The sequence below is a fragment of the Sarcophilus harrisii genome, chromosome 4 (assembly GCF_902635505.1).
Source record: "Sarcophilus harrisii chromosome 4, mSarHar1.11, whole genome shotgun sequence".
Classification (NCBI taxonomy): Eukaryota; Metazoa; Chordata; class Mammalia; order Dasyuromorphia; family Dasyuridae; genus Sarcophilus; species Sarcophilus harrisii.
The window spans coordinates 278772005-278844093 of record NC_045429.1 but is presented as its reverse complement, the minus strand read 5'-3'; the positions used below and the strand labels follow the sequence as shown (position 1 = coordinate 278844093).

General features: G+C 39.4%; 1 protein-coding gene across 1 annotated transcript; it reads left to right on the top strand.

Moving 5' to 3' along the window:
* The first annotated feature begins 20374 nt into the window (after positions 1 to 20374).
* Positions 20375 to 63367, top strand: FGD2 (FYVE, RhoGEF and PH domain containing 2). Its single transcript, XM_023502960.2, has 16 exons — positions 20375 to 20585; positions 27491 to 27830; positions 29288 to 29374; positions 30808 to 30956; positions 32072 to 32228; positions 32880 to 33018; positions 33761 to 33819; positions 34897 to 35043; positions 37989 to 38081; positions 51877 to 51956; positions 52089 to 52119; positions 53684 to 53776; positions 54560 to 54691; positions 55738 to 55884; positions 61063 to 61209; positions 61709 to 63367. Exons 1-16 carry the CDS (start codon positions 20521 to 20523, stop codon positions 61919 to 61921), a joined length of 2079 nt encoding a protein of 692 aa, XP_023358728.1. The 5' UTR covers positions 20375 to 20520; the 3' UTR covers positions 61922 to 63367.
* The last annotated feature ends 8722 nt before the right edge of the window (positions 63368 to 72089 follow it).

Here is a 72089-nt window from a genome sequence, read left to right as displayed (position 1 = left end):
ATGTGTATGCATTGACTCTAGAGTCAAGAGAACCTGGTTTCAAATTTGACCTCTTACTAGCTGTATGACACGAGGCAAGTCCCTTAACAGCCAATTACCTCTAAAAAATTACTAAAAGAAAGTTGAGTAACAGTACAAAAAAACCCCCTAAAATTAAAATTAAAAATAAGCAAATAAAAAAAGGTCTTGGAGAAAAAATTTTTTTAAAAAAATCATATCTTCTTCCTCATGGCAGAATGTAGCAACTAAGATGGAATTTTTTCTTTCTTTTTTAAATTAATTAATTTATTTTTAAAACGTATATATGGATACTTTTCAACATACATCTTTGCAAAACCTTTGTGTTTCAAATTTTTCCCCTCCCTTTCCTCCACTCTCTCCCCAGACAGCAAGTAATTTAATATATGTTAAACATGTGCAATTCTTCTATACATGTTTCCACAATTATCATGCTGCACAAGAAGAATCAGATCAAAAGAAAACAAAATGCAAGCAAAGAACAACAAAAAGAGTGGAAATACTATATTGTGATCCACACTTAGTTACCTTTCTCTGGGTGAAGATGGCTCTCTTCATCACAAGACCATTGGAATTGACCTGAATCATCTCATTGTTGAAAAGAGCCACATCTGTCAGAATTAATCATTGTATAATATTTTTGTTGCTATGTACAATGATCTCTTGGTTCTGCTCACTTAGCATCAATTTATGTAAGTCTCTACAGACCTCTCAGAAATCATCCTGCTGATCATTTCTTATAGAACCATAATATTCCATAATATTCATATACCATAACTTAATTAGCCATTCTCCAATTGATGGGCAGCCACTCAGTTTTCTTGCTGCTACAAAAAGGGCTGCCATTAACATTTTTGCACACGTGAGTCCCTTTCCCTCCATTATGATCTCTTTGGGATACAAGCACAGTAGAGACAAGGGTATGCATAGTTTGATAGCCCTTTGGGCATAGTTCCAAATTGCTCTCCAGAATGGTTGAATAAACTCTACTATTAGTGTCCCAGTTTTCCCACATCCCCTCCAACATTTGTCATTATCTTTTTCTGTAAGACAGAATTTTGTATATATAATTCTGTCCTGGTTTTACGTCCTCCAGATAACTCCAAGGAGAGCAGGACACTACAGATGGATGCCTGTGGAATGCACAACACGTGAAAATGCCAAAAATCATACCAGCTGTTCTGGCTCTCACAGAGATCATGAAAAGTGAGAAAAAGAAAGACAAAAAGACACCAGTGTTCTTCCAAAGTAAAGCAGTAAAAAGAATAAAGTAGAGTCCTTTATTATCATTAACTGTGCCCTTAAATGCTTTCTAACCACAATGTTGCTAAGGAAACACAAAATGAAAATAAAAAGTAGATAAATCTGTCAGTGTATGAAGGGATTATGTGAAAGTTGGGTTCAAGGAAAAACTTTAACATTCTCAGATAAACTGTCTCTCTTCCCATTAGGGCAGGTGGCTTATCATTCCTGCAAATCCATTCCCATAACATCTCAATATCTCTACTCCCAAAGGTTCCCAGCCTCTGCCGGCCAATGAGCAAACTGAAGTGGGGGGTTGTGCCAGGTCAGAATGACACAAATTACTGCAAACTGAGTGCAGATTGAGCAGGCCAGAATGCCTGGGAAAGTACAGCTTGGAAATAGCAAACTATGCACAAGCTAGGCAAGTGTGATTACATCACCAAGGTAGGTGTGATTAACTGGGAGGGCACAGATACCTACTGGTTTTAGAGTTCTTTTCCTCAATACTCTTTCCCTAGTTTAAACCTGATCTTTGGACCAGTGAGGCTGGGAGTGGTGAAGTAATTTTGGCTTATAAGGCCTACCTTCTCACCTTGGGATTTAATTGAAGAAAGTGAAAAACTGTGGGAGATAGGGAGGCAGAAAGCGGGAATGTGCAGCCAAGATCAAAGGCAGGCTGCTAGTACTGAAACCCAGGCAATGTGGACAAATTATGTCTAGTCATAGGGACAGATCTTGTAGCTGCTAAAATACATTTGGGCTGCAGATTAAGGCCAGTGACTTGTCTCCTTCAATTCTACTTTTGTCTATTTGAGTATATGAGTGGGAAGCACAATCCTTGCATCTTCAAAGTTTAATTTTTTTGTGTCTAAAAGTTAATTTTATTTTCTTAAGTTAAACTGTATGTACTTTTGCTTCAAGGCAGCATTGAGAGCCAATTGGGGTTAAGTGACTTGCTCAGCAGCATGGAGTAGTAAATAGGGACCTCGATCTGGTATTAAGGAAAACCTGAGTTCAAATCCTGAAACAGATGTTATTAAGTATGTGTCCCTGGCAAGTCATTTAACCTTTCATATCTGGTTACCTCATTTGTAAAATAATGGGGTTAGACCAGATGATCTCTAAGGTTTCCTCTAATTCTAAATCTATGACTGAGAACTTCCCAAAAGGGAGAAAAATATTTAAAATGACAATTTAAACTGGCAATAGTTTTAAATGGCAATTTTTTTGCCACACTGAGACTTTTGAGTAGGGGCTCAAAATTGGGGAAAAAAAGAGGTAGGGATTTGTTTTTTAACTTTTCAGGGCAAAGAGAATATATTTTGCTTGGTCCTTAATGATATTCTTAAATTCAGGTTAAATTAAGGTCCCTCTAATATTAAAGAACATGTATTAGTGGGAAGGGAGAGGTATAGTTTTCCAATAAGGCAATTGGGGATTATATATTACAAAGACTAGAAGAGTAAAAAGTGAGAGTTTGCTAGTCACAAAACTCATACCCTCAGGAGTCCTGTAAGTGGTTGACAGTATAGATGACCTCTTTCAAGTATTAGGAAAGGGAGATGAACTGATAAATTGTTTTTTCCTATAAATGTGGTCCTGGAAGTAAAAAAAAAAATCTATCTTTGGGCCTAGACTGGGTCATTAAGGTGAGGATCAGTTGTTAGACACAAAAAGTGATTCTGGAGTTGTCAGAAGTAAAGACAAGTCAATAAGCACCTGTTTGTTCATTCATTTAATTATTTATTTATCTATTTATTTGTTTGTTTATCTTTTTATTTACTTGTCTTATTTATTTATTTTGTTTATTCATTCATCTTTTCATTTATTTAAAAATCATTCATTCTTTTATCTATTTGTTTTGAAAGGTTAGATATGTGAGATTTTGGTTTTTGGACTAGGTCAATCTACTAATTACTAAATCTTTGTCTAGTCTTAGCATAGTAGTGCTCTTTAAAGCTTCTATTCCCTTCTCTGATCACAGTTTCTTTTTGTTTCACTTCTGACTCACTTTTGCTAAACCTGTTCTTCATCCTTGTCTTCCCTTGTTTTTCTAGTTTGCCATTCCTTTTCTAGTTTAACTTTCCACTTTTCATAGCCTTGATTCTAGGATTAACCAGTTAAAAAAAACTACTGTCCTTGTGTCTTCTCTTTGTCTCTCCCTAGGCTAAGTGGTGACATTGTGGCCAGAGGACTAGATTTATTCTCAAAAAGGCCTGGATTTAAATCTGTTCAAATCTAGACAAGTCACTTAATTTTTTTTATCTGTAAAATGGGGGTAATAATAGCACTTACTTCCCAGGATTGTGGTGAGGATAAAATCAGATAGTATTTGTAAAGCACCTGGCAAGCCTTAAAAATACTATATAAATGCTTGCTATTACTATTACTATTATTGTTATTATTATTCACACACCACCACCAATCCATAAAACTGAGTCAGCCTCACTGGCTATTTACTCAGATCCAATTCTAGCACTGCTGAATGAAGTCAGCACAGTTATAGAACTATATGAGCTGAATCACCAATTTGTCTACTTTCTCTTGCTTTTACTAGGTCTTCACAAGTCTTTTGACCCTGTCGCTGCCTCAAGTTATTATCTTCCTTCTCTCCATGTGTCTCTATCTCTTTTTCCTTCACTGCTGAACTTCTAGAAAGAACAGATTACATTTGCTTTCCTTACTACATATTAACTCCTTACTTAACTGAAACCACTCTGCCAAAGTCATCATTGCACCTCTTTAATTACTAAATCTAATGGTCTTTGCTCAGGCCTCCTCCCTCTAGAGGCTGCTAGATGGCACAGTGAATAGAGGAGTAGGAAGATCTGAATTAAAATCTAGCCTCCAACACTTATTCGCTGTGTGATCCTGGACAAGTCACTTCATGTTTGACTCAGTTCTCTCATCTGCAAAATGAGCTGGAGAAGGAAATGGCAAAAAACTCCAGTATCTTTCCCAAGAAAAATTCCAGTGGGGTCATGAAGAATGGGACATGACTGAACAATAACATCCACCTAGACCCTTCAATGCTGCTCATCACCTAAGTTCACAGATATAGACTCTGGAAAGGTCAATGGAAGTCATTTAGTCCAGTCCTATTTTTTACATATAAGCAAACTGAGGTCCAGGGAAATTATGTCTTATTAAAGGTCATATAATAATAAGCATCAGAGGAAGAATTTGAACTCGGGTCCTCTAATACCAAAATCAGTGTTCTCTCCACTACATTACACTGTCTTTTCCTTCATTCTCCATCCTTTTAGTGAAGAATTTTGCCTTGTCCTTAGTGACACTACTCTACTGCTTCTCCCCATATCTATATCCTTTTAGGTCCCCTTCACTGGTTCAACTTCCTCCTTCTGCTCCTATGGTTGGATATCTCACAGACCTATCCCTTGGGTTCTTTTCTATTTTCTCTTTCCCCAGATCACTCAATAGATAGAGAGAATGGACTCTAGAGTTAGGATAGACACAAGCTCAAATCCAGCCTCAAATATTTACTTGTGTGAATAGGTGAACCCCTGAACCTCTGATTGCCTCAGTTTCTTCATCTGTAAAATAAACATACCTATCTCCTACGGTTAATATTTGTGAGGTGCTTTACAAACCTAAAAATACTAGATATTATTATTGTTGCAACCATTGTTATATTCATTGATTTCAAAAAAGATCATCTCTTAAGAGATAATTGCAAGTCTGTATATCTAGCTCTTAATGGATGTTGCTTTCCCAGTCACCAATGGAGTAAAAGCTTTGTGCTTGCTCCCATGCTTTTTGTTTTGTTTTGTCTTTTATTTATTTATTTTATTTATTTGTTTATTTAACAAAATTTAATACCTATTGCTTTATGAATCATGTTGGGAGAGAAAAATCAAAACAAAAGGGGAGAAGAAAAAAAACAGAAAAAAGAAGTGAACACAGCATGTATTGGTTTACATTCAATTTCCATAATTCTTTTTCTGGATGCAGATGGCATTTTTTATCCAAAGTTAATTAGGCTATCAATAAAAAAGTTATTTAAAAAAAACAGTTAATTAGGATTTCCTTGGATCACTGAATCATTGAAAAGAACCAAGTCTTTTATACTTGATTATTGTGCATTCTTGCTGTTACTGTGTACACTGTATTCTTGGTTCTGCATATTTCGCTCAGCATTAGTTCATGTAAATCTTTCAGTCCTTTCTAAAATCAACTTGTTCATCATTTTTATAGAACAATAATATTTCATTACCTTCATATACCACAACTTTTTCAGCTATTGCCCAATTGATAAGTATCTACTCAATTTCCAATTTTTTGCTACCACAAAAATGTTACTACAAGCATTTTTGCACGTCAATCCTTTTTGCTCCTTTATTATTTTCCTGGAATTCAAACCCAGTAGTGACACTACCAGGAAAGAGTATATACAGTTTATAGCCCTTTGGGCATAGTTCTAAATTGCTCTCCAGAATAGTTGGATGCTTCCATGTAGTATGATGTTTTCATTTATGTTGTTAGGCACTTTCATTGATGATGGAAACAGCATCAATGCCAGCTATCACACTGACAGTAAATTATTTAACTCAGAAAAGGCTGTAAGACAAGATTAAAGTGAATGGAGAATTCATGCATGACTTTTTGTTTGCAGGTGATTGTACATTCAGTGTTGCTTCTCAGACTGAGATGCAATGAAGTATGGATCAATTCTCTGCTGCTTGTGCTAATCATGGCCATCAGTTACAGCAGATGGAGAAATTTTGGATACTGTGGATAAGTTTACTTACTGTGGCAATATACTTTTGTACACATAAATGATCCATGCATTGCCAGAACTAATTCAGTATTGGAGAGACTTTAAGAAAAATGTGGGAAAGAATTGCTTGCCAGACTAGAGAGCTGTTGTTCTGATCTCATTCTTAAACGCCAATGAAACCTGGATAGTCTACCCATGCCAGGAAATGGAATGACTTCAATTTGAATTGTTTTAGGAAGATTCTACTATGTGCAAGATAAGGTGGTGGACTCTGAGAGCCTTTCTGAAGCTAAACTGCCAAGCATTCAAATTCTACTGCAGAGTACAACTCTAACACTCTGGCCATATTGCCCTGATGCTAAAGATACATTTGCCTAAAGTAAGCACTCACATGGAGTTCAAAAGAAGCAATATAAGGGCACCTGCAATCTCTCTGAAGAGCTTTGGAATCAATTATGAGACATGGGAAATACTGGCACAGGACTGCTCAACACGGCGTACCAGCATCAAAGACAGCATTGCGCTCTATAAGCAAAGTATAATTGTTGTAGATCAAAAGAAATATAAAATATGCAAATTTAGAGACATTTAATTTATATGAACTATTTGTACCCAACATGTAGAAGAGCTTTCTGAGGTCAATGGGTCTGATCAGCCATAGTTGAACACACTGTACCTTGGCCCTAACATAGTGAGGTCATTTTAGTTTTCTTTGAGAACAAAAGACAGCAATTAACCTTATTTAGCTCTAATCTTTCCTCCAAAATCCAATAGCTAGACTCACCTGCCTCTCAGACATCTCCATTTGTATGTCCTACTCCTCAGTATTTCAAACTCAACAAAATTAAAACTGAAATCCATCCTCTTCTCTAAACCTACCTATTTTCCAAAATTCCCTATTTTAATGATGGCAACACCTTCCAATTACGCTGGTTTTTTACCTCAAAACCATGAAGGACTGTTCTCTCTTCCTCATGTTCCTTTTCCCAGTGGATTGCCAATACTTGGTTCTCCCTCCAAACCTTTTTCAATCCTCTCCTTTTTTACACTTCTAGGGACCCCACTTTAATTCAGTTCTTTATCATCTCTCTTCATTACTATTGTAATAGCTTCCCTGTTTCTATCTGATGCTTCTGTAACTCATCCTCCACATTGCTGACAAAATATTCTTTTTCTATTTGAGCACATCACTCATATACACAAAACTCTTCAGGGGCTCTCTATTGCCTCTAGGATAAAATGCAAACTCCTTAGCCTTACATTTAGATTTACATTAATATGTAATTATATTAATATTATCCTTCACAATCTAGCTACAATCTTTTTCTATCCTTAATTATGTTAATTTCCTTGATGTCCTCTTTACTACAACATTCACATTAACTGTTACCCAGACTTGGAATTCACTCTCTCCTCTTTTATGCCTTTAAGAATCTTGTTTTTCACATAATGGTGATTCATTCCTGTAATCTTTGTTCTTGAAGAGGCTGGTGGATTATTAGAGTTTGGGAGTTCTGGGGTATTGCAAAGCTAATTTGGTTGGGAGTCAAAATTGGGAATCAGGTGTCAAAATAGTGAGCCCTTGGAAACAGAGAGTCAGTCATCCAGCTGACTAAGGAGGAGCAAACCAGTCCATATTGGAAAGGAAATAATCAAAGCTCCCTTTATCAATCAATAATAGGATCCAACAGCAAAAGGCTGCTGACCTTCCAGTCTGGAAAAAATTGAGAATCTCAGCCTTAAAAAGCAAAACAAAAATTTGTATTCTTTTCTTTCTTCAAACTCAACTAAGTTGCCACCTCCTCCCCAGAGCTTTCATTGATTTTCCCAGATGAAAGTATTTTCTTCTTCCTTCAATATTCCTTTTTCACTTTGTCTAGATCTTTGACGTAACATATTTCACTTTAACCCATATTTACTTATGTACATATGTCCCCATCCTCATCCCCTCAGTGAAATGTAAAGTCTTTGAGAGGACAACTTTATTTTTGAATTTGCATATACAAAATGCTTAGTACATACACATAAAATTAGAACATAGTAAGTGCTTATACATGTTTGTTGAATTGAATTAAAGATAATATGACTAAGCAGTTTCAAAGCAATCTGATTTTGAGTATGAATTCAAAGAATTCTATAAAGATTCCCCTTGGACAGGTAGAATTACTACCACCACCCCAGTAATTTTCAACAAGAAATAGAATAAATTAAAGACAAAAGGCTTACCAGCTCCATTCAGTTATTTAGATTTAAAAGTGGTGTTATGTTAATAAATTCTTCATAATTTGGAGTAAAAGAATAAAAAAAGACATTCAAAAAGATATTGTTTTATGTAAGACTTCTGATTGTTATAAATATTTTAAGATTAAGCTTGCCCCAGGTGAGCCTACAAGTAATGTTCTCAACAACGAAGTGGAAAGTAAAAACTATAAACTTTTGAACTATTCCTGAAAATTCAGCAGACAAACGTTGGAACTCTAGAAAAAAGTTGAGTCCTCAGTTTAAAGGCATGAAATAGGCTTACTCAATTATCGATTATGAGTCTTCAGAAGCATCCAGTAAAATTTAAGAAGTCAATGATGGACTTCAATGAGAATAGAATTGTTCCTTTGTAGGTCTAAGATTTATTCTAAATGATATTATTATATTTGGTGTTGAAAAACAATGTTGGATTTGAAATTAGGAAAAATCTGGCTTTAAATTTGGCCTCAGATCCTTTCTAATTGCCTCGTTGAACAAATCACTTAACATCACTAAGCATTGGTTTCCTCATCTTTAAAATGGGGCTACTGTAATAAATATTTTTATAAGTCAAAAGATGTAACCTTGTAGATGGATATAGAGGCATATAGAATTATTTATTTTCCATCTGCAGATATGAATCCTAAGATCATAGATTTGAAAGGATTTGGAAGGAACTAAAGAAGAAAAATTGTATATTTTGTTTTGGGTGAAAAGCTGCCAACATTAATTTATGAATTCATTCATTCTAATTACAAGCATCTGTGCTTAGAAAAATCTAAAAAGGGAAATAATTCCATCCTGCCTTTAAAATTTTCTTGCCAGGGCAGCTAGGTGGCGCAGTGGATAGAGCACCAACCCTGAATTCAGGAGGACCTAAGTCAAATTCCACCCCAGACACTTAACATTTCCTAGCTTGTGTGACCCTGGGCAAGTCACTTAACTTCAATTCCCTCAGCAAAAAAATAAAAATAAAAAATTCTTTCCCACAAGCCATTTTCATTCACAATGTATAATATTCCCCAAGACAAAATTCCACAATAAGATAAAATAAATTTATAAAACCCCAGTTAAAGCTCAGTTTTAGTTCTTCAGATAGTACTTAAATTTTGAAATTCCCTGAGGAATCATTTTCCTAAAAACATTCAAACTCTGCTTGATTAACCATTCTATCTAACATTCTTTCACCCAGGTCAGAGGGGAACTCAAGAGATACTTCTATTACCTGAATTAATTAACGACTTTCTTCTTTCTCTTGGTCTAGTAATTATCCAGATCTCTTCAGAAAGGAGTCATTTCTGGGATGATTAAGATTTTCTCCTGGTAACTAATTAGGTCTTGAATAAAAATGACGTTAAAAGATTTCATAACATTGTTTGGGAATTGATAGTTAAAGAAAAGTGGCATTGTATAGATGGCTTGGAGGCAGCTAGATGGTACAGTGGATAGAGTACTTGGCCTAGAGTCTGGAAAACTTGCGTCCAACTTTTATCTTAGACACTTATTAGCTGTGTGGCCTTGGGCAGGTCACTTAACCCCATTTGCCTCAATTTCCTCATTTGTAAAATGAGCTAAAGAAGGAAATGGCAAATCACTTCAGTATCTATACCAAGAAAACCCCAAATAGGATCATGAAGAATCAGACACAGCTGAAGAACAACTGAATAAGAAAATTGGCTATCTTTACTTAACTGTTTTTCTTTGTTATAATATAGAGTTAATAGGAGTACTGTGGTTAGTATTTAGAAATAACACAAAAACAAAAGGTGTCCATAAAATAGATGCACATTTTTAAAATATGAAGACTAATCTGGATTTTTTCATTCAGATTGATCAGGGACTTTATACTGAAGTACTATCCTAATATTATTTTCTTACAGATAGAGGGAACAATGACTCAATTTGCTTCTATAGGACCTTAATAGGGATTTAGGCCAACCCTTTCATTTTATATTTGAGGAAACTGAGCTTCAGCAGGATTAATCAATTTGTTAAATGACAGAGTCAGAATTTGAACTCAGATTCTCCAACTCCAAATTCAAAACTGTTTCTACTTTCCATGTTGCTGTTGGGAACATCACTCATAGAGCTCACTTCTTGGGGTGAGATTAATTGTGAAAAATATATAACAATCAGAAGAAATCTTACAGAAAACAAGTTTCTGTACATGAATTTCTCCTCTCTCTCTCTCTCTCTCTCTCTCTCTCTCTCTCTCTCTCTCTCTCTCTCTCTCTCTCTTTCAAATATATGAATCTGGTCTTAACTTATTGTTTTGTTGATCTTCTAGACTTAAGAAAGTGATGGAGGAAAATGTTAATGACGTGGATTAAACTTAAAGATATGTCTTATACACACACATAGTTAAAATAAAGGACTGGAGCAGAATCTAATATGCTTCAGCTGAATTAAAAAAAGGCAGAAGTGGTAATCATGATCCCAAACAAAGAAAAAGCAAAAATAGATCTAATTAAAAGAGATAATCAGAGAATTTACATTTTGTTAAAAAGTAATTTATTAAGTAATTATGAATTAATGTCAAAAGTTTTGAAAGTAAGTTTTTCTGATAAAGGCCCCATTTCTCACATATATAGAGAGAATTCGGTCAAATTTATAATAAGAGCCATTTTCCAACTGATAAATGGTCAAATGATATGAACACAGTTTTCAGAAGAGAAAATCATATAGTTATTAATTAAAGCATTAACTATTACATATTATTAATTAGTTGTCATATATAATTATTATATATTAAAGTTATAAAGTCTTGAATTAAATTAACTAATTAATAATTTATTTAAAATTATCTAACATCAAATTATATGAACAGGCAGTTTTTAGAAGAAGAAATCATATAGTCACATAAAAATGATCTAAATCACTACTGATTAGAGAAATGCAAGTTAAAACAACTCTGAGACACTACCTCACACCTATCAGAAATGACAGATCCTGGAGGGGATGAGGGAAAATAGGTATACTAATGCATTGATGCTGAAGCTGTGAACTGATCCAATCATTCTGTAGAATTTGAAATTGCATCCAAAGTACTATGAAGCTGCATGTTTATTGACCCAGCAATTCTCTTACTGGGTCTATATCCCAAAGAAATTAAAGAAAAAGGAAAAGAACAAATGAACACTCGCACAATATTTATTTATTTATTTTCACTGATATTATCATTTGGGGAATGGCTAAAGAAGTTTTGGTATATGATTGTGATAAAATACTATTATGTTGTAAGGAATGATGAGCAGATTGATTTTTAGAAAAACATAAGCAAGACTTATATGAACTGATACAAAGTGAAGTGAGAACCAGATCATTATGCACAGTAACTGCAATGTTATAATGATGATCAACAATGAAAGATTTCACTATTCTGCTCATACAGTAATCCAAGACAATTCCAAAGGATTCATGTTTTAAGAAAGATGCTGTCCACCTCCAGAAAGAGAAATCATGAATTACGAGTGCAAATTAAAGTATAAATTCTCAAAAAAAAAAAAAGTCTTGCATACATATTTCCACCTGTACATCGAAGTGGATTGTTAAACAATTACTAGCATATCCATGGCCTGATACTACTACTATTAAATCAGACACTTTGGCCTACTCTGTTGCTTCCTAAGCCAGATCACCCTTCTTTAGGCAACCTGGTGGCCTGCTAGGTCCAAGGACTCACTATATTGGTGCTAGACTGCATGTATTCACCCATTGGCTTTAGCCTTAGTGCAGCTCAGAACTCCCAAACTCAAACAATTCCTTAGCCTCAGTCTCTTAGTCAGTAGAGACTACAAGCATGTATCATCATACTCAGACTTAACTGCAAGCCTTCTTTGACTTCTGATAATGGAAGCAGAAAACAAGCAAAAAGGAGATATTGGAATAACTGTAGTGGCACTGTGAAAGTCAAGAAAATTCAGGATAATAGGGAACAAATGGCCAAGTATAGGCAACTACCTCAGCTATTTCAAGAAAAATAAATGCAAAGACAAAAAATGGAGATTAAATGGATTCCAGGTATTAAAGACATGATTTCTCCCCTCCCCCAATGTTAGAAAGACTCAGCTGTAACTCCTTGGGAATAATTTTTTTTAATTTTTAAATTCAATTTTATTTTATTTTTAGTTCCTAATTTTCTTCTCTTTCCTACCCCTCTCTCATCTATTGAGAAGATATGCGAAACAAATTGGGAATGGTTTTTAGAGAAAGAAAAAGGTAAACCTTTTTCTAACAATAAATTCAATGGTCTATACTTTGCTGAAGAAGTTGTAGAAATAGGTACAAAATGGGGGTGGTGGGGAAAGATGGAAAGGTAAATTCACAAAGTCTCCAGAAAAAAAAAGCTGAGAACAAGAAAGACAAAAGGCTTGAGATGACTTTGGTTATGATAGATGATGATGAGAATGGCAGAAAATAATTCATTTACAACCAGAGGGTAAAGCAACAGAATCAGAATAAAAAGAAGAAGCAACTAATAAAAAGGAATTATTGTAGGATGAGTTTGAGGTGAATGGTCCAAAGATAACATTCCTGTCAATGTATTTTTCTCACTTTCTTAGTTTGTATCCTTCAGACAGTAATTGCAAGAGAACAAAAGCCTATGGAGAGAAGCCTGGCAAAGGTTAGACAAGGGGACAAAAGCAATAAAGTCTCATGAAGACATTAAAGAGAAAATAGAATGAACTGCAAAGGGAATCATCAAAGAAGTCATGGATTCTATCTTGTCATTGCTAATTAATTTTTTAAAGAGCAGTTTCAAACATAGAAGAAAAAGAAAAACCACCAGAAAGTCAAATAACTAGATTTCCTTTTGTCCTTATATATTTACATGCATTCTCTTGATGCTTATAAAACTGAAAGAATAAACGATCTTTGATGATTAACCATGTATCTTTATAGGAATAAAACTTTAATCCCACTGACCATTATGACAAGTGATAATGCAGGAAAGAAATGAAATGAATTGACTAAACTGCTGACCCATATTTTTCTCACATAATTTCGTAATCAAGTACATATAAATTATATGTTTTATAAAACTTTCAGAAAATCAAATCAGAAAGAGACTTGCTAATATATTTGTTAGATATTGAAATAGATATTGATTAAATTAAAATTAGATATTGAGAGATTTCTTTTGTAAAAGATTAGTGTGCTGTTCAGTCTTGGGTCTGTATAAATAGTTAGAGGTAATTTCATTTTGTTTTTTAACTATTTTTTGTTCAGGATAATTTTAAATGATTTGCAAATAATAACATTTATTCTGTGAACATAGCTGATATCACAGAATCACAGAATTTGAGAGGAAGGAAGTGACATCAGTGACATTTAGTCTGTCAGAGATGTCAAATTGAACGACTGAAAGGTGCCCCCTCTCCCTACAGACAAGATTAATATATACATGGGAGAAGTTTTACAAAATAAGATACAACATAGATAATGGTAGTTTATGTACAGGCCACAAGGATTCATTTCTATTTGAGTATGACACTACATGAAAGATCAGTATGAGTGTTAAATGCAGATGTCTTAAGCTCTACATTAATAGAGTAACCTGGCCTAGCAAATGGAGAATCATTCTCTTGCTTAAGGAGACCCGACTTCAAATCCCATTTCTGACACATGCATCTTGACTTTGTGTCATTTAATCTTTCAGTATTTTTTTAAAAAGTAAGGTCTTCCTCTGCCTCCCAGATAAAACCTTCAATATTTTGTTTATGGAATGAAATTTGTATAAAACACCTCTTCTGGACTCACTTTCCCAACCTGCATTGTTTCTAGTACTGATACTGATAAGTTGCATCCACAGCAGAACTGTTGCTATTACAGCATAGGAGTAACCCTGCAGATGTTTCTTTACTGAACACTAGCTCAAAAGCCCCTACTGGTGGAGCTTTCCTTTAATAATCATCTAATATACTCCATTCTTTAACAAAACAATTTACTAAAATGGCATTCCAAAGACAGTCGTTGCCAAATATTTTCCCCAAAATCAGAAGTGTACTTTTCCACAAATACACAGAGAATCCATAAAAAGAGGGAGTATAAACACAATGGACAGTGATAGTGATATATATATATATATATATATATATATATATATATATATATATATATATGAACACATGAACAAAGCAACAAACAGCTCTGGAAATTCTGAACTTCTACTTCCTTTATTTCTCCAGATGTCTTCACAAAGTTCATTGAAACGCATATTTTCAGTGATGGATGAATCTGTCTTGATTGGATGGGTCAATTTGCTTTAGGGCTGAGCCAAATAGGTCACTTGGCTGCTCTGCTGGATGCTTACTAGTTTTGGTTGCTGCTAAGATGGTCAGATTTTCTGGCCACCATGTCAGTTGACTTTTGCTTCAGTGCAGATAGGTGGCTCAGCTGCTGCTGGGCTCTTCACCCAGGCTTGGTATCTCTGCTGAATATGTCAAATCGCTGGATTCCCAGAAGAAGAGCTGGACTTGGTTTTCTTTCCTTCTTTTAAATTTTATTTTAATAATTACATGGAAAGATTTTTTAATACATTTTTTTAAAAAAAACTTTTGGATTCTAGATTCTCTCCCTTATCCCCAGCCCCAGCCCCGATTAAGAAACTAGATGTGAAGTTATGCAAACATTTCAATAAAAGTCATGTTGTAAAAGACATAGATTTCCCACCCTAATTAAAAAAAACAAAATTCAAGAAAAATAGAGAGAGAGAGAGAGAGAGAGAGAGAGAGAGAGAGAGAGAGAGAGAGAGAGAGAGAGAATGGTTCAGTCTGTGTTCAGACACAGTTTTTTCTCTGGGTATGGACAGGATTTTTCATCATATGTTCTTCAGAGTATTTGTGGATCATTTAATTGCTGCTGGAAGCAAATTCATTCTCTTCCTGACATCCTCAGTTTTCATTGCCTTATTATTCAAGCCCCACACCTTTTTAAGGCATGCAAAACATCTTTTACATTTGAAAGGGCTTTCCTCTTTATTTCAACATTAATTTTTGCTCCTTCCCAACTTCAACTTATATTTTTCTTCTTAACAATGCTACCCTCACCTGTATGTGCACGAATGTTTGTGGCAGCCCTTTTTGTAGTGGCTAGAAACTGGAAACTGAATGGATGTCCATCAGTTGGAGAATGGCTGAATAAATTGTGGTATATGAATATTATGGAATATTACTGTTCTGTAAGAAATGACCAACAGGATGATTTCAGAAAGGCCTGGAGAGACTTACACGAACTGATGCTGAGTGAAATGAGCAGGACCAGGAGATCATTATATACTTCAACAACAATACTATATGATGACCAGTTCTGATGGACCTGGCCATCCTCAGCAACGAGATCAACCAAATCATTTCCAATGGAGCAGCAATGAACTGAACCAGCTACGCCCAGAGAAAGAACTCTGGGAGATGACTAAAAACCATTACATTGAATTCCCAATCCCTATATTTTTGCCCACCTGCATTTTTTATTTCCTTCACAAGCTAATTGTACAATATTTCAGAGTCTGATTCTTTTTGTACAGCAAAATAACAGTTTGGTCATGTATACTTATTGTGTATCTAATTTATATTTTAATGTATTTAACATCTACTGGTCATCCTGCCATCTAGGGGAGGGGGTGGGGAGTAAGAGGTGAAAAATTGGAACAAGAGGTTTGGCAATTGTTAATGCTGTAAAGTTACCCATGCTTATAACCTGTAAATAAAAGGCTATTAAATAAAAAAAAATTCTACCCTCTCCTTCTCATCATTCCATCCCAATTTCTCCATATAATAATTATTTTTGGAGGCAATCAGAATTAAGTGACTTGCCCAGAGTCACACAGATAGTAAGTGTCTGAAACCAGATTTGAACTCAGATTCTCCTGACTCCATCATCAGTGCTCTATCCATTCCATGTAACAATTTTAAACATTTTTACACAGTGCTTTAGGATTTACAAAGTTGTTTCTATCAATAATGTAATTTGAATTGGCAATCTAGGAAGCAGATACTGCAGATATTATTACCCCTGTTTTTTTTAAATGAGGTAATATGATTTAAAGAGTTAACTCCAGAGACATTAAATGTGTGTGAAGAGTACAACTGTACTCCCAGTTACCTAGCCTGACAAGCAGATGTTATATCTGATTCATCTTGATGTGGTGCAGCCCTTAAGAACGACCCCAAGTCTATCTGACCTTGGGAATGAGGTAGTTAGGAATGACATATTTCTACTTTTAGGCTATCTTGTCTTAGTTTACTTTATATGACCAAGATACTGAGCCGGTGGTCAGATAACAAACAGTTCATTGGTCAGTGATAATGAGGTTTCTGAGACTAAAAAGCAACAATAATGAGGTGCTTAAAGTTAGTGCAGGCACAGAACGAAACTGGATGCCTGCCACTTGACCTGGTGACGATTCAGGCTTAAAAACATACCTAAACTCTGCCCAGGTAACTCTGGGTACTGTACCTGTGCACAAAGTAAGAACCAGACCACTCCTCAACTCCACCTCTATGCCATAAAATGAGCAGCACATCAGTGACATGAATCATCTGGTTTCTCTTATTTTTCCCTTTAAATTTACCTTCTGACTCCTGGCTCTTTGTTAACTTTTTTTGGAATTTAGCCCTCTTTAACTGGCATCACAATTATAATAAACTTTGTTTCTTGACTTGGAGATGGGCCTGAGCCTGCAAATTCTTCTGGACACTTCACAAAATTGGTCTGGAATATTTTGGGAGGAGAACTCTAACATATTCATATTCATATTACTGGTCAAGTCTCATTTCTACCTTCTTAACATCTCTCTTATATGCCCACTTCGCTAGTCTGACATTGGTGGGGACTCTCATATTCCCTGTGCTCTTATCACCTCATGTCTAGATTTTTGCAATATGTTTCCTGCTGGTGGGTCTGCCGGCCTCTAGTTTCTACCCACTCCAGTCCATCTCTTACTCAGTTGCCAAAGAGATGCTCCTAAAGCACAAATCTGGTCATGCCTTCTCCCTTTTCAATAAACTTCTTGATTGCCTGAAACTTGATCTCAGATCTCCCTCTGTCTGAACCCATCATTCTGGCACTCTATCAAAATTCTTTCAAATTTCTTATAGCCTTTCCATTCCACAATTCCTCTCTTAATCACTTTTTTTCTTTCCCTCTATTTTATCTTTTAAAATACATATTTCTTTATGAATCATGTTGGGAGAGAAAAATCAGAACAAAAGAAAAAACACGGCAGAGAAAACAAAACAAAAAAAAAGTGAACCTAGCATGTGATTTACATTCAATCTCCATAGTTCTTTTTCTAGACGAAATGACATTTTCTATCCAAAGTTTATTGGGATTGCCTTGGATCTTAGTCACAAATTTAGAGCAAAGAAACCTTAGAAATCATCCAGCCCTATTTTATTCATTTTATAGCCCCAACTCTTCCTCCAACTCATTTTACAAATGATGAAACTGAGGCAAATGGGGTTAAGTGACTTGCTCAGAATCACACAACTACTGAGTGTGTGAGACTGGATTTGAACTCAATTCCTCCTGACTCCAGAATTAACACTCTATCCACTATACCATCTAGCTGCCCCCCTCATCAGAATCACCTATTATTTATTTCTTGTACATAATAGGCCACATCTAATAGGTCCATCCCTTTGTACAAATCATCTCACATTACTAGAATGCTCTCCCTCACCACCTCTGACCTTAAAATCCTTTTCTTCCTTCTAAATTCAGTCCACCGCTTCTGACACTTTACTATAATATACTTAAAATGAGAAAAACTATAGTCATAGTGTATATACACAAAAAATTACATACAAAAAGCTCCAAATCTTGCACTTATTCCATTATACCACGCTGAATATTATCAAATCTTCATTTCATAGACTTACCTGGATTTAATATTCCCTATGCCAGTGGAATCCCAGACCCAACAAAAAAGTGGCCCAATCCTCAGTCATCTTCTCCTTAACTTTCAGCAAACTTTTTCTCATCATTACTCCAAATGAAAGAAAATAAATCCTAGAGTTTACCATGCATGTGCATATAAAAATAAGTAACAAATAGAATAAAGAGATTAATTGCACATAAATAGAACTTTAGTTCATAAGAGCATTTAAAATATAACAAAGTGGTTAAATATTTATCAGAACACAGTCAAATTAGTGAGACCTTTAATTCTGTTTCGTGTCAATCATCAGGTCTGTTCTTGGTAGAATTTTCAAAAGATTCTCACATATGCTCAGCTGTCAGATTCTTTCTTGCTTTGGATGTGATAGAGAACAGGATTGGGAATTCTGATTCACAGAATTAGAAACCAGAGTTTCTGAACCCGTAGTGTATGCTTGCTACTTTGAAATATTGCAAAAGGATATTGTAATTATTTGCTAAATATTCCCCATGTCCCCTTAACAAGCTTCTAATACCTCCTGAGAGTATCCCAGGTCGGGAACAGGCATACCTAGGGTAGGAATACACATTCCCTACGTGGAGAATCAAGTTCCTATCCTATCCTAATAAATGGTTTGCAATAATACAGTCATATCATTTATGCCCTTTTGTGTGCAATTTTCTTTGGATATCTACATTATGACTTGTGGTTTTTCTGGACAATATTTTAAGTATACTATATTAAAGTGTCAGATGCCGTAGACTGAGTCTAGAAGGAAGAAAAGGATTTTAAGGTCAGAGTGGTGAGGGAGAGCATTCCAGTAATACAGGACAGTCTGTGCAAAGGGATCGACATTAGAGGTGAAGTTATGTACAGGAAATAGATAATAGATAGTGCTGATGAGCGCGCTGCTAGATGGGGCAGTGGATAGAGTGTTAATCTTGGAGTCAGGATAAATTGAGTTCAAATCCAATCTCAGACACTCAGTAGTTGTGTGATTCTGAGCAAGTCACTTAACCCCCTTTACCACAGTTTTATCATTTGTCAAATGAATTGGAGAACGAAATGGACGATCAGACACAATGAAACAACTCAAGAATAACATTCTGACTAGAATATAGAATGTGTAAGAGGGAATGCAATAAGTTTGGACAGAAATGTTAGAGGAAACTGTGAAGAACTTTAAATACCAAGCAAATGAGCTTGTATTTTATCCTCGGGAAAACAGAAAGCCATTGGAATTTGTTGAACAGGAAGGGAACATAGTCAAATATTCTTTATAACTTTGGTTATCTGAATTGAAATGGGAGAGACTTAAGAGAAATAGATGAAGAGGCTGCCTCAAGAGTCTAGGAGAGAAGGGAACAAAGATGAAAGATGTGAACATGACTGAATCAAAACAACTGATTGATAAATTGGAGCATCTACAGAGAAAGGAGATCAGAGTGGTGAAGGGCATTGAGCTCATGCCATAGAAGGATCAATGGAAAGAATGGGAGATGTCCAGTCTGGGAACATTAGTCTCAAGAGGAAATGAGAGCTATTTTCAAGTACCTTTGAAGGACTGTTGGGGAAAGGAAGGATTCGATTTTGTTTTCTTTGGTCCCAGATGACAGAAGTTGTAAAGCAGCCAATTTAAACTTAGTCTCAAGGAAAAACTTTCCTAATAATGTTTTGTTGTTTGTTTGGTTGCTTCAACAGTGTCTGATTCTTCATGACTCCATTTGGGGTTTTCAGTCAAAAATACTGGAGAGATATTGGAAACTGCCATCTCCTTCTCCAGCTCCAGAAAACTTGTGTATCCTTCTGACTCCAGATCCAGCACACTATGCATATCATCATCTGAAAATAGAATGGAGTTCCTCCAGAGGTGGTGAACTTCCTTCTCACTGGAGGTCTTCCAGCAGAGCCTGTATGGCATTTGTCAGGTATTTTGTCAGGTATTCATATCTTATAATATGAATTGGACTAGGTGGTCATTGAAGTCCCTTCCAATTCAAATTCTGTAAAGCATGGGTACTAGGCTAATAATCTCCAAAGTCTCTTAGAGACTAGGAAATTTCTCTTTGTCTCTTCAAAAGCAGAGTTTGCAGATCTTAGGGCCAATGGATCACCTAGGGTGAGATTTTGTTCCTCTGCCAAGGAGGACATATATGCAGTTCTGGCCAGGCTCCTCCTACTCTGAATTTCATTGGAGGGGCTCAGGGATCCTTCCTCTTTCCTCATTTCTGAGGGAAGAAACAGGACTACAGAGTTTGCACCCCAGCAAGGGTGGGTTCACTTCCTGAATGTCCCCAGTCAGGACAGCAGGGCTGTGGTTAGAATTGGTGGCTGGAAACCTCCCACCTTTGTATCTGTGTGGCAGACTGATGGGCAGAAGTATCTTGTACCTTACAGCATGGAGAGAGAAGGAGAAAATCTGGTGAATGTGTTTAACCTACTGACTGTGTTTGAAGACAGCAGGTATGGCTCAGGGAGGCTAGGAAAGATGCTGGGGTCCCATGTGAAGAGGCTGGGGCCAGGAGATGGAAGGTGGGCTGGAGCTTGGGAGTAGAGCTACTGTTGTAGGGATAGGACCTCTTTTGAATAATTATATAATCTTTGACTGAATAATTTATAATTAATAGGATCATTCTATAATAGATTTAGATCTAGAAAGGACCTCAGAAGCCATCTAATCTAACCCTCGGTAGATGAAAAAACCGAAGCCCAGAAAAAAGGAAATGACATCCAGGTCTGCTGACTATAGAACCAAATCTTTTTCCATTGTATTATGTTGCCCCAGTCTTAGACCCTTTACTCATCCCCTACATAGGCTACAACTAGATATTTAATCCATCCAAATTTCAAATGCCAAAAAATGGTGCCCATCTCCTGGCTCATTTCTCCCTCTGCTTCTTGCCTCATTCTGTCTCATGGTCCCCAGCAAGCATGTCCCATTGTATCCCAATGTATTATGGGGACCAGGAGATTCAGGAAAATGATCTTAGAAAATAATAGTAATTATGCAGAAAGAGAAGCTCTGTGTAGGAATGTTTAACCTGATTGTATAGTTGTGTATATATGTGATACAAAGGGACAATTAGATGGTGTAGTAGATAGAGCACTGGACTTAGAATCAGGAAGATTCTTATCTGGTCTGGTCTGTGAAAAGTTGGTGTGGTGTTGTATAACTCTCCCTGACTGAACTGTAACCTCATCCCTTACCCCCTTGTTCCCATCTTCCTTGTCTCTCCAAACTTGTACTCTTCTGTCCTTCAAATCACTGCCTGGCTCCTAAAATGTCTCCTTCCTCCTCTCTTCACATTCTCACCTGCTCAGCTGGATGTTCTTGGTCCTTTAGCTTTGGGTAGGTGAAGTGAGTTGAGATAGTGAACAAGGAGATAGTGGGGTATCTGCAGGGCAAATAGATAATATGAGGCAACACATGGCAACTCCTAGAGATATGTCATTGTATAATTCATATATTTGGAGGGTGATGTTGGATTTGCCCCTTGAACCTCTGGTTCTTGACAGTGTGAATAAATGAATAAATGAAAAAACATTTATTAGGTACCTATTATGCGCCAAGTCCTCTAATACAGGCAGAAAAGCGAGATGGTCTCTTCTCTGTAGGTGCTCACATTCTAAGGGGGTAAGGCAACAGATACAGGAAGATTCAGCTATAGAGTAGATGGTCCTTAAGGTTCAGCAGCAAGGTGAATGGCAAGGCTTGTGGATTTTTAGAACCCAGTTTCTTAAATTATGGTTTGTGATCCCATATGGGATCTCAAAACTGAATGTGGGGGAGGGTCACAAAATTATGATTTATCATCAGTAAATGTTTGACTTGTTTCCCTGTTTTATATACCTATACCCAAGATCATTTCTCAGGTGAAAAGGGACTGTTAGTGAAAAAAGTTTGAGAAGCCTGTTTTAAAGTACTTCAATTAGGCAGAAGGTGAGGGCTTGCAGTTCAGAGGTGCAATGGCAAAGCAGGTGGGAAGGGCCAGTAGTATGGAGGACACAGCAACCGAGCATATAGATCTACATTTCTCAGCTTGGGGTCTCAATTCTCAGCAGGTGCAGTGCACATCACTCATATTGGAAATTTAGGAAGGTTTACCTTAAGACAAAACAGTCCTAACATTTTAGCTATATATATGTGTGTATAGACATATATATATATATATATATATATATATATATATATATATATAGTGTTAGTGACCTTCATTCTTTAATTTATTTTTTTTTTAAATTTTGCTGGGTACCCACTATATGTCCAGAATTATGTTAGGTGCTAAATGTGCACACCATCCCTGTCCACCAGGAGCCTATAATCTAGTGAGAAAGATAATAGGATATGTACTCAAATAGCTATAATATAAAACAATTTAAGCATGAATGAGTGAGTATTGAAAAAGATCTTCACCAGTCAAGATGAATCAGATGAATTTTGACAAAGAAACAAGTTTTGCAGTTGACTTCAAAAATCATTTTCACAATGACATAACAAAGGAGTTGTGTGTGTGTACGTGTGTGTGTGTGTGTGTGTATAAAGCCCTGAGCATTTTAGTGACATACAAACTTAATTTGGATAAGTGATATAAAATGACCACTGAAAAAGCTAAAACTATTGGGATGCATGAAGAGAAATGAGGTTATCCAGAATATAGAGAACCCGTATTCTGTCCTTGTCAGACCTTATCTGGAACATTACTTTGGGTCTGGGCTATCACATTTTAGGAAGGATATTGACAAGCTGGAAAGTATGCTGAAGAGGGTCCCCAGGATGGAGATGAAGCCATCTGAGGACCAATGGAAGGAATTGAATATCTTTGGCTGCAGAAAAAAAAAAAAAAAAAGAAAGAAAAGAAAAGAAAGAAAGACCCAGAGCGCCCATGATGATTGTTTTCAACTGTTTCAAGGGCCATATTGTGAAAAGAGCCTTGGATACATCCAAAAGGAGCCATAGGTGGAAGTTACTAATGGAAAGTTTAAATCAGTTAAAGATAAAATTTCATAAAATTAATGCTGCATAAAAGAATAGATTTCCTTGGTGGGCTCCCCTTAACTAAAAGTCTTCTAGCATGAGAACTGAGTAAGCAGTTTGTCAGATATTTTTAGAGGGGATTCCTATTTTAGGTACAGATTTGGAGAGAAATTTTATTAACTTATTGAAATTATTTATTAATTAATTTATCAAATTATTGATTAATTAATTTAAATTATTTATTACAATTTATTTATTAATAAATAAATACTAAGACCTAAGCATTGTACTTAGCTGAGTGCCCAAGAACCAAATCTGCATCTCCTTTCCAAAGTATCAAAATTGGAATCATCCATCAGGATAACCCTACTTGAATAGAACTAATTCCATGAAGTGTGGGAGTGGAGAGGGGAGTAGAGGTGGGCTGGAGAAATGCTTATAGACCTTTGGGGAGAGAAGAACACTTTCTTTCTTTCTTTTTTCTTTTTTTAAAAATTTATTATAATAACTTTTTATTGCCATAACCCATGCCAGGGTAATTTTTTTACAATATCATCCCTTGCACTCACTTCTGTTCCGATTTTTTCCCTCTCTCCATCCACCCCCTCCCCCAGATGGCAAGCAGTCCTATATATGTTAAATATGTCGCAGTATATCCTAGATACAATATATGTGTGCAGAACTGAACAGTTCTCTTGTTGCACAGGGAGAATTGGATTCAGAAGGTAAAAATAACCTGGGAAGAAAAACAAAAATGCAAACAGTTTACATTCATTTCCCAGGAGAAGAACACTTTCTTAGGGGATCTGCAACTCTTTTTGCTCAGTAGCTCTTGACTCCTTGGGGGCAGGAGTAGAAACAAGAGGAAACAGAAACTCGACTGGGGATTTTTGGGGGAGAAATACAGAAGCAGAAACTAAGACAAAATACAGAACAGAAAACAGTTAGAGGATGTCCAGCTACATACAGCCAACATAGTCCTCTTCCTGCCAGAAGAGCTCTGACCCTGAGAGGAGAAAAGACTGAATTATAGCTCCAGAGCTGAAAGGCACATGAGGTCATCTAATCCAACTCTCTTATTTTACAGATGAGGAAACAGACAGTTATTAATTTAGTAATTTATTTTTATCCCCAGTTACATGTAAAACATTTTTTACATTGGTTTTAAAAACTTTTGAGTTCCAGATTCTCTCCCTTCCTCCCCACCCCTTCCCAGTTCCAAATGCTAGTTCCAGCTTCTTCACTTACATGTAATCTTGGCTAAATCGCTTTCCTTCTATGAAACTCAGTTTCCTCCTGGAGATCAAATTAGTTAATATTTAAAGAAATTAATTCAAACTATTCACTGAAAGGTCAAATACTGAAGGTGAAACTTATACATTTGGTCACATAATGAGAAGATAGGATACATTGGAAAAGACCCTGATTTTTAGAAAGGTTGAAGCTAAAAGGAAAAGGGGCGGCGGAGATGAGATGGATAAGTAATATCATGAAAACAATCAACATGAGCTTGGACTTATTGAGAGATGGTGGAAGATAGAAGGGCATACTATGGTCCAAAGGGGGAAGGCGGTCAGGAAGAGTAGGATATGATTGAATAATAATAACAAATTACCTTGAAGGGCTCTAGAGAAACTCAAAAGGAGTGTTGCCTGTGGAGAGGCTTTTAGAAATATAAGGAACTATTATAAATGAGAGGGAAAGAGCAAATGAAAAAGGAGTCCTGGGAAGGGGGTACAGGGAGGAAAGGGAGTAGTACACTCATGGACAGGAGAAAAGAACTGGGTCCTATTGGGCAGCCAACTGGGTAAAGATGTACTCAATGAGAATCAAGGCCTGAAAGGACCTTGGATCTGGAGGAGATAGCCCCAGGAAGATGTTCTGGTCTTAAACCATCTACAGATTGGAACTGTGGTTTATTGGAAAGGAGGAGACTCCCAGATGTAAATTCAGGGAAGTAGAATTTCCTACCAATGCATGTTTCACCTTCCCTGAATTTACAAAGAGTAGCCCAGAGCAATGAGAACTTAAGTGATTTGCTCAATCATACAACCAGGATCTGTCAGGATCTGAACTCAAGTCAATGTGGAGCGTGGAAAGAGCACTTTTATTGTTATTGTTTTTCAGTTGTGGTTGACTCTTCATAAACCCATTCAGGGTTTTCTTGGCAAAGGTATTGAAGGGCAAACCCCTGCCACGTCCTTCTCCAGCTTGTTTTACAAATGACTTGCTGAGACAAATAGGGTTAAGTGACTTGCCCAGGGTAACACAGCTAGTAAGTGCCTGAGGCCAGATTTGTTCTCAGTTTTTCCTGACTCCTGGCCCCAGTGCTTTATCCACTGAGCAATCTAGCTGCCTCTTCCAAACCCATACTCCACTACAAAGAAGCGAGAAACATTTTTTTTAATTTTCTTTTTTATTATGAATTTAACAAATATCAACCAACACAAATATTTCAATACACAAAGAAAAACAGAAAACAAGAAGTATATGTGAAACTCTGAAACTTTTATTATATAGTTTGGGCTGCTTTTTAAAAAATGTATATCATATTTAACTCAATAGTAACAAAATTGCCTGGTTTGCCTATGTCCTTTTTCAATTCCATTCTTTTTTGTGTATTTTTTTAAAAATCTCATTGTCAGTGTTTTCTTTCTTTTGATCTTTTGGTTTTGTATTACAATTATTGACACATTCTCATGTATGCCCTCCCCCAACAATTCTCCCTTTTATACTTCTTCTTCCCCCCTTTCCCCCTTAATAAAAGCCTTTTAGACAAACTCAATCAATCCAACCAACAGACAACATCGGTCATACTGAAAAACATGTATTTCTGGTCCTTCAGAGGGTGAATTTTGTCATTTCTGATGTCAAGCTCAATCCTTAAAATAACAGTGCTCCAAGGCATTTTTGTAATTGTTACTGTTACTTCCATTTACATGATGTGTGATGCTTCTATGGTTCTACTTTTTTTCATCAGTTCATCTGTCTTCTAATGGGTTACAGGATGATTGAAAGGAGTTGAATCCCCCTCTTTGGAGATGATCACAGATTGAATAACCACTTGTGTATACTGTAGTAAGAGTTTCCTTTCCCAGTTATGTTAATAAGGTACAGGGATGTTTGAAAAATACAGATGAAATCCACTGAAAATTTAACAACTGGCTCCAGCACACCCCAGGGTCACACACACACACACACACATAGATGTATACCTCTGGGTACATACACATATTTAGATACTGTGACTATATTATAATTTATCCAAGTTATATCCATCCATGCTACTTGCAAACTGCTTCCATATATAAATGTATATATAATTATATATAAATTATAAATATATCTATTATGTATTATATAAAATAAAAATTTAAATACATTTGTTTTATATATACTATATTACTCCCTATAATGTGTAAATATGACATATAAAATATTTATATATGGAAACAGTATCATGGATAGCTATAACTTAGGGTATGTTTGTGGAGAGTGGAAGGACCCTGTTCACACTGACAGTCAGCTGATTGGGAAAAAGGCACTGGCAAAGTTCAGGACAAACAAGGCTTCTCCTCCAAGATAGGAATGGAGCTAGACATATCTATGCCCTACCCATCAAATATTTCTATCTAAAGAGAGGATAGACTCAGGACAAAAGCTGCTTCTTTGGTCCTTCTTAAACTATATATAATTCTGAGCAAGTGTACAAGTTCCTCTATAGGGGAATATGGGCTTAAACAGGGAAATAGGTTGTTCCCCAAAAACAAGAAACAAAGTTCATTTTGATTCATGTTCAAAAGCTGAGGTTCCTGAGAAAGAGTGACCTGGAGACAGGGGCAGAATAGGTGGTAGAAGTGGTAGAAAACTTGTTTTCACTTCTGTCTTATTATAAATGTGAGGGCTCCATTACAAGGTTTCTTGTCCCTTCCATTTTTAAATTTGAAATTGTCTTCTCTTCTTCCCTCCCTCCCTACACTAGGAGCTGGAAATTCAAAAAAAGAAAATAAGAAAGAAGCTGAGAGAGAGAATGAGAAAGAGAAGTAAGGGAGGAGGAGATGAGGAGAGAATGGGACAAAAGGGGAATAAAAGAATGAGAAAGAAGAGAGAGAAAGAGTTAGGAAAAGAGTGGAAGAAGAGAGAAAAGGGAAACAGACAGAGATGGGGAAATAAATCCCATCATCTGCTAGAATGGTGGCCAAATCTTGGAAGAGGTGGAGGTGGAAAGGGGAGTGAGTGGACCTTTACTCCCCAGAGCTTTCCAACCCTTAGTTCAACAGTTGCTTCATTGGTTTTTCCCACATGGACACAATTTAAAGTTAGGAAGAGCATAAGAAACCATCTAGTCTAAAATTTAAAAACAATATTCTGTGGTTCTGTGTCCCACATCCAGGGCCTCCCACAAGCAGCAAGCCAAGGAGAGACCTTCTTCTAAAAGCTGTTCTGCCTCCTCTCGGGTAGGACAGCTCACACCATTCTCTCCAGGTCTCCTTGGAGTTAAGACCAAAGACCCCAGTTCTGAGAAAGAGCAGCACATGTCCAAGAAACCTCAGGCTCTTATGGAACCCTTCTTTGATATGACTCCAGGGCTTTGGGAAAGTGAGAGCCTAGAAGACAAATGGAAACCTGGTCACCGGCCAGTCAGCACCAGGTTACTGAACTCCCTGAAGAACAAGATCTCAAGTGGAGGCTGGAAGAAGCCATGTGAAGTCACAGTAAACACCAAGAAGCAGGTTCCTAAGGGCTCATGCTGGGGAAAGGGAGGTGACCCTGCTGTCCATCACCCCTTAGTCATTCCCCATCACACTTCACATTGTGAGCCTCTGGGGTCTAGACTCACAGGGGAATGACCCAAGAGAGAGTTGCCTAACCACCAAAAGCAGCCTTTGGATAGTGAGATGCTTGACTTCTTTCCTGGGCTTCTCCCCATCTCCTCCAAGCTGGGATTCCTCCACACATGGAGCCTCTGTTTCTCTCCTTTCCAAGGAGCTGATATGATGATACAGTGGAAAATGCCTTAATTTGAGAGCAAAGAGCCCGGGTTCTAGCTCTTTTCTATTGACTAGGGTGACCCTGGGGAAAGAATTTTATTTTTCTGAGACTCAGTCTCCACCTATAAAATAGGTATAACATCTGTCTCATGAAGATGTCTAAGGTTCAGTTGAGATAATATATGTACTTTAAAGTACTTTAGAAAGTACAAAGTCCTATTCAAATGTGAAGCATTTCTATTAGTATTGTTATCACTTATCATCATAAATTAGTACGAGTATGTTGCCAGTAGAATAATGTGAAATTTCCAAGATTGTTATATGTTAGGAATTTGTGATAATACTAAAAAAAAAAAAAAAAAACTGTTGGTAGAATGAAGGGGTGACATAAAAGCCTAGACTTGACCAAAGTTGGTTGCCTCAATACCATTCAATAACATTAATTAGCATTTATTAACTATAATAATTAACATAATACATATTAGTTATATGTTATATATTACTATTTGGTTCTCCCCTTCATTAATACATATTAATAAAATATAAAATATAATAATTAAAGATTACAAAGTGCTATTTTATGAATATTATCTCATTTGGTCCTCACAACATTTGGGAAGGTAGATGCTATTATTATACCCATTTAACAGAGGAGGAAACTGAGGTAAAGAAAAGTTAAGTGACTTGTCTAGGGACATACATACAGCTATTTTGTAACTGAGGCAGGATTTGAACTCAATTCTTCATGACTACTATGTAGTTTTCCTGGTTTTCTCAACAAATATATAATAAGCGCCCATAATGACATTCTGTTAAGCCTTGGGGAGATAAAGACAAAAACTAAAAACAATTCTTGGCCTCAAGGGGCTTATTGGGAGGTACAACAGGTGAACAAAGAAGTAAATACAATATAATTTGAAGGAAGAATACCTAGATACCTAAATACCTTATACCTAGAGGGGAATGGCATTCCAGATACAGGGGTCATTAGCAAAGCTAATAATGTGCCCTGGAAGCTGAGGATGGAAAAGGGACTAGTGGGAAATAAGACTGGGAAGATAGGCTGGAGACAGAATAGAAAGGACTTTAATTGTTAACCAGAGGCGTTTGCCTTCCACTGCTTCCTGCACTGTCCTTGTGACCTGTCAGGGGGAATAATGCTCTTGTTTCCATTTCCAACCCCCAACCTGCCTCTCTAGCTGGAGGAGCCAGAAGAGAATAAAATTGTCAGAGAGTTGCTGGAGACAGAGCAGACCTATGTGTCCCGCCTCCACCTGCTGGATCAGGTGAGTGATTGACATGCCCCACCCCCAGTCTCCACCTGCAAGTCTCCCCTCATTTCCTGTTTCAATGTCTTCTGTGTTCAGAGAGGGCAGTGCTGAGGGAAGAAATAAGCATGGATCCAGTGGGAAAGTGGGTTGGGTTTGAAGTCAGGAGAAGTTCCTCTTTAATAAGTAGGAATAATAATAATTTTTTAAACCTCATTATATAATATAATATGCTAATATATGGTAAGTGCTTTACAAATATGATCTCATTTGATGCTCACAACAACTTTGAGAAGTAGATGTTTTTATTATCTCCATTTTACAGATGAGGAAACTGAGGCCAATAGAGGTTAAGTGCCTTGCTCAGGGCCACACAGCTAAATATTAAAGTAAAGCAGGATTCAAACTCAGGTCCTCCTGCCCAGCATGCTGTCCACTGCACACTAACTGCCTAGTGAGTGATATATAAATGCTATCTAATTATTATTTATGGGGCCGTGGATAAATCCTCTCTGAGTCTCAGCTTCATCATGTGCAAAATGAAGGGAAGGACTAAATGTTAACCCCTGAATTCTAGTAAAAAGATGAAATATAAATCTTATATATAAAATATATAATCAGGGCAGCTAGTTGGTATAGTGACTAGAGCACCATCCCTGAAGTAAGGAGGACCTGACTTCAAGTCTGACTCTTAATACTTCCTAGCTGTGTGACCTTGGGCAAGTCACTTAACCTCAATTGCCTCCCCCCCAAAATAAAATAAATAAAATATATAATCTATATATTATATATAATCTTATTTATATATAAATGTTATTTCATCTGACCCTCACAACAACCCTGGGAGGTAGATATTATTATTATTATCCCCATTTTACAGAAGAGGAAACTTGATTCTGAGAGAAGGAAAGTTGCCCAGGATCATTTGGTCACTGGGCAACTGAAACAAGATTCTAAATTCAGGTTTTTCTGACTTCAAGACTGGTATTCCAGCCACTTTACCACATAATTGTCTCCAAATAAAAACTATTAACTTCAATCCTTAAGATTTGCAAAGAGTGGTTTTCACATATTATCTCTTTTGATTTAATTTATTTACCCAAGATCAGAATGGTTATTATATATCAGAAATATGACCTGATTCCAAATCTTTATGACTCCAAGGCCAGTTCTCCATCCATCATCCAAGAGTCAGTAAACTATGGCCCAAGGGCCAAATTTGTCCCATTACAAAATCTCATAAAGATCTAGGGTCTTTGTCAGTCTAAACCCTTATATTGTCTTAAAAGTGCCCATCAGATACCAAATGTGTGAACTTGAGTAGTTCACCAGCTCTCTGTAATTCAGCTTTCCCAATCTCTGTGGGGCTCTGTGAGCCAGACACAGGGCTCCTCTTTCCTAGGAGGGCCTCCTGGTTTCCTTCCATCCCTCTGAATGAATTCTGCTTTCAGGTTTTCTTTGAAGAGCTGCTAAAAGAAGCTCGCAGCAGCAAGGCTTTCTCTGAAGATGTCGTCAAACTCATCTTTTCCAACATCTCCTCCATTCATCAGTTCCACTCCCAGTTCTTTCTCCCAGAGCTTCAGAGGCGTGTGAAGGAATGGTGAGTTGGGGTGACTCCTGGAAGGGGAGAGGTAATATGGCTCAACAATAAGAATCTATCTCATGCTGGAAAAGGTAATAAGAAGCTTTGCTCATAGTAAAAAAAACACCAACTATGTGCCAGACGAGAGCAGCTAGGTGATACAATGGAGAGAGTGCTGGACCAGAAGATGGAAAGGCTTCCCTTTTTTAAGTTTAAATCTGACCTCAGATACTAGCTGTGTGATGCTATTTGCCTCAGTTTCCTCATCTGTAAAATGAGAAGGAGATGGCAGACCATTCCAGTATCTCTGCCAAAAAAACTCCAAATGGGGTCACAAAGAGTCAACCATGACTGAACATGTTTTGAGCACTTTACAAATATTTTCTTCTTTAAGTTTTACAATAATCCTGGGAGATAGGTAATAGTATGATCTCCATTTTACAGTTGAAGAAACTGAGGCAAAAAGAGTTAAATGCCTTCCTTAACTTAACCTTTAACTTAATAAGTATCTGAGGTTAGATTTGAACTTGGGTCTTTACTACTATAGTACCACTGCTCTATCTATTATACCATCCAGCTGCCTTTATGTTTGTTGAACTAAATCGAATTGGATTCCATAAATGGATAATAAGAATTGGAAAGGAACTTTGAGGGCCTCAGTTTACAGATCTGGAAACTGAGGCACAGATAGGGTAAAGTGATTTGTCCACAGTCACTCAGGTATAAGTGGCTTATAACAAATCCTCCAACTCCAAATCCAGCACTCTTTCTTCAGAACCACACTGCAGGTGTGTTGTCAGAGCTACTTCTTGGGGGACATCAGAACTGTCTCGGTCTATTAGAATTATTGGCAACCCCTAATATATTTGGATTATAGGATCATAAATGTAGAATTAGAAGCCATTGAGCCCAACTCCACTAGTTTGTGGAAACTGAGGCTTAGAAAAATTAAACACAAAGAGTCACAAAAGCAAGTATCAGGGATGGGAATTGATTATGAGTCTTAATTCCAAGTCCAACCAGTACCTCACACACTGCACCATAGAGCCTAGATACTAATATTGGTCCAAAGGCCTGAACTAAGGGACAAGGTCCTGGGGATGAGCAGAAGATTGAAGCTATGGTGTCCACAGGGCTGCCGTCCCCCGCATTGGTGATGTGATCCAGAAACTGGCGCCCTTTCTGAAGATGTACAGCGAGTATGTGAAGAACTTTGAGCGGGCAGCAGAGCTGCTGGCCATATGGACAGAGAAGTGCCCGCCCTTCCAAGAAGTCATCACTCGAATCCAGGTGGAGGCCAGAGCAGGGGTGGAGAGGTTCAGAATGGGCACAGGGATGGGAAGGGAAAGCAGAGAGACATCCTACCCTTGGCACTTCAAATTAGGAGAGAACAAACTCTCATCCTTCCTATATCATCATTTGAAAAACTGAGGCTTGAGGAAAATATCTGCTCTTTAATGTAGTCCCTTCATATATCCCATATATAAACCAAGAGTCACCATCCAGGCCTGGTCATCTGGATGACCAGTCTGCCCTTGCTCTATGGCCTCATCCCCCACCTTTCCCTTTCAGGTGAATGGGGACATCACGGACATGTCCATCAGCCTCCCTCTCCTGTCTCTACCTTCCCAAACTATGAATATCTCTGGCCAAATTCATATAATTTCACAGCTAGAAGAGACCTTAAGGATCATATTGTCCCATCCCTTCCTTCCCAGGGGAAGAAAGGGAGATGGAGAGAGGGCAAGGTCACACAGAGAGTTCATGAGAGCTAAAGTTAGAATCCAGGTCTCCTGAATCTTCCCATTACCCCAGGCCATATCTATGCCCTCTAGATCCATCTCCAGGCCTGGAATATCTGAATTTTGCCCCATCTAGGCTGAGTAGCAATATGATTCTCTCTCCACTCTCACCCCCTTTGCTTCCCTTCTTGCCCCCAAGAACAGCGAGGTCTCTGCCAACCTCACCCTGCAACATCACATGCTGGAGCCGGTGCAGAGGATCCCTCGCTATGAGCTGCTGTTGAAGGAGTATGTGGAGAAGCTGCCCCCTGATGCCGCAGACCAGGCCGATGCCCAGAGTAAGGTCTTAGCCCGGAAGCCGTAGGAGGGAATAGCTTGGACAGGGAACGATGAACAGAACCACTCATTTATTCAGTCAGTAATTCAGTTATCCAGCTGGCCTCTCTTCCTGTCCTGAGCCCCCATTGGTAGTGCTTTGCTTGTGACTCTATTAAGACTCTCTCATCTTCTACCTTGTATGCCTTATTCTACAATTACATTCTAATTTTATCCCCCCATATATGTTATCAGTTTTGTCATATTTATTTCAATGTTCTCTTAATATTTGTCAAGTGGAATCAAGCAAATAGATACAGGTGATAGGAGAGAATATAAGGCCTAATTCCTACCCTCAAAGGGCTTATAGAATTTGTACCCTGTTGTAAGGAATCAAACCATAGAGAATAAGATAAAGGAATTGTCCTAAACAAAGGCTGTCTAGCTTATTATAAATAATCATTAAATTGAACGACTTTTCCCCACTACTTTGAACCCTTCATAACATCCACCTTGTATAATCAAGCCTTTTGCCCAAGGAATTGTCCTTACAATAGTCCCCCAAGTTGGGAGTAAGGATAAACTAGGAAAACAAAATAGATGTCCTTCCTGACTTAAGCCTCCCACCTTAGGGCCAGTTGGTTCCAAATACTCCTTGTTTCTTCTCATAATCCATTCTAGACCTGCCTTTCTTTTTTGGTTCTAAAGATCCTCTTTCAAAATTCAGAAGTCCCAGTTTTGTAACTTTGCAACTCTGTCTTTCAGAAGCTCTGGACATGATCTTCTCTGCTGCTCAGCATTCTAATGCAGCCATCAGTGAGATGGTGAGCTGGAACCCTTTAATTCTCAGAAGGGTGGGAGTAGTTGCTTCTGGGGTCTCAAATCCCAAAGTTTCTAATTCCTTCTGATCCTCCCACTAGGGTTCATTGTTCCCTATAGTCCTTAACATTCCTGTACTATGGCTGCCCTTTCATTCCTGAACTTTATCTTTGACTTACTTGGGTCCCCTATAACCACTTGCCCTGGAAGCTGTTATGTCTCTTGGATCCAATCATCCACTAATACACCTTCATTCTCTCATCTCTATCAATCAGCCCAATTTTTGTTAAGCTACAACTATGAGTCAGAGACTGTGCAAGATGCTGGAGTTACCAAAAGTTACCAAAGCTTACATTCTAGCAGAGGAAACGACTTGAAAGCACAAAAATAAATACAAATTTCTAGTAGGGAATAGTAGTAGTTGATGAGACCAGGAAAGGCCTATCAGGACCAGAGACGAAGCAGGTTGTTCACTTCTTGGCAAAGAGATGATGGACTCAGGATGAAGAATGAGTCATATTTTTTGGACATGGCCATGCAGAAATTTGTTTTGTTTGACTACGTATATTTGTTACAAGGATTTTGCTTTTTTCTTTTTTTGCCCCAGTGATGAGGGAAGAGGGAGAGGAAATTAGTTTTTGTTCACTGAATTAAAAATAAACCCTTAAAAAAGAGAAAAAAGTCTCATGTATGAGGTCCCATTTGAGCTCAGCCAGAAACTTCACTTGTTAAGAGGTAGAAACAAGGAGAGAATACATCCCAGACTAGGGGACAGCTTGTGCAAAGTTATGAAAAAGGTGCTCACTTATACAATTTTCTATCTTCTGATATATGCTACCTTCCTACAGGGAAATCTTCCCAAATTAAAATTATATTTTCAGATTAAAAATATACTTTTCAGGCAAAATAGTTTGTTTAGCTCCCTTGTCTGAATGTTTCTTGGGTTCCCAACTCTAAAAGTCAGAGAATTCTAGACCTCTATGATCTAGGATTTCCCTAAGAACCAAGGGCTACAAAATGAGCTAGATATATTTCATATCCTTTTTGAATCAGGTTTTCTCCTTCTCCTTTTCCCTCTCCAGGAACGTCTGCAGAACCTATGGGATGTGTACCAGCGTCTAGGCCTTGAGGATGATATTGTGGATCCCTCCAATGAATTGCTTCAGGAAGGCCCCATCCAGAAGATCTCCTTCAGACACAGCAGCACTATGGAGCGCTACTTGTTCCTGGTAGGGGAGGGGATTCAGAGGAGTGAGACTATTTGTCTCTGGAATATGGCACGGCAAAGGCCTTTCTGACTCCAAGTCCAGCATTTTTAGCCACTATACTATATCATCTAGGTCAGGGACATACAGGTGAATGTTTAACAACCAGCTCTCTGAGAAAAAAAAAGGTATGAAAGACATTCAATCTGCATTATTAATATTTTCTCCATCACTTTCTTGAATCCAAGATTTTTTTAAATTCTGTGGATTAAACTTTCTTAAGTTTTATGAGTTAAATAGAACAATAAACCAAGCCCTATTTTGTAGCTTTGCTGATTTCCAAGATGTAAATGTTTACACAGAAAAATTAACAATTGCTTCTAAGGAATCTATCTAATATAACTTTATTTTATTTTATTTTTTATATTTAAAATCACTTCCAGCTCTGGGCCCCTTTGGTTTTATATCATTCATGAGAATGTCAGAGCAAATCTCTGTACATTACCCTTTAATTTCTTCAGGAGGAAACAATTATTAGCACTCTCTCTTTTTTTGGAATAACTTTTTATTTTTCAAAATATGTGCAAAGATAGTTGTCAACATTCACCCTTGAGAAACCTTGTGTTCCAAATTTTTCTCCCTTTCTTCTCCCTCATCTAGACAGCAAGTAATCCAATATAGGTTAAACGTGCAATTCTTCTAAACATAATTCCACATTTATCATGCTATAGCCTTAGCTCTTTGGTGCCTCATCACATTCAGTTCTGCTTTCTGGGCACCATCTGTCCAATTCTCCACCCTACAGCCCTATTGAGAGGGATCTGCTTGAATCATGAACTTCAAAGACCCCTTTGACTGTTATGGATGGAAAAATTTGGGACATGGAGATGACATTTGGGTAAATACCATTCTTATCATCACAAATGAAAAACAATTCAACTCAGCCCTTTACAGATTAGGAAAGTGACAGAGAAATCAACTGACTTATCCAAGAACTTATTCTGAGCAGTAATAATCATAATAACTAGCATTTATATGGCACTTTAAGATTTACAAAGCATTTTATATATTATCTCATGTGATATTCTCCACAAGAGAGAGGTGTTATTATTATTATCATCCCCATTTTACAGATGAGAAAACTGAGGCAACTATGGAAGACATGGCCCTTGCAACCATGATGGTTCTTTGATGAGAACATGTGCCTGAGGAGACCAAGGAGTGATTCTATTGGCTTCCAAGGGAGAAGCCTTGGACAAGGTGCAGTGTATGGAGAGAGTGAATACTGAGCTGAGAATATGAATTTAATCTGAGTTGGAGCCTTTGGCTGTGCTACTTAATGGGCAGCTAAGTGGCAAAGTGGATTGAATGGAGTTAAGGATACCTGAGTATCCCTCAATATAAACTGCCTCAAATAAACTATGTGACTTTGGGCAAATCACTTAACTGCTTCCTTGCCTCAGTTTTCTCATCTGTAAAATGGAGATGATAATAACAATAACACCTCTCTCTCATGGTTATGGAGAGGATCACGTGATAATATGTAAAATGCTTTGTAAACCTTAACGTGCCATATAAATGCTAATTATTATAATTACTCTTGCTTAGCATGAGCTCTTGGATAAGTCAATTGTGGCTCAATTTCCTCATCTGTAAAGGGCTGAGTGAGTTGAGTTGTTTTCAGTCATGTCTGACTTTGTGATCCCATTTGGGGTTTCCTTGGCAAAGCAGATATGGAAACTGAGGCAAACAGTTAAACAGAATGACTTGTGCAGGATCGTATAGCTAATAAGTATCTGAGGTCACATTTGAACTCAGCTTCTTCTGCCCTCAGGGCTGGCACAATAGCTGGTCTCTCATCTGTAAAAGGGGGTTATTAATACCTGCACTGAGAGAAAGTGTACCTTAGTGGCTTTGGAGTCAGAAATGCCTGGGTTCAAGTCTCATCTCTGACATATACTGACTGTGTGATCCTGGACAAATAGCTTAATCTCCCACCCCTTTGCCCTCAACTATTTAAACTATAAATTGCAAAGCATTTGCATCATTTGCATTTGGAGAAGGGATTTCTGTCCTAGAAGTGCCTTGCCTTAGTGAAATCAAACAACCAGATTTTTTTTTAATTTATGTACATTCATTTTTTACATATTTCCATGTTGGAAATATTGTTGGAAAATCATGTTGGGAGAGAAAAATCAGAACAAAAGGGGAAAATCACCAAAAAGGAAAAATGTTCGAATACTATAGAATATAGAGAGTGTAGTATAATATAGAGGTAAATTATATGGAAATGTAAAATAGAAAATGTTATCTGTATTCAGTCTCTATAGTACTATCTCTGGAAGAAGTTGGCATTTTCCACCCAAAGTTTATTGGAATTACCTTGGATTACTGAATTGTGAATAGCTAAGTTTATCATAGTTGATCACACAACCTTGCTGTTTTCATGTACAACTCAGGAATGTTCTTGTATCTTTCCAGATGTTCTGAAATCAGCCATCCATAATTTCTTATAGAAAAATAATATTCCATTACTTTCATTTATTCAACCATTTCCCAGTTTCTGGGAATCCACTCATTTTCCAATTCTTTGCCACTACAAAAAATAGCTGCTGCAAACATTTTTGCACATGTGGGTCCTTTTCCCTCTTCTATGATCTCTTTGGGATATAGATCCACCACTAAGTGGCACTGCTGGATCAAAGAGTAGTTTGCTAGCCATAGTTCCAAATTGCTCTTCAGAATTGCATCAGTTCATAACCCTACCAACAATGTATTAGTGTTTCAGTTTTCCCACATCCTTTTCAACATTTAACAGATCCAGATTTTTAAAGTATTTATACAGATAGTATTCACACTATTGGGCTGTTGTGAGAGTCAAATGAAATAATGTATGTAGCACTTTAAAATGTTATGTTCATGTTTACCATTATTATTTTAACAGTGACCCCATCTCTTTCCTCCACCAGTTCAACAATATGCTGCTGTACTGTGTGCCCAAGGTAATTCAGGTTGGAGCTCAATTCCAGGTGAGGACACGAATAGATGTGGCTGGGATGAAGGTAAGATTCTCTCTGGACCTTCTAGTCTATTTATTGTATTTATATCTTCTGTTTTTATATCATCTTTCCCCAAAAAAATGTATCCTTCTCTTCTCCCCTACCTAGTAAGCCATACCTTACAATAAATAAAATACATGGGAGTGGTGTGACTAAATATGTAGATGAAGTATGATGAAATCTGACCTAAACCCACTTGGTCTCTGAGGGAAATGACTGTCTTTCCCCTTTTTTGGGGGAGTAGAAGAAATATTGTCCAAACCCTTTCAGCAGATTCAGTATGGAGAGAAGTAGGTGAGAGACTAGGCCCAGGACCTCCAAAGCTGGGAAATCTGTCCTTGAAACTCCAAAAAGCATATCAGACTACTGCCAACTGCCAAATCTTTAGTCTAAGGAAACACAATAAGCTCAGAACAAAAGTTGTTTCCCTGATCTCTCTTTGGGGGGAGAGCATCTCCTAGCTTGCACTTGCTAGTTTAGTCCCCTCCTACCAATCTAAAAGGCTGTCATAAGTAAAAATAATAAAATAAGCCCATTTATCCAAGTAAAACAGTAAGTAGAAGATAATTCAGAGACATTCTACAGATTTGAATATATAAAATAAAGAATATATCAGAGAACATTACTAAAGTGAATGAGACCTTCAACTGGGGGTTGAGATAAGATCTCAGCTGAAACCAGGACAAAGATGATGATATCACAAAAGAGAGGTCCATAGTCTCCCTAGAGATCAAGGAACATGAGGGAATCGGTTCCAATACATATTCCTGGGTCAGACTCTAATCTGCCATTCATCTTCCCCCCTCTCTCTCTCTCTCTTTCTTTCTCTCTCTCTCTCTCTCTCCTCTCTTCTCTCTTCTCTTTCCTCTCTCCTCTTCTTACTTTTCCTTTCTTTTCTTTCTCTTTCTCCCTCTTTCTCTCTCTCTCCTTTCTTTTTTCTTTTATCTTTCTCTCACACAAACACACACGCACACAAACACACACACACACACACACACACACACCCTTCCAATAGGTCCTTCTGCCACATGTCTCTCTAAAGAGTTTTTGGAACCAACTCAAGTAAGTCCCTCATCACACTGTTATGCTTAGCATGATCCTCAGTCAATCAGGAGTAGCATATCCCTTCAAATATATCACAAGAAGCACAGGGCTGCCCTGCCACAAAAATGCCTCTGGTTTGGATAGAAGCGGAATTACACAAAGAATGAGAAAAAAAAAAAAAAAAAGACAAAAATCTCCCCAAACCAGTTCACCAAAAACCAATCAACGTAATATTTTTATCTAAGAGCATTCTATACCCATATATAGCAACATTCTACACCCATAGTCTTCCATATCTGAAAAAAGGGAGGGGTTATTTTTTCAACTTCCCTCCAGGGACTCCACCACCTCAACCAGCATTTGCTTCTTGAACAGGAGCAGAGATTTAAAGATAGTGAGGAAGAGTGTGCTCTGGGAGCAGAAAAGGATTAATCCAACGTAGCTCCTTGGGACCCTAGTCTAGGTGAGCCCTAGACAATGATGGAGGACAAGTTTCCCCAAGGAAAAGAGCAATCGTATGCCATGGAAGGAGCAAAGGATTTACAAAGTGAGTTAGGAGACCTGGTTCAAATTCTGGCTTTGCTACTTGTCACCCATTAATTATGGAACGCCATCTATTTTACCCAATTTATTGATAAAAATGTTGATTAGCATAGAGGCAACATTCTGCTACAGAATGTTGTTGTTCAGTCATTTCTCAATTGTATCTAACTTTATGATCCCATTTGGGTTTCTCTTAGCAAAGGTACTAGAATGGTTTGCCATTTATTTCCCCAGTTCATTTTACAGATGAGGAAACAGAAACAGGGTTAAGTGACTTGCCCAGGGTCATATAACTAAGATTTGTCTGAGGTTGGATTTACACTGAGGAAGATGAGTCTGTCTGACTCCAGCCCTAGCATTTTATGCACTATGGCGCCACCTAGCAGCTCTCTAGAATCATTGGAATCATGAATAGACCTATTGGCCGTTGTGAGTCCAATTCATATATAAAAGGAATCCCCACTATAACATATCTGAGAAGTGATCATCCAGCAGAAGCTGGAAGATGTCTAAGGAGAGAAAGCCCAATCCCTCGCGAAAGAAGCCCATTACATTTTGGATAGCTCTTAATTTCCTGACACTGAGCCTAAACTGAGCTAACTGCACCTTCCATTTCTTGCTTATGGCTCCTAAGCTGAACAAATTTAACCCTTCCTCCACATTTAATTCCTCTGTGACAGCTCTTCAAAAACTTGAAAACACTGTCAGAGAGTTCTGAGTCACCTACTTTCTGTGACTTTTTGGTTCTAGTCATTTCACCAATTCTGAATCTATCTAGTTATAATCTCAACCATCCTTCATCTCTCCATCTAGTCCACAAAGGTATAATGAGAGCCTTCGGCAAACGTCTTGCTGAAATCCAGGTAAACTGTGCCTATTTTATTTCCCATCATCTGCCAAAAGCTAATATGGTGCTCCATGGGCTCCCTCAACCAACTCCCATAGTTCCCCCAGGGAGATATTTATGCTTTTGTTGCTTAGTCATTTCTGACTTTTCTGTGATGCTATTTGAGGTTTTCTTGGCAAAGATTCTGGAGTAGTTTGTCATTTACTTCTCCAGCTTATTTTACAGATGAGGAAACTGAGGCAAACAGGGTGAATTGTTAGCCAGAAAGTGACTGAGGCTGGATTTGAACTCAGAAATATGAATGAGTTCCCACCCAGTGCTTTATCCACTGCCCCACCTAGCTGACTCTTTGGGATATTAGTCCAGTTCAATATATAAATTGGATCTATAAACTTAAATCTAAACCCTGAGTAGTTTAATTATTTGCTAGTAGAAACAAAGGCATTACTGAGAAGCTATAGTGACAATGAACAGCTAAATGGAATCAGTAAGAAATCTTCATGAGTTCAAATCTAACACCATATACACTAGCTGGGCACGTCATTTAACCCTGTTTGCCTCAGTTTCCATGATATATCACTCCAGTATCTTTGTCAAGAAAACCCAAAATGAGGTCATGAAGAGTTGACATGATTGAAAAACAGAGAAAAAAATTTAGTGAGAGCAGTAGTAGCAAAACATTCCCCTTCTCCCCATAAACATAGAATACACTCTCATATATACAAACAGATCCGTGAGAAGAGTAAGGATACACAAAGCTCATACTAGTGTAAACACTCTCAGAGTGGTACATATTAGTGAACATAACTTCCCTTCTTAAGTTCTCAGAAACTTCTTTAAAAATGAGTTCTAGAAATATTCAAGTCAAGCTCAGTAGTCTACAAGTTTGAAGAATCTATCTTTTCCTTCCTTTCTTGATAAACTAGACAATATTTTCTTGTCTCTAGTTCTGTGGTACCCATCCTATTCTCTGTTGTTGTTTTTTCAGATGTCACTGATAGTGGCTTAGCAATCAGATCTACAAATTATCTCAGTGCTGAGGGGTGTGGTTTGTTTTAAACTAGCAACTCAAACTCAATGAAAGGAGTTAGGTGCTTGCTTGCTATAGCCTCACTTATCTTGGGTTTCAAATTTTGTTGATCACTTTTTTTCTATCTTTCCCAGTTAGATCATTATTTTAGGTAGAAAAAGGAGGAAAATAAGCCTTGAGTAATTCAGTTTTTTCTTTAGCATCCATCATCACTGTTACCCTGAACAGCAAGTTCCTTATCTCTTCTTTGATCTTCCTTTTGGTCTCCAGCATAGCTTATAAAAAGTCCCCTCCTCCTTTATCAGTGCAGCTAGGTGATACAAAGGATGGAATTCTGGGCTGAGTTCAAATCCAGTTTCAAACATTTACTAGCTATGTGACCCCGAGCAAGTCTTGTTTACCTCAGTTTTTTTTTCCTCTGTTGTACCACCTAGCCACCTTTCTTTGTGTGTGATCTTTATGTGATATCACCTGTCTTTGCTCTCATCTTCTAGTCCATGTCTTTAGAAAGTCAAGTTCAATTGTCCCTCTTTTATCAGTATCTCTAGAAAGCTGCTCCTTTTCTTCCTTGTTAAAATAATTTATCTAGTTAGAATTTCATTGTTGAGAGCATCCTGTCTCTCTTGAGCCAACATTTCATATAGAATCTTTTATATAATAATTTTTTATTTTTCAAAATATTTGCAAAGATAGTTTGCAAAAACCCTTGCAAAACCTGTGTATCATATTTTTCTCCGTCCTTCCTCACCTATTCCCTCCCCTAGACAGCATAGGTTATCCTATCCAACATAGGTTAAATTTGTGCAGTTCTTCAAAACATATTTCCACATTTGTCATCGCATAGCATCTTAAGCCATGAGATGCTATTTATCTTTTCTCCTAACTCTTCACTCTCTCCAAATTTAGTACAGTTCATGTCTGATTCTCAGATGGGGTGTTTACTTCCTTCCAAAGTTTTGGTTGTTTTTACTTAAGTTCTTCCTTATTAGTCAGAATCTAATCCAGAACAGCAGTTCCTCTCCTTACTTCCTCAAACTTTTGATCAGCCACTTTGCTTTTATCAAAAAGTTCTAGCAGATGGAAAGGCAGTAGCTTCAATTGCCTTATCTTCTCTCTGTCCCTGAATATATACTGCCTATATCTTGTTTGTTTATTTACTTCTGATCATAAATAAATGAGTGTCTAGAAACCAAGTTATGATGTTGAGATCTTTAAAAGGTTAGAGGAAGTAAAAGAAATCTCCTCAGCAACAGATACAGTAGTTGAGACAATTATCAGGGAGAAGCAGCAGCTGTGTTTGGTAAAGTCCTAGACTTGTAGAGCAACTTATGTGATTCAGTCCAGCAGGAGATTGAGATGACAAGTCCTGCAATTACAGATTTCAGGTGTATCCTGGCTAATTTTCCCAAAAAAAATTCTAAAATTTTTCTAGTTCCAGGAAAGAACTGCCTTTTGATTTAGAGTCATCCCAAAATCTACCAGAAATGATTTTCTTGTAACATATACACCTGGGAGACTATAGTGTCACCTGTAACAAGTCAAGCTGAATCCGGATAGAGTAAGTCCTTCCAGGATACACTGTCGCAACTGCCAGGTCAATCTTCTATTGGGGTAGGTCAAGCAAGTCATATCTCAAGGCTGATTCTTCATCAGATTCAGTTATTGATATCCACTCAGGTTGCTGGGGGGATCACTTGTAATTGTTCCTCCTTTTGAAACTCACAAGGTCACAACATGAATTATACTCATTTACTGAAGAAAAAAGAAGTAAACAGCAGAGACAGAATCATGGGTCCAGGGACATGTAGTAGCCAAGTGAAGAGATAAAAGCAGCTGAATCCATCACCCTTTCTTCCACCTGGAGGCTCATGGTAATCTTCCTAACCAGTTTCAAAGCAATACATGGAACACTGAGAAAGGAAGAAAAGAAAGGAAATAAGAATTTAATGTTATAGAACCCACCACGGAAGAAAAAATGTAAAAAAATCCAAAGGAGAGATATAGTGATCCTTTTTTATATAAATTCAGTTCTTGTTCTTTCATCAGCCCTTCTAGCTCCAAAGCCAACCAGAAAATTCATTGTCACCACATAGCACTAGCCTTTCAGTCACTCATGACTAAAAGAAGGCTGCTAGGATGCATAGTGGATAAAGCATAAGGCCTAAAGTCAGGAAAACCTGAGTTCAAATCCTTCCTCAAACACTTACTAGCTATATGATTTTAGGCAAGTCACTTTACTGCTGCTGCCTCCATTTCCCTATCTGTAAAATGGGAATAATAATGGCACCTACCTCTCAGGGTTATCATGAGGATCTAATGAATAATATTTGTGAAGAACTTAGTACAATACCTAGTACATAGTAGGTACTAAAAGATTTGTTTCTTTCCTTTCCTTCTTTGCCTAATGTTCTATTGATTGAAACTAGATAGAGATTATTGTGCATGCTTTATATAACCACTAGGAAGGGCAAATTTACACTTGTTCTAAAGACGCCCATTTACCATTTTGCTTTGAAATTTCCAATTTGCTCCAAACTGAATATCTATACATAGATTCTGAAATAATGAATATTATTACTATCTTTTTTCTGGATATTGTCTCCTAGGAACTGCTTTATATCCAAACATATATAAATCAGAAATGGATCATGTGTGAGGGATAGCAAATAAATTAGCATTGTCCATGTGAAGTGAAAGAATGAAGAATTAAGTATGACAATGAAGTCATGAATTTGGATGACTTTAAGGATAGAGCTAACTTCAAAAATTATAGGAAAGTTCAGAAAAAGGATGAATTTAGGGAGAAGGTAGTAAGCTCTATTTGAACATCTTGAATTTGAGATACCTTTGAGACATCCAGTTAGAAATGGACAGCAGGTATTTGATGATGTGGAATTAGACCTAAGAAGAGGGACTAAAGCAGGATATATTTAATACATGATAACTGATGAGGTCACTAAGTGAGTGAGTTTAGAAAGAGAGACTAGGATAATACTTTAGTATACATGCACATTTAGTGGATGTGACTTGGATGATGATCCAGCCAAGGTGAGTAAGAAAGAGCAAACAGGTAAGAGAACAAAGGAGAGCAATGTCACAAATCCCCAGAGAGGAAAGAGTTTTCAAGAAGAGAGAGTAACTAACAATGTCAAGTTAGGATAGAGAGGTTAAGAATGGTATAGAAAGGTCAAGAAGGATGAGGAGTGAGAAAAGGTCTTAAGATTTGCTGATGAATATATCACTTAGTGACTTTAAGAAGAGCTTTTGTTGAATAATAAGATTAGAATCCATATTTCAAACAATATTTAGAAGAGTGAAAAGAGAGAAAGTGGAATGACTGGATTTTGATGGCTTTTTCAAGGAGTTTGGCTAAAAAAACAAAAAGGAGGAGAATTATAGGATGATAGCTAGTGTGGATAGTAGGATCTAATTTGGATTTTTGAAGGACAAGGGAAGATTAGAATCTTTCACCTTCTCATTTAGCAAGGACATTGACCCACAAGTGGATGTAGTTGTTATTTGGTACACTGGAAGAAACACAAACACATTCTCTGTATATCAATGGATTATTCTCCTTGCCTTTCATATTTGATTTTTACAACATGATTTTCAGTTCTTTTACTGTAAACTCTCATTAGCAAACCACTTGTTGCCCATATCTGTTTACTATTTAGGAGGGTCTGTCTGTGTTCCTAAATAAGAATTTTATAAATACCTTTTCCATCTTTTTCTCAGGATTTTCCTGCTTTCTTCTGCTACTCCCACTCACTAAATTTGCAATTCCTAGGTTATAATATAGTTTTTACCTTTAAAAATAACTAGCCTCAGTTCTTGGCACTCTTTTACAGATGTCCAAATTATGGTCAATTTTTGCCTTTTCTTTTCTATCTTCCCCTCTCATTGGTCAATCGGAAATCAAAAGGTAGCAATGTGAAATATTGTATATAGCATTAGTCTTATCCTGCTTCAGGGAGTTAGTGATTATGTAATGCTAAGAACCTAGCTAAGAACCTAAGAACCTCAGAACCTAAATTTCCTCATTTGTAAAAGAGAGAAAACAGCATAATAGTATTGTTACCAAACTCAATTGAGATGATGTGACACTGAAAAGGTGTATGGGGGTAAGAGATCGCATCAATCAGTCAACAAACATTTATTAAGCATCTACTATATGGCAGGCACTGTGCTAAGTGCTGGGGATACAGAGAAAGGCAAAAGACACTCCCAGTTCTCAAAAAGCTCACAATCTAATAGAGAAGACAACATGCAAACAACTATGTAAAAACAAGCTATAGACGGGATAAATTGGAGCTAATCAACAAAGAGAAAGCACTGAACTTAAGGAATTAGGAAGGGTTATCTTTAAAAGAAAGCAGGATTTTAACTGGGAAGAAAATCATGTAAGCCAGGTGGTAGAACTGAGGACAGAGAGCATTCCAGGCATGGGGGGACAGTGAGCGAAAATGCCTAGTGTTCTGTGAATTGAAGGGAACTTACACTTGCAATTACATATGAGTACAGCAGTGTATGTAATATACACTTGGAATTCCATGAAAAATCTCCTAACTGCTCTTCCTCATAGTAAAAAAATAATACTTTGATAAAAACAAATATTTTGAGAAACACTGCAATAATATATGCAAAATTACTTTGCAAACTTTAAAATGTTATATAAATGTGAGCTATTATTTATGTTCTGCATAATAATACACACCTCCAGTCATAATAAAACCATTCCTTTATGAAAAAGGAATTTTAAAAGCTGCCTTGTTGCATCCTAGGCAGCTGCCAACTTTCCTACCCCAGGCCTGGCACTTTACCCAACCTCCTGAATTACTCTTCTGTGCCAGACCCAACACACAGTGAGCCCCAGTCAAACTATGTTGACTCCAAATCAGATGGAGAGTGTCAGGATCAGGACCTGTTGGCTACTGTTGGGAGCCTGTAGCTGGCATTCAAAGGGCATCTCAGACTGGAATTTTCTGGGCATTGCTCTGCCTGCCTATTCTTGGAGAGGCTGTAAATTACTATCTGGAAGCTTATGCCCTTGATTTGGCTCAGACTTTTTTTTTTCTCCTGAAGTCAATCCTCAGCCTTCTGGGGAATGAAGCATTATTTCTTCCAATGAACACAGAGTCACTATCCAAGGCTTGCATTCTTAGACATGCCCAGGAATTCATATTGTACAGATGAGCATAAGAGAACATTTCAGGAACATACAATAACCATTTCTTGAATACCTACTGTGAGACTGGCATTGTGCTTAGTGCTGAGGATACAAATAAGAAAAAGAAAAAAAAAGCTCTGCCTTCAAGAAGCTTATAATGTAATGGGGGAAGATAAAACACAAAAGGGGACCAGAAAGTGTAGGAGGGAGAATGTACCCTTCACGGGGGCATGATGAGAGTGGAGAGGAATCCAAAAAATTCAGCTGATGGGACATGAAGAGTTTGCTGGACTTCTGAGAATTGTGAGCTTTGGGAGGAGTTTTTTCCTCCTTTCTCTAACCCTCCAATCAAAAGTGCAGAATCTACTGAGGATTCTGAGGAAGCTTGAGTGCAGCTGAAGCAATATTTCTGATAAGTTTTGATGAGGAATGCATCTTTGCATCATGGGCACATGTGATAACATAGGTTATCACAAACAGATGAAAGAAACAGATTCAGAGAGACAGAAACAGAGAAAGACAGTCACATTTATATTTATCACATAAATATCACATCATATAAAGATATCATGTGTGAAATATAAATATGATATTGTCATATGTAAATGTGTACATATATCTACATGTAAGTATATTGCACACATTGATGTTTTTATGTACATATGCATGTCTATTCTTATGTGTGCATAAATGTATACACATGTATAGATATAGTTTAGATATAGTATAAACATAGACATCCATATATACATATACACATTATACATATACATACATAGATAGATATAGATATAAATATAGATATAGATATAGATATAGATGGGGAATTTCCTTATTCCCAAGATACTACTTGACACTTCTCCCCACAGTGGTTCAGAGATGGCCAGCCCCATGTCTTGGAAGACTTTTTTGGTACTTTACCAATTTAAACTTCTAAAGAAGTTAGAGGAGAAGATGGAGCTCTGAAAAGGAAGAGGAAGTAGTGTCCTAGACCACTGGAGGTCAGGGATAGGCAAAGAGGTTCAGTGTGAGACTTCCTTTGAGGTCTGATTATCTTTCCCATTGTCTGTCTTTGATACTTCCTCTCACCTACCTCTTCACCCAACTTCCCATTCAACAAAATCTGTCCCAGGTGCTAGAACTACTGATTCAGATCTGGTCATGTGTTTACATAACTGATGTATATGTTGGAAGGATATGTTGGCTGTGTGTATCTCAAAACATCTCTGTGTGTGTGTGTCTCCCTGTTCTATGTGTTTATGTATCTCTGCCAGGGTCTATGTGTCTGAGTATGTCTATAAATGTGTATCTAAATAAGGATGTCCAAGGAAAGTTTGCAGGTGCATGTGTTTGTGAGTATTCCTCCCTGTCTATGGATTTCTAAGAGTGTGTCTAAGGCCATTGGTTCCATTATGTCCCCATGCATATCCATAAGTATGTGTGTATGTGTGTGCGTGCTCCCACAAGTACACTACCTTTTTCTGAAGGGGATACCATTTCTAGGGAAGGGAAGGGATTAATTCTAATGTCTGCTGTTCATCTGAGAGGCGTCTCCTAGAATATCAAAATTAGGAGGGGTCTTACAACATGGAATGTCAGAGCATAGAAGTTCAGAGCTGGGAGGGATCTTGAAAACCATCTCTTCCAGTCCCTTCCTTTAACTTTATTGGCTTAAGAGCCTGTTCCTGTGGTTTGGAACCAGACTGGTCTACAGGCAAAACAATGAAGTCATCCAAGGAGATGTGGCCTCCTCCTCCCCCAGGCCTCACCATCCTGGTCCCTGATCCCTGCCCTCCCCCATCTCTTCCTGAGGGAAGCATCCTGTGTGGTCTTGTTGTCTGTACTATAATTTCCAAGGGCAGCATTTCTCAAACTAATTTGGCCAAGAGAAATTCTTGGACTTGAAATACATTGATAGAATACATAAATGCTAATTGAGAAAGGATGAGAGAATGAAATAACCAAGCTTGGGAAATGTTGGAATAAAGTAAGTGAAATTAAAAAGCCTATTTTCATGCCAAAAAAATGTTGTCATACATAATAGATACATTTGATTTATTCTAGGAAAAGATTTTTATACTAGCAATATTTTCCTTTCTACCAAGGACATCGTGGCTCCCCAGGGGATAAAATATTGACCTTGGAGTCAGGAAGACCTGATATGTATTAGCTGTGTGACCCTGAACAAGTCACTTAACCTCTGCCTCAGTTTCCTCATCTGTAAAATGGAAATAGTAATAGCACCCGATGAGAAGAATAAATAAAATAACATATATGGTGCTTGGCAAACCTTCAGGTGTTATATAAATGCTAGCTGTTATTATTTCCACTAGCATAAAAATTTCTCATAGGCCTACATGCTCACATTGCTTCAAACACCAGGGTTCAGAGGAACATTTGGGAAGTTTGTTAGATCCCTCACAGCAACTTCTCAGAGGTAGGTACTTTTATTATCTTCATTGTATAGTTGAGGAAACTATGCCCAGGGTTACACAGTTAGTAACTGGGCTAGATTTAAACTCAGGAATTGGAGTCTTCCTAACTCCAGACTGATGCTCTATCCACTACAGCGCCACCTAGCTGCTCCCTTTCTCATAAGTAGAGCTATGGAAGGGGCTGTCTCTCGCTGGAGACCTGGTGCTCTATCACTGCAGCGCCACCTAGCTGCTCCCTTTCTCATAAGCAGAGCTATGGAAGGGGCTGTATCTTACTGGAGACCTGGTGCTCTATCCACTACAACGCCACCTAGCTGATCCCTTTCTCATAAGTAGAGCTATGAAAGGGGCTGCCTCTCGCTGGAGACTTGGTGCTCTATCACTGCAGCGCCACCTAGCTGCTCCCTTTCTCATAAGCAGAGCTATGGAAGGGGCTGTATCTTACTGGAGACCTGGTGCTCTATCCACTACAACGCCACCTAGCTGATCCCTTTCTCATAAGTAGAGCTATGAAAGGGGCTGCCTCTCGCTGGAGACTTGGTGCTCTATCACTGCAGCGCCACCTAGCTGCTCCCTTTCTCATAAGTAGAGCTATGGAAGGGACTGCCTCTTACTGGAGACCTGGTGCTCTATCACTGCAGCGCCACCTAGCTGCTCCCTTTCTCATAAGCAGAGGTATGGAAGGGGCTGTATCTTACTGGAGACCTGGTGCTCTATCCACTACAACGTCACCTAGCTGATCCCTTTCTCATAAGTAGAGCTATGGAAGGGGCTGCCTCTCGCTGGAGACTTGGTGCTCTATCACTGCAGCGCCACCTCGCTGCTCCCTTTCTCATAAGTAGAGCTATGGAAGGGGCTGCATCTCACTAGAGACCTGGTGCTCTATCACTGCAGCGCCACCTAGCTGCTCCCTTTCTCATAAGTAGAGCTGTGGAAGGGGCTGCCTCTCACTGGAGACCTGGTGCTCTATCACTGCAGCGCCACCTAGCTGCTCCCTTTCTCATAAGTAGAGTTGTGGAAGGGGCTGCCTCTCGCTGGAGACCTGGTGCTCTATCCACTACAGCGCCACCTAGATGATCCCTTTCTCATAAATAGAGCTGTGGAAGGGGCTGTCTCTCGCTGGAGACCTGGTGCTCTATCCACTGCAGCGCCACCTAGCTGCTCCCTTTCTCATAAGTAGAGCTGTGGAAGGAGCTGCCTCTCACTGGAGACCTGGTGCTCTATCCCTGCAGCGCCACCTAGCTGCTCCCTTTCTCATAAGCAGAGCTATGGAAGGGGCTGTATCTCACTAGAGACCTGGTGCTCTATCACTGCAGCGCCACCTAGCTGCTCCCTTTCTCATAAGCAGAGCTATGGAAGGGGCTGTATCTTACTGGAGACCTGGTGCTCTATCCACTACAACGTCACCTAGCTGATCCCTTTCTCATAAGTAGAGCTATGGAAGGGGCTGCCTCTCGCTGGAGATTTGGTGCTCTATCACTGCAGCGCCACCTAGCTGCTCCCTTTCTCATAAGTAGAGCTGTGGAAGGGGCTGCCTCTCACTGGAGACCTGGTGCTCTATCACTGCAGCGCCACCTAGCTGCTCCCTTTCTCATAAGTAGAGTTGTGGAAGGGGCTGCCTCTCGCTGGAGACCTGGTGCTCTATCCACTACAGCGCCACCTAGATGATCCCTTTCTCATAAGTAGAGCTATGGAAGGGGCTGTCTCTCGCTGGAGACCTGGTGCTCTATCCACTGCAGCGCCACCTAGCTGCTCCCTTTCTCATAAGTAGAGCTGTGGAAGGAGCTGCCTCTCACTGGAGACCTGGTGCTCTATCCCTGCAGCGCCACCTAGCTGCTCCCTTTCTCATAAGCAGAGCTATGGAAGGGGCTGTATCTTACTGGAGACCTGGTGCTCTATCCACTACAGCGCCACCTAGCTGCTCCCTGTCTCATAAGCAGAGCTATGGAAGGGGCTGTCTCTCGCTGGAGACCTGGTGCTCTATCCACTGCAGCGCCACCTAGCTGCTCCCTTTCTCATAAGTAGAGCTGTGGAAGGAGCTGCCTCTCACTGGAGACCTGGTGCTCTATCCCTGCAGCGCCACCTAGCTGCTCCCTTTCTCATAAGCAGAGCTATGGAAGGGGCTGTATCTTACTGGAGACCTGGTGCTCTATCCACTACAGCGCCACCTAGCTGCTCCCTGTCTCATAAGCAGAGCTGTGCAAAAGTGGAAGGGACTGCCTCTCACCGAAGACCTGGTGCTCTATCACTGCAGCGCCCCCTAGCTGCTCCCTTTCTCATTAGTAGAGCTGTGCAAGAGTGGAAGGGGCTGTCTCTCACTGAAGACCTGGTGCTCTATCCACTGCAGCGCCACCTGGCTGCTCCCCTTCTCATAAGCAGAGCTGTGCAAAAGTGGAAGGTTTCCAAGCAGAGATGCTCTCTGTCAGACAGATTGGTGCATGGGGAGTCTGTTTTGCATTAAGAGCCCAGACTATATTCCTGCTGAAGTCCCTTCCAATTTAGAACTTTTGGGATGCTGCAGAAAGCTAGGATGCTGCCCAACTTGAGTGTCCATTATATGCACAATTGTCCAGCAGTGGGCTGAAGAGCAGCGACCACTACTCCAAGTTGCCCGTTGCCTGTCTACCTCCTTTCTTTGGTGAGCATTCCCAACAAAGGACAAATTTGATACGATCCAGTGCACCAGTGGGGTTCTTTGCTGCTGTTCCTAAATGATCTTTCTTACCTTCTAGGTCCGGGAACTGAACGATGTGGAATTTCCTCACTCTTTCTTGGTGTCAGGAAAACAGAGGACCCTGGAACTACAAGCCCAGTGAGTGATGTTCAGTACACCCTACAAGACACAGGGGTGGGGAGCAGACAGAATATCTGTGGGGTCATAGAGTGTGGGGATAGGGAGATGGAACCTAACTTTCTTTAATGTATATGTCCTATTTTGGGGCAGGTCTCAGGAAGAAATGAACACCTGGATCCAGGTAACCTCACCTTCACCCAGCCTGAGAACTGGGGAGTAGGAAAAAGAAGGCAATCACAGCTTCAGCAGAGAGAACGCTATTTCAGCTCTCCACAGACATACCACAGATCATTTCCCCTGGAACTTTGTTCTCCCTCTAACAAGTGAACTGAGTCACTGTCTAACTGTGTTTGTCCCAACTCCCTTCCCCTTGCTAGAGTGAACCAGCTAAATGAGGGAGATGGACCTTTTCAGTCAGTCAGTGAAGTGAAAAGGATCTCTTCTTTGTCCATTAAGTTCTACCTTTTTCATCTTTATGCATCTCAGCACATTTTGTTTCCCCAGCTAGATTGTGATTCCCTTTAGGGTAGACACAATTGTGCTTTCATATGTGTATCTACTGCGCTCAGCACTTAGTGGGTATTTAATCAATGCTTACTGATTCATTGATTCCACTGCCATCCCTAGCACCACTTGAGGGCAGGAACTGGGTCATTTTTGATCCTTACATACCCATTGTCCCAGATATGGTAGGTAATGATTGTTTAATTGAATGTGTTGAAAGCCTACAGTGCATCACAATCAGACACTAAGGAAGAGAGAAAAATAAATATGAGATACAGTTCTTACCTTCAAAGAACTTATTTTTTTTCCTGAGGCAATTGGGGTTAAGTGACTTGCCCAGAGTCACACAGCTAAGAAATGTTAAGTCTGAGGTCAGATTTGAACTCAAGTCCTCCTGACTTTCAGGGCTGGTGCTCTATCCACTGTGCCACCTAGCTGCCCTAGAACTTAATATTTAATGAGGAAGTATGGTATAGACACCTCAATTTATTAAAAGCATTTATTAAGGCCCGACTATGTGCCAGGTACTGTACTAAATATTAGCTACAAAGAATAATTACGTCCCTGCCCTCAAGGAGTAAATACTCTATCAGGAAAGATAACACTGTAAGTACTAACCAGGAAGACATGGCACAGACATGAAAATCAATCTATACACTTATATATTATACATTACATGTATAATATATAAGTATGTACATAATATATATTTATAATAATTTATTGAGTCCCTTCTATGTGCCAAGTACTGTTTATAACTTTGTGCTACAAACACAAAGAAGTAAAAAAATCCCTGCCCTCAAGGAGCATATATTCTATCAGGAAGGATATTTAAAAGGAAAGATCTCAGTATAAACAGAGCATGTTATATGCTCAATGGCTGGTGTAGGACATATGTACTATAAGAGTCAGCCAGGTGATCAAGGAAAGCTTCTTGGAGGAGGTGACTTGAGATGGAACTTTGTAGAATAAAAGCACTAGGAGATTTTGAGGATTTATCTTCCTCAGGAACTATCCCAATTCTGCTTTGGGAAGTGGAGACTAAAATGTGAGCACAAGTAGAGAAGTCAGCTGACCTTCCCACTTAGAAGTGTTGATGATCAACCTCTGCTTAGGGTAGATATTAGCTAGTGAATTCATCTTGTTTCAGGCTATTGGAATTCCCCAGGTTATTGTGTGTGAGGAGATGCAGGATCCTGATATATGGGTCGTTACAATTAATATACTATTCTTGTACCCAGGCTTGCCAACAAGCCATCGACCAAATTGGGAAGCGACATGAAACCTTCAAAGCTGCCGTCCAGGGGCCGGAGGGAGATACCGAGGAGCATCAGGTAAACGCACTGAGCTCCTCCCTCGCCCCAAAGAATATCTCCTATTCCTCTTCTGCTGACTGACCTGCCTCAGAATCACCTGTGCAATGTAGGAAGCTCTACATTCTGCACCCCTCCGCCCCTCCCCCCAAAAAACTTACTGCATATGAAATCTCATGTTTCTGATTTATTTCTTTAGGATCTTCTCCCTGCAAATAAGTTCTGAATGAGAGAGCTCATTCCAGTAAAAACAAACAAACAAAATCACCATATTATTTATGCAAGGGAATCAATGGCCCAAGGGAAGATCAGCTATAAAGGAGGAAAGGGCAGAGAAAGGGGAGCAGGGGATCATTGAGGAGAAACTTTGCCTGCTTTGCAGTTGCAGTCCCAGGGGACTTGACTGAGGAAGGAGCAGAGGAAGCCTTCTCCTCCCCTGGGAAGAGAACCATTTCAGGGTGGTATGAGGCTAGAAGACCAAGACAAAGGTCCAGAAAAGAGAGGTTAAAGGGCAAAGAAAGAGAGTGAGAGAGATGGCCTCTGAGAAGAAGAGAATGTGCTGGGACCTGAATGCCTGGGTTTGCTACTAACTCGTGTGATTAAGAACAATTCACTTTTTATGACCCTCAGTTTTTTCATTTGTCAAGTGGAGATGATATTAGTGCCTTATCTACTTACTCCTTAGAGTTGCCCTAAATTTCAGGTAGTCTGGGAAAATAGGAAGTGATAAATGGCGGCCGGGATGGGAGATGAGTAAAAAGGAAGAGTGTCAGGAAGTTTTTAAGTTTCCACTCTTCTGGTCAGCTGAAATCTGAAGAGCTGGGCATCCGAGCTCCCCAGTGGGTCCGTGACAAGATGGTGACCATGTGCATGCGCTGCAAGACGCCCTTCAATGCCCTCACCCGAAGACGACACCATTGCAGGGCATGTGGCTATGTGAGCAGCACCCTCGCCTATCCCTTCCCTTTCTCAACCATCCGTCCCTTTCAGTCAATCAACAGATGTTTACTGAGAGTTTTATTTACCATGTGCTCAGCACTATAGTAGACACTAAGAGGAATATACAAAGTCATAACTAGGGTAGGGCTATCAGGGCTTTGTCCCAAGTCAAGAAAACTTAGAGGGCACAAAAATTGGATTTTTTTGTTTAGCCACTAAAAGTTAGTATAATTGTTAATTCCTCTGTCCCATTCAACCAAACATATCTTATTACTTATATTACTTTTAAATCAAGAATTACAAAATTGATTTCTATAATAGTTTGTGCTACTTTCCCAGGCAAGGAGACATTTGTGCTTCTTGCCTGGTTCATAGTAAGTACTTAATAAACTTAGTGACTTGATTTAGCTTCTTGTCCTAAGGGCCAAAATTGCTGCTTATAGCTCTGGGGAATATAAAAGATAGACTTGATCCTAACCCTATTTCCTCCCTTTTCTTTTCTTTTTTTTTTTTCTATCCTTTGCTAACTTTTTTTCTCCTCATTATTCTCCACACTTCCTTCCTTGGGACTTTTTCTCAAGATCTTTGTCTACACTCACACTTTGGGGACTACTTTCATTTTATGGCTTCAGTTATTCCCAATAATTGTAACCACAATGGCACATTTGTCCATATTGTACCTTTTGGGATGAGAGGAAACCCAGACCTCACCTGGAAGTGACTTGTCTATTTAGTTGCTTTCTTATAATAGAAAGAAAGCAAAGTCTTATCGGCCTTATTCCTGGACTAAGAAGCTATTTCACCACAGATGTTGGCATCTTAGACAGAGCCCTGACTGCCCTCCCCTAGTTTCAGCTCTGAAGTTTGAAGAGCAGGAAGATAGCAGTAAATGTTACTAATTGTTAACCACCTTTTTATGTCCCCCTGTCTATTCTTCTCCCTTTCTATTTCTTCCGTCCTGAACTGCCCCCAGTTCATCCCTCTTGTCTCAGGCCAGGCCAGTGCTTGTGTTACCCCTGACCTTGACCCTAATTCTCCCTCAGGTGGTGTGTGCTAAGTGCTCTGATTACAGAGCTAGGTTGAAATATGATGACAATCGGCTCAACCGGGTCTGTCTGGAGTGTTATGTCTTCCTCACTGGAAACCTACTGCCAGAGGACAAGGAAGATAAGAAGAAAGGGATCCTAGAGGTGAGGAAGGGGCAAAGACTCCCTCCAAGGCTAAGCTGCCTATTTCTCCCCTCCATTGCACCCCTCTTCTTTCCTCCGGCACATCTTCCACTGTCTTCCATTTCTTTCCCCTCTTCTAAGTACAACGGACAGCACTGTTAAATAAACATTATCACCATAGGAATGAATCCTAACTAAACCTGTCCCTCCTTCCTGCTCTTGGTCTGAGATTCAATCCTACTCTATCTCTGGGCAGCAAATAGGTCTAGGTTTGGGGTCAGGAATATCTGAGTTGTGGTCGTGTGACCTTGAGCAAGTCGCTTAACCTTGTTTTCCTCAATTTCCTCATCTGTAAAATAAGCTGGAGAAGGAAATGATAAATCACTCCAGTATCTTTGCCAAGAAAATCCCGAGTCAGAGTCAGATCCGGCTAAATAGCAAGATTCTATTTCTCTGCTCAAGGGAACAGTGGGCTTCACTACTCTGGACTTCCTTTGTATTGCTCTTCAAAGAACTCTGAGGGTCTTTCCCTCCCAGATTGATTCTTTTGAGTAGGCAAATTAGCCACCTTTTGCCTCAATTCTTATTTAGCTTTTAATGACAGAAAGGGTGTTGTCTCAGACAAATGAAGACCTAGGAAAGACCTTAGCTTAAAAATGTCGGCCCCCCTCATTACATCGGAGGCCATTGCCAGTCATCTTGACTTTTATTCATCCACTAGACTCTCATGACTGGAGAGATAGTGGGGCTGACAACTTTGCACAGCTCTGTCTCACTTAAATCTAATTCATTTGCAAGTCAAGATTTCACCCTCTTGATATCATTGGTCCTCTTCTAGAATAAAGGATGAATAACAACAATTTTAAAAATTCTACTCCAGCCCCCTGACTTCAGGTCTTCTCCCAGTATAGAGCCTGAAATAGGGAGATTCAGAGTCCACTCCAGGGGCCAGCTCTCCAGAGTCCAGACTATATCCAGAATCAGAGAATTTTTAAGTTATATGGGCCTTACAGATCAATTCACCCAATTCCTTGGTTTTACAGATGAGGAAACAGAGACCTTATTTTCAGATAATCTGGCACAAAATAGAATTTTAGTTTCCAGTTGGCTTTTCTCTTCATTCTAACTTAGAATAAAAGAGGAAAGGGTACACTCCACCCCAATGCACATATGCCATCCCTAACATAAACTTGCAAAGACAGAACACATTAACGGGAAGTGAATAAAACAAAACAAACCTGAGTCCTTATGACCTTCAGACTTCCTTGACTTCCCACATAGAAAAAAGAGCTCTTTCATCCTCCATTAATTTATCCTGAACCTTAAGCTGCTAACCTAGGAATAAGTTATGCATAGAGCTGAAACTAAGTCAGGGTATGTGAGGCTTTGATCAAAGAGCCAACATCTATGGGGGCACACTACTGATCCAGAATAAGTTAACCGACATTTGGAATGAGCTATACACACTCCAATCTGATCCCCTTTGAGACTTGATAGATTTCTGATAAGCAGATTGTTGGGGTGGCCATATGTGACCAATGTTTCCCTGACCTCAGGTCTTCAGCCACAATAATATTGTTTGACTGACAGAGCTAACCAGTCACAAGCCCTGTTTATGCTTAAAACCAGGAATTTCATTTTTAGAAAACCCAAAAGTGTCAGAGCTAGAAGAGATCTCCGAGATTGTCTAATCTAACCCCATTATTTATAACCACAGTAACTAAGACCTAAGAGAGCCAAGGTAATTTGCCCAGTTCTTCTTTATCCCTCTCTTTTTTAGGCTGGTTCATCCCAGTTCTACCAGCTTATTCTCCATAGACTATTTCCCAGCTTCCAATGACAAGAATTTGTTGAGTGCCTGCTGGGTTCTAAACCATAGTCTCATTAACTCAGTACTAACTGAACTTATCAGCCATAGATAGCCAGTATGCAAATGGGACATCATACAACAGTAGTTTCTCTTTATGGTTTTGTGGTATCACAGAAAGAGCACCAGATTTGGAATGAGGACCTGAGTTCAAATCCCGTTTCTTCTGATGGTAACTGTATGACTTTGAGCAAGTTACTTCCCATTCTGGGTGGACCTTAGCTCTCTCATCTACATAATGACAAAGTTAAACTATATGGTCTCTAAGGACCGTTCAATCTAGCTCTAATGATAAGACTTAAGTTATAGAAGGGCCCAGAGGAATGAATAAGTCCTTCAACCATTCAGCAGGTTCCCCCATTCAGTCTCTGTTCTATTCTGATATATTTTGGTATAGAGACTCACAATTTAATTGGTGCAGAAAATTCCCTATGAGGAAAGTCCCTCTATCAAAGCAGGTGGGCACCTGTTGTACATTCTTGAGTCTTAAAGAATCACTGGGACCCTGCTGGTTAATCACTGTTAAATCCCTTGCCAGTTATGTATCAGAGGCAGAATTTGAACTCAGGTTTTTCTGACTCCAAGGTCTCCCTTGTATGTGTTGTAATATATATTTTTAAATCCTGACTTGTGGTTTCATCAGAGTAGGGAATTCCCAATGTGGAAATTACTTCCATTAATACAAGGACTAGTAGTGGTGGTGGTGGTGGTGGTAGTGGTGGTGGTGGTGGTGGTAGTAGTAGTAGTAGTAGTAACAGTAGTGGTAAAGTAATAGGAGTAGTAGGAGCAGGAGTAGTAGAGTAATAGCAGGAGGAGAAGGAAGAGTAGGAGAGGGAGAAGGAGGAGGAGGAGAAAGAAAAGGAGGAGGAGGAAGAGAAGAAGAAGAAGTTTTAAAGTAGAAGTAGTAATGGTAATAGTAGTGATGATGGTGGTGGTAGTAATAGTAAAGTAGTCTGAGTAGTGGTGGTAGCAATGGTGGTGATTGTGGTGGTAGTAGCAGTAATAGTAAAGTAGGAAGAGCAGCAGTAGTTGTAAAGTAGAAATAATAGTAGTGGTGATGGTTATGCTAGTAGTAGTAATAATTAACATTTGTGGTGCCTAAGAGTTTGGAAAAGACTTAATATACATTATGTCATTTAGTTTTCATAATGACCCGGTGAAAGAGATACAATAGGTATTAATGGCCCCAGTTTTGGAGATGAGGATACCAAGGCTTTGGGAGGTAATATGATTTTAGACTTAGGGAGCTGTCCAAAGTCCTAGGAAGTTAAGTGACTTGCCCTGGGTCCCACAGCTAGTATATGTCAGAAACAGGACTAGAATCCAGATCTGACCCTCTCCCCATTTTGCCTCCTTACCTCTTATTATAATATTAACCAGCATTTGCATAGGACTTGCTAGTCTACAAATCATTTTACATCCCATTAATTCATCTGTTGTAGGAATTACTGTGCCCTTTTTACAAATAAGGAAACTGAGAAAAAGGTTAAGTAACCCTGGGCAAGTCACTTTCTATCTCAATTTCCTAATCTGTAAAATGGGCAGAATAAAATCACTTACCTCCCAGAGTTGTAATGAGGATCAAATAAGATAATATATATAAAGTGCTTAGCACAGTGCTTGGCACATAGTAGGAGCTTAAGTAGGAGCCTGTTTTTTTTTCCTCTTTCTCTTCCTTCTTTCCTTCCTCCTTTTCTCTTTTGTCTGTTTTCTTTTCTTTCTTTTCTCCTTCCTTTCTTTTCTCCATCCCTCCTTACCTCCCTACCTCCTTTTTTCCTTCCCTCCTTCCTTCCTTCATTCATTCTTTTCTTCCTCCCTCCCTTCCTTCCTGGAAAGTAAACAATTTTCCCAGAATAGTAAATGTCAGAGACAAGATTCAGACCCAAGTCTCTCCTTAGTCTGGATCCAATCAATGCCCCACAATATGAGTCATTCCCCCAATCCCCACTTCCCCCCCCTGCACCTGTTCCCTTTCTCTACCTGACTCTTGTGTCCTGGATGCTCCATTTTACTAATGTTCCACATCGCAGCCTGACTGTGACCTGGAATCTTTTCCCTTAGCTTGAGATGCCCTGGTGTTCAATTCTTGTTTCCCTCAAAGTGCATATCCCATCAATCATGATAAAGATAAACACACAAACATCACAATACAATTCAACATTTATTAAGTGTTTCCTGTGTTCCAAAGTGATATACCGACCACTTAGGGAGATACAGAGATAAAAAGTGGCCTTATTCCTGCCCCCAGGAAGCTTGTAGTCTAACTGGGGGCAGAGAGCTACACCACAAATAAGAAGTCGAGCAGGAAGAGGCAAAGGAGTGATTCAGAGAGACTGCCCTATCCCACTGTCCAGTGGTAAAAGAGAGGGCCAAAGGCATATGGTCTAGATCTTCCCTCTCTGCTATTATCAAATGTCCATATTGCTAATGTCAAAATATTCTGCCAACCTCCAGGGATGGTACTGTGTTCTAGTGTAGTAGACAAATATCCATCTGGGAGTTAGAAAGCTCTAGGTTCGAGTGCTGACAAATACTGGTTTATGACCCTGGGACAAATCAGGGGCCCTACTTCTTCCTGACCCCCTCTAGGAATGCTCTAAGGCTGTAAGTTTTAGAGCAGTAACTGATCCCTCAGTCAGCCAGCTATCATTTATGAAGCACCTACTATGTGCCAGCGATACTAAGACCAAAAAACAGTCCCTCCTCTAAAAGAACTCACAATCTGATGAACTTATGCTGCAGACGTGTCCAGCAGGGCCGGGGGGACTCCCTAACTGAACTGAAAGCTCAAATCTGGACTCCAAATTTCTCCAGAGCACAGGAGGAATTAAGACCCTGAGAGGGTGTTCCATATGTCTTCTCCCTCTTCTCCACCAGAGGGCTCTCCCCTGAAAGCATTACCCTGGACAGAGCTACACTGTGAAGGCAGGGAGGGTGACAATATGACTGGAACTCAGGAATCTCCTCTGGGACACAGGGTGCCCCATGTTTTCTCCTGCCATGAGCCTGTGCCCAGTGGCACAGATCACTAGGTGCACACATGCATACTCACATACCTGATTCTCCTTCTTTTTTCGCCTCCAAATCTTGCCTTAATGGCAAGGCTCACCTCCTCCACAAAGCTTTCCCAGATTGATTCTGCCCTCCCAGCTCCCTCCCTTCTCCCAACTTACCCAACCACAGCCGGAAGGCTCCTTGAAGATCATCTGGTTTTCAAGCCCCTCCTTTTACAGGGAAGGAAACTAAGCAGATGTAGTTGGTTCCCAGTTTCTACTAGTTCTTTGGGGGGATTGTTCCACACCAACTGATGGATGCCCCTGTGCATTTCTCAGAAAGAGTCTTCAAAGGTATCGGAACAGAGCCTGATGTGCAGCTTCCTGCAGCTCCTGGGAGACAAGTGGGGGAAGAGCAGTAGCCGAGGCTGGTGTGTCATCCCCAGAGATGACCCCCTGGTGCTTTACATCTATGCTGCCCCACAGGTAACAGCACCCCCATTAGCCCTCACATCTCAGTAGCCTTTGCACCTTCCCAATCCATCTTCACATCTGCCATCTCCATCCGTTACAAGAGGAGTAAGCAATGAAGATGTCCTCGCTCTCACTCTCTCTTTTTAAATATTTGGCAGAGGTGGGAGGGGATGTGGGTTGTAGGGGAAGGAGGGGAAGCAGGTGACTTGCTCAGGATCACAGAGCAAATTAGTGGTGCAACTTAGGGGAACCTAATTCTTGGGATAGGAAATGTTTACTTTTCCATAAGAGTGATGAACACTTCCTTGACAACTGTCTCCATACTTCTTGAGGGATACTTAACACCTGTCCATACATAATTCCTATCCCTCTGTAAGGGAGAAGGGTGCTCCTAAACAAAACAAAATTGACCATTATTAATTTTCCCTTCCTTTCTCTCTTTCCTTTTCTTCTTTCTTCCATCCATTCCTCCCTTGTTTTTACTTCACTTTCTACCTTCTTGCCTTCCCAGGATATGAAAGCTCATACCTCCATTCCCCTGCTGGGCTACCAGGTGACCAGTGGGCCCTTGACCGATCCTCGGGCATTCCAGCTACAACAGTCTGGTTTAGTCTACTCATTCAGAGCTGAATCTGAGGAGCTCAGGGGACAGTGGATGAAAGCCATAGATCGGGCAGCCAGAGGTCAGAGCTTCATTGAACCGGAGGGTGAATTGTCAGACTAAGCAGGGGTGAGGGACGCTGTGTCTTCTCCACCTCCAGACACACACACACACACACACACACACACTCTTCTGCTGATTGGTTACTCTCATTTGAGGCAGAATTATTTTCATCCTCTCCTATTAATTCTCATTTCCCTGAATGAAAACAGATTGGAACCCCTGAAATGAAATCCTGCACTGAGTTATTGTAAATAAGAAAGCTGGTAGGTCTGTCTTGCTAGCCTCTGTGAGAAATGAGAGACTAAGAGGAAAGATCCTTTTCTGAAGGGAAGGAAGACCTTAAGGCTAGAAATCAAAACAACAGAAAAAGGAATAGCAAGGAGGAGAAGGAGGGGGGAGAAGAGGAGCCAGTGGGCTGCAGTGGAAAGAACCCAAGGTGGAGGTGCAGGATCTGCATTCAGATGCGATTCTGCAACTTAGTACCTGCAAATTACGCGACTTCTCTGGACTTGTTTCCTCAATTGTAAAAATGAAGGGGGTTGGACTATATGAACCCTACGATCTTTTCCAGCTCTAAATCTGGTCATATGGCAGAAAGGAAGGGAAGAAAGAATAACAAAGAGAAGGAGAAAGAGAAGAAAAGAAAAAATAAAGAGAAGAGATGATAGAGGGAATAGTTAGGGTTCGAGTTTAGAGTCGGGATTAGCAGGGAGAAGAACATTAAGGAAAGCCTGAAAGAGGGGGAGAGTTGGATCCAGCCCAGCATCACAGGGGAACAGATTCCTGAAGACAACCTGTCATTTTAATGACACTGGGACAAAAGTGATGCTCCAGGAGAGCCACTGGGCGTGGCCCACAGTTCCTCAGCATGGGAAAGGGGTGTGAAGGCGAGGAGGCAGGAAGCCCAGTGGTGACAGAGTAGACACTTTTCTGTGCGGCTTGGAAGGGGCGAGGTAGGGAGGAAGGGGCTTGGTGCTTAAAAATGGAAGGGGCGAGTCCAAAAGAGGAGTGGGTTGACCAAGGTGACCCCCACTTGCTGACATCCTCCCCCAGTGCCCCCCATTCCCTACACCAAGCCTCCTGCCAGGTCTTTCCCTTGTCCTGGTTTCCCTCTCCCAGACACCCAAGACAAGCAGCCGCTAAAACATGTATCTCCACCAGAGGGCGGACCGACACCGCAGAGCACACACCTGGCTTTGCAGCCAGGGAAGAGCTTTCCAGAGGTCATTGCACACTTTCCTGTGTCTGAGAATCATAGTGTCACAGCTGGAAGCATCCAAGGAGAACATCTGGTCCTGCCCCTTCGTTTTATAGATGGTAAACTGTTTTGCTTGGGGAAGACCAACGGACTCCCACCAATATATGAAATAACATTTTTATAAGTTTTTTTTGTTTTGTTTTGTTTTACATTTGATGCTCCTAATAATTCCATGAGGTAGATGCTCTTATTAGCACTCCCATTTTACAGATTAGGAAACTGGGGCTGAGTTGCTCCAGGTTATATAGCTAATAAATTTCTGAAACATAGTTTGAACTCAGATCTCCCTCACAGGTCTTCTATCCTCCATTCATTCTCTCTCTCTCTCTCTCTCTCTCTCTCTCTCTCTCTCTCTCTCTCTCTCTCTCTCTCTCTCTCTCCCCCTCTCTCTCCTTCCTTTCTTCTTTCTGTCTCACTTTTTCTCTGTCTCTTTCTTCCTCCTTCCTTTCTTTTCTCTTTTCCTCTCTCTCTTTCTTCTCTCTGTCTCTGTCTCTCTGTCACTCCATTTCTCCCTCCTTCCTTCTCTCTGTCTTGCCTCTCTGACTCTTTGTCTTGCTCTAGGTGTGTGTTTCTCTTTTCCTCCTCCTTTTCTTCTCTCTCTCTTCTTCCTTTTCTGTCTCTCTGTCTCCCTCTCTCCTTCCTTTCTTTTTAATCTCTTTCCTTTTATCTGTCTGACTCTTTCTCTCTGTGTGTCTCTCTTTCCCTACCTACCTCCTTCTTTTCTTCTCTCTCTTCTTCCTTTTCTCTCTCTCAGTCTGTTTCTCACTCTTTCCCTCCCTCCTTCCTTTCTTCTCTCTTTCTGTTTCTCTCTATATACAGCTCTCTTTTCTCCTGTCTCTTTTTCCTCTCTCTCTTTTCTCTCTCTGTGTATATATATACACACAAACATACATACACAATACATATACATGTACACATGTAAAGATATACATACATTGTGTGTGTGCATATATTGTTCTGTGCAATGTGCAGCACACATCTGAATACATGTCTACATCTCTGTGTGTACATATATCCATCCCCCTAACCTGCAAAATAGCCCAACATTTCTATACAAAGAGTGGGAATCAAAAGAACATAATAGTGGTAAGGCACATGTGTAGGCAACCATAGTGTGACCAAGGCAACTCCCAGCTGCAGATCTGCAGTCTTGATGCCCTTTCTTCTCATGAAGTACACTAGTGGTCACGGTGCCTTCCTGGACGACTCTTCATAGGACATGATGTCTTTGTTAACTGAACCAATCTGATCCACTTCTCATCAAGTGGCAGTGTAGACTTAAGACTTTTGGGGGAGATGGGAGAGTAGGAAACAGTTATTTGTAGACCTCTACCCACCCCGGAACCACACCCCCAAAATATAGGAGGTCTTAGGAGTGAGGAATCCCAGGGGATGGAGGAAAAGATCAAGTGGTTGGTATTTATTTAGGCCTTATATTGTTACTTAAAAAGGGAGGAAGGTCCAGCAGACAGAGGACCTGCTTTGGAATCAGGAAAAACCTGGATTTAAGATCCACCTCTGACATATTCTATATGACCTTGAATGAACCCCTTGTCCTCACAGACAGTATGGGCTGGATCTATCACCTCAGTGGCTTCCCTTACTATCAAAAACTCCTCGCAAACTCCAGGAGGAAGAAATGGGAATGTAGTGGATAGAGTCAGAAGAACTGACATAAATGGGCTGGGTGCCTGGTCCACCTGCCATCTCTGTCCCCCCAGGGGCAACTCTCTAAGGCAGAGCAGGTGTCAACTGGCATGGTTTCCTCATAGGGAGTTCCTTATGTCAATGGGCTCACGGGGCGGACAAAAGAAAAAGGTGAACTATGTGTTTATGTATCCATAACCACATATACAACCAGAAGAGTACACACCTCAGGTTTTTTAATTGAATGTCTTTAAGTTCTGTGTCTCCTTCAGAGTCCTGTACCATGCTTTGTACATTTTAAAGTCATTCAACAAACATTTATATTTTACTATGCACAGGATACTTGGCTGAAAAGATTAAAAAACAAACATGAGTCCCTGCCCTCGAAGAGCTTACTAGAGAGTAAAGTAGAGACTTGAGAAAGAACTTAAGGTACATTATTCAATGTCAGATGTGTTAAGAATAAGGGAGACAATAAAGGAGAAAGGCAAAGCTCTTTAAGAAAATTAGAAGTTTTTCACTTTTATCTGGAAGGAATCAGAAATGTTTTCAGGGGAAAAGGTGACCCTTGGTCTGAAAAAGTGGGTTTATTTGTATTCCAGTGTAGGCTTTCAACAAATGAGAGAATGAATGAACTAACCACTGAAGTGCCTGCCGCCAACAGGGCAGTGCTCTGAGAAATATCCTGCCAAAGGATCCCCCTTCTGCTCAGGGTGACTGGTCACTTCCCCTTCATCTCTCCCCCTCCTGCAGCCTCAGCTTTGGGGATGCCTTCAGAGCAGCCTGCCTCCCTCCTCCTTCCTTCCCTTCCCCAGGAGGCCGACCGCCACCTCTTCCTGCTCTACCAGCACAGGCTCTCCCCACCACTTTCAAACCTCCCTTTGCCCTCATTCCCCTCATGGCCCCGTGCCTGGGCCAGCTGCCCGATGGGTCTGTGCCAACAGAAACAGCTGAGAGTCACCTTTCCCTCCGTGGGAAGCTGGGAGCTGCCTGGGCCCCTCCTGCTGTGCTGTGTCATGGTTCTCACCGGGCCCTGTGAGCAGGATAAGCCAAACAAACACTGGGGCCGTCTGTCTCTCTCTGTCCCTCTCTGTCTCTCTGTTTCTGTCTTTGTCTCTCTCTGTCTCCCTCCCTCTCTGTCCCTCTCTGTCTCTCTGTTTCTGTCTCTCTCAGTGTGTCTCTCTGTTTCTATCTCTCTGTCTCTGTCTCTGTCTCTTTCTTTTTTTCTTTTGCTCTCCTTCTCTCTCTCTTCTCTCTGTCTTTCTCTGTGTATCTCTGTATATGTCTCTGTCTCTATTTTTCTCTTTGTGTCTGTCTCTGTCACTCTGTCGCTCTCTGCCATTCTGTTTCTCTGCCTCTGTCCCTGTTTATCTTTCTTTGTCTCTGTCTCTGTTTTTGCTCTTGCTCTCCCTCCCTCTCTCTTCTCTCTATCTTTCTCTCTGTGTTTGTGTATGTCTTTCTAGTTCTCTCTTTGTGTCTCTCTCTGTCTCTGCCATTTTTTTCTCTGTCTCTCTCACTCTCAACACTACAATTTCTCTCTCTCCGTTCTATTTCTATTTTCTCATTTTCTCCCCTGCTAGGCTATCTCTGTGCCCATTCCTTCCCAGCTGCCTCTTTGCACAGAGTGGACTATGCATCTTTGTCAACTTGAATTAAACTTCAGGTCTTCTTCCATTACTTTTACTTAGCATGGCATAGCAGCTAGAGGGATGGCTTCAAAGCCCGGAAGACTTGAATTCAAGTCTGAACTCTAACCTAGTCCAGATATGTGACCTTCAGCAAGTCATTTAACCCTTCTATGTTCCAAGTAACTCTCTAAGATGATAAATTGCTGAGAAAGTGCTGCTGACCTGCATTGGTAGAGAAAATTTCCTCACTTGGGAGTTGTCTATATTACTGAAATCCTGGCTTTACTCTATTCCCCTAGGGCACAATCTAGCCAGGCCTGGAGTTCAAAGATATGAGTTCAAAAGTGACCTCAGATATTTGCTAGCTGTATGATCCTGGACAAGTTATTTAATCCTGTTTACCTCAGTTTCCTTATCTGCAAAATGAGTGGAAAAGGAAATGGGAAACTATTCCAATATGTTTGCCAAGAAAACCCTAAATGAGGTCACAAAGAGTCAGACCCGACTGGAAAAAATTGAAAAATAACAAAAACAGCCTTGAGGAAGAGTAGAGGATGGCAGCTTCTTTTGGCCATTTCTCTAGAGACTATGCCTAGAAGAGTTCTTGCATTTCCTCTTTCCCAACTTAGCAAGTCCAGCAAGAGAAAGAAGATAACTCAGACATTGCCATGGAAAGCAATAGGAAAATATTTCATTTCCAGAAATTTTATCTTATGGCATTTTTCAGGAACCTTTCTATTCTAGGAATCAAAATCCATTCTCATAAGCAGAAAAGGCTATGACCTAAAAAACTGACATCTTAAAGACCAAGGCTCAAATCTTACCTCCAACACTACAGGCTACATGACCCTGAGCAATTAACATCTCAGTGCCTCCGACAACTCTACACCACAATAAATTGTAGAACATACAATGCCAATTTAAATGTCAATCTGTCAGCCAGTTAACAAGCATTTATTAATAGCTAATAGTTTAAAAATAGGAGCAGCTAGCTGTACAGTGGACCAAAAAAACCAGGAAGAATACAAATCCAGTTTCAGACTCTTCCTAGTTATGTTGACTCTGGGCAAGTCATTTAACTCTTATTTTCCTCATGGATAACTCCCTTGTTATGGTGGTAGTCATCACTACCTTTCAGAAGATGATCAATCCACTGGAGAAGGAAATAGCAAACCATTTCAATATCTTTGCCGAGAAAACCCCATGGACAGCTGGTTCATAAAGAATCAAATAGTTGACAATTATATAGTGACTGCCATATGATAGGCAATATGCTAAGTGTTTTACAATTATCTCATTTCATCCTCACCACTCAGAAAAACAGGTTCTATTATTACCCACATTTTACAGATGAGGAAACTGAGGCTGAAATTAAGTGACTTGTCTAGAGTTAAACATTTATAGTAAGGCCAAATTTTAATTCAGGTCTTCCTGACTCCAAGCCCAGCTCTCTATCTACTGCACCACGTAGCAGTCCATGTAAGTGCTGACTTTTCTCTCGGTATTGTGTTAAGTACTAGAGAGTGTACAAAAAGTAATAATAATAATAATCAGGGCACTCTCCACATTAATGAAATTACAGGTTTGTTTTTTTTTAAAAAGACTTGGTCAGACTTCATTTTTCTGCTGTGTCTAGAATAAGCTTTAGCACTTAAGAGATTGATATATCAGAACCAGAGCTACGGATTCATGTGAATTCAGATTCAAGCTTGAAGGTTTATCAATAATTCATGCTCTACATGGAGTAAATGCTTCCGACCCAGAAAATTCCAGTCAAGCAATTTGTTATTCAGTCATGTCTGTTTCTTCATGACCTCATTTGGGATTTTCTTGGCAAAGATGCAGGAATGACTTGCCATTTCCTTTCCAGTTCATTTTCTACATGAGGAAACTGAGGCAAACAGTGTGAAGTGTCTTGTCCAAGGTCACATAGCTAGTAAGAGTATGAAATTTGAACTCAGGACAATTAGTGTTCTGATCTCAGGACTGGCACACAATCCATTGGGCCACCTAGCTGCCCATAGTAAATAGTTAGGTAACTGGCAGATAGTAAGGGCTTAATAAATGCTAATTGGTTGATTGATAGAAGAATCAAGGCTGACTCCAAACAGCTAACTGAGAAGGTAGTTTTCTGTACAGAAACAATAAGTTTGGATGGGAGCAGATTTAAGGGGAAGATGACATTCTGACAACTGTATACTTTGCAGCCCGGTTCCTATATACCATCTCATTCAGTCTTCACAACAACCCATGAGAGAGAGAGAACTGGTTGTATTCCCTTTTGAAAAATAAGAAAAATGAGGCACAAGATTCCCTAATTCTCATCATTCTTTAACTTAGCTCTATAATAACTAAAGTCTCATGGCACATCAATGACAGAACCCACAATAGAACTCTGTTCTTTGTCAAATATTCTTTTTTGCTGCAATTAACACCAAGATTCAGAATGACTTCTTTAAATAGCATCTTTCTCATTCAATTTAAAATGCCATTATATTTTAATCACACATAAATGCTCAGTAAAATTGTTGAATGATGGGATGAATGAAAAAATTAACTTAGCTTAAATTTTATGATAGGGATATATATATATATAATAATCGTAAGGATTTTTTTCCTGTATTCCCCTCTCTGACTTGTATTTGGGATGTGTTTAAAGTTCTGGGAATTCTCAACATTTCAAATCAAAATAACAAAGACACGCAGTGAAGATGCTTGGGAGCTACCCCAGTCTGCTCCCTGTTTTGGGCTGGTCTTGGGCAGGATAACTTTTCAAGTGGAAGCCCAGAGCCTCCTTAAGCAAACAGAGAGTGCTATCTATCCAAGCTTGCTTTCTGACTTTCACTTTCCCTGAGGACCTACAGAGTCATTAAGTGTTTTGATTTAAATGGCCTTTCCAGGTAGGTCATGCCAGGACACAAGACTGATGGAGCTGGAGAAGGCCTTAGCGGCCATCCCCGACAACCCCCTTATTAGGCCCCAGGAACGGAAGTGACTTGCCCAGAAGGCAGCTAGGGGAGCTCATTGCAGGGCTGGGATGAGAAGCAAAAGCTAAGTGTAGGACTCAAGCCCTGGGTTTCCTGATTTTCAAGATTGCTAAATAGGACATCTGTCACTGACAATGACTATAATGATCTTAACTGTGGACAAGCTGTTTCCTTACTGTTTTCACCATGAGTGCACCTTCCCTCCCCCCTCTTCCTCCTGCCTGGAGAAAGTTACAGGAATTTCCAAGCATCATCCTAAATCCATGGACTTTGGTCAGGGAAGGAATCTTAAAGATCACCTCATCATGCATTTCTGTAAAGATGGAAATTAAAACTCAAGATAAGTGATTTTCCCAAGACCATACAGATTGTAGGAAACAGAACTGGAATTCAATTCTAAATTCTCTGATATCAGGGGTTTCTGTTGACTCATAACTTCCTCTACCTCCTGAATCAGATAGCTTTTAGGACCCTTTCTGTCCTCCGTCCCTGGGCAGCTAGGTAGCACCCTAGTTCACAGAGTGCTGGAGTCAAGAAGAATCATTTTCAAAAGTTCAAATCTCTCTTCAGACACGTACTAGCTGGGTGACCCTGGGCAAGTCACTTCACCCTATTTGTCTCAGTTTTCTCATCTGTGAAATAAACTGGAGAAGGAAATGGCAAATCACTCCAGTATCTTTGCCAAGAAAACCCCAAATGGGATCATGAAGAGTCAGACACACCTGAACAGCAACATATCCTCCTGTCTACTCTCTCTCTTTCTCTGGTTAGTTTTCTTGGGATATTGATAACCTGGGAATTATAAGGTACTATAAGATATAACCTTATGCAGTGGAAAAACTGCAACAACAACGTTGGATTTGGATAGAAGATAAAGCATTTATTAAGCACTTAGTGTATGCCAGCACTGTGCTAAATAAGTACTAGGGATATAAATATGGATTTGGATAGAAGATAAAGCATTTATTAAGCACTTAGTGTATGCCAGACACTGTGCTAAATAAGTACTAGGGATATGAATATGGATTTGGATAGAAGATAAATTTAGTACTTAATGTATGAAAGACATTGCACTAAATAAGTAGTGGGAATATGACTATAAGAAAATAAGAGTCCCTACTCTCAAGTAACTTCCATTCTAATAAGGAGAGATAGCATAAAAGCAAATTGAAAAGCAGGAGATATAGCATGGGACAGAGGACAGAGGGGGCCAAAGGATCTGGGTGTGAATTTTGGTTCTCCTACTTAAAAGCCCATGACCTCAGAGAAGTTACTTCTTAGGTGTTGGGTCTCAGCCCAAGGGAGGGATACACTGGATCAGCTCTAAATTACCTGCCTGTTCTGAATTGCAAGATTGTAGATTCAGACCTGTTAGGGACCTTAGAGACCATTTAGTCAAACTCCATAATTTTTCAGATAGATTACATTTAAATTACACTTAAGAACCCTGGATACCTCCGGGGGTGGGAGTTGTCCCATTTTGCAGATAAGGTAATGGGCTGTGACAGGACCCTGGTCCAGTAATTTCTAAGGCATGATTTGAACTCAGGTCTCCCACTCTGTCACTAACTCTAGATGAAGGACTAATTCCCAGAAGCAGAAAGTATTCCAGGTGACATGAACATTAAGTAAGAAAGGCTAAATTGAAATCCAGGCCCTTTAAATACCAATGCACCTATTCTGTGCTAGCCTCAGGATCACAGTTTAGGGAAATCCTTCACCCCTGCATCAGTACATGAAAAAGTCAACAGATAAAAAGAGAATACATGTGCATACAAGAACTCAAAGGACCATCCTTTTTGGCAAAAACCAGGTCCCGGCCTATGTGAGTCCTCTATAAGATAAACGGGGCATATACCTTCATTCCTGGAGGGATGTCTTTTTTGGGGCATACAGGAACCCCCAAGACATCACACTGTACATGGAGAGACAATCTGCTACTGGGTCTCTGGATTTAGCAAGACTACTGGTGACAGCACTCTTCTCACCGACACCGGGTTTGACTAAGTCTCCCCAGCTTGGGATTCACAAGTATGTGACATAGTCTTAGAAAACCAAGGAGTCCCTCTGTGACTGAATAGTAGCAATAATGAGAAGATGGCTGGATTTTATTATTTTTCCTCTTTCCTTTTTTTGTTTTTTTCTTCAGAATAAGGATAATGAGATAATATGTTTTGCACGACTTCATATTTGTAATAGATTTTGTTATTTCCTGCCTTCTCAATGGGTGGAAGGAAAGATTGGGAAGGAAGGAGAGAATCTGGAACCAAAAACAAAATAAAACTGAATTTTAAAAAAAGAGTCATCTTAATGGTATTTTCTGAAGAAAATTGTAAACCCTTTGAGATAATCTAGTCATGTAGTCATTTTTAAGTGATAACATAATATGATTTATTCTTCATTTCATAGTAAAACAATCCTATGATTTTCCCCAAAAAAAGTTTTTAAATTTAAACTTTTTTAAAAGATTGATGGATTTGGAGACAGAATGTCTAACAAATTCAAGTTCTGCTGCTTTCCTGACTATGTGACATTAGGCAAAATATTTTACTCCCTAGATCTCAGTTTATCTATAAAATGAAAATCAGGGTTAGATGATCTCTAAGATCCTTTCCAGTTTTAAAGTTATGATCCTACAGATCAATAAATGAGTCATCAAAATATATCAGTCAGTCAGTCAATAAGCATTTACTAAATACCTTCTATGT

What these genes read in the sequence shown, in the direction of transcription:
- FGD2 (XM_023502960.2), top strand. Translation starts at nt 20,521, where the DNA reads ATGGAGAGAGAAGGAGAAAATCTGGTGAATGTGTTTAACCTACTGACT. An exon ending in ATGCAGCCATCAGTGAGATG is followed by an intron (nt 33,820 to 34,896) that starts GTGAGCTGGAAC and finishes TTCCCTCTCCAG; the next exon opens with GAACGTCTGCAGAACCTATG. An exon ending in AAATGAACACCTGGATCCAG is followed by an intron (nt 52,120 to 53,683) that starts GTAACCTCACCT and finishes TCTTGTACCCAG; the next exon opens with GCTTGCCAACAAGCCATCGA.